Source organism: Oryctolagus cuniculus, chromosome 2 (genome assembly GCF_051225735.1).
Source record: "Oryctolagus cuniculus isolate XC-2025 breed Fujian yellow rabbit chromosome 2, ASM5122573v1, whole genome shotgun sequence".
Taxonomy (NCBI): Eukaryota; Metazoa; Chordata; class Mammalia; order Lagomorpha; family Leporidae; genus Oryctolagus; species Oryctolagus cuniculus.
In genome coordinates, this window is record NC_142868.1 from 156066316 (window position 1) to 156138404 (window position 72089).

Genomic DNA, 72089 nt, shown 5'->3' on the forward strand with positions numbered 1-72089 from the left:
TCACATTTATTGATATGCTAATGTTTAGCCATCTCTGGATACCAGAGATAAATCCCACTTTTCCAGGTGAATGATCATTCTGATGTGTTGTTGCATGCATTAGATTAGCTGATATTTTTTGAGGATTTTTACATCTATATTCATCAGGAATATTGGTCTATAATTCCCTTTCTGTGTTGTATCATTTTTCTGGTTTAGGAAATAAGGCGAAGCAGCCTTCATAGAAGGAATTTCAGATGATTCCCTCCCTTCCAATTGTTTTAAATACTTTTAGTAGAATTGGAATTAGTTTTTCTTTAAATGTCTGGTAGATTTTGCCAGTTTTACTATCTGATCCTGGATTTTTCTTTGTTGAGAGGACTTTTATTACTGATTCAATTTCTATCTTGGTTATTGATCTGTTTTTCTATGTCTTCATGATTCAATTTTGGTGGATTGCACATGGGAATCTATCCATTCCTTCTAGATTTCACAATTTGGTGACATAGAGCTCTTTGTATTAACTCCTGATAATTATTTTTATTTCTGTGGTATATGCTGTTAAATTTACTTTTTTATCTCAGATTTTTTTAACTTTTATTTAATGAATATAAATTTCCAAAGTACGACTTATGGATTACAATGGCTTCCCCCCCATACCGTCCCTCCCACCCACAACCCTCCCCTTTCCCACTCCCTCTCCCCTTCCATTCACATCAAGATTCATTTTCAATTATCTTAATATACAGAAGATCAGCTTAGTATACATTAAGTAAGGATTTCAACAGTTTGCTCCCACACAGAAACATAAAGTGAAAAATAATAGATGATTTTTTTAAATGATGATGCAATCAGATCAGACCTATTGTCATGTTTAATCCCAGTGAGAGTCAAGTTGGGAATTGATAATTTCTTTTTTTTTTTTTTTTTACAGAAGATCAGTTTAGTATGCATTAAGTAAAGATTTCAACAGTTTGCACCCCCATAGAAACACAAAGTGAAATATATTGTTTGAGTACTCGTTATAGCATTAAATGTCAATGTACAGCACATTAAGGACAGAGATCCTACATGAGGAGTAAGTGCACAGTGACTCCTGTTGTTGACTTTACCAATTGACACTCCTGTCTATGGCATCAGTAATCTCCCTATGCACCAGTCATGAGTTTCCAAGGCTATGGAAGCCCCTTGAGTTCTCCGACTCTTATCTTGTTTAGACAAGGTCATAGTCAAAGTGGAGGTTCTCTCCTCCCTTCAGAGAAAGGTACCTCCTTCTTTGAAGACCTGTTCTTTCCACTGGGATCTCACTCACAGAGATCTTTTGCCAGAGTGTCTTGGCTTTCCATGCCTGAAATACTCTCATGGCCTTTTCAGCTAGATCCGAATGCCTTTAGGGCTGATTCTGAGGCCAGAGTGCTATTAAGGACATCTGTCATTCTATGAGTCTGCTGAGTATCTCACTTCCCATGTTGGATCACTCTCCCCTTTATTTATTCTATCGGTTAGTGTTAGCAGGTACTAGACTTGTTTATGTGCTCCCTTTGACTCTGAGTCCTTTCATTATGATCGATTGTGAACTGAAATTGATCACTTAGACTAGTGAGATGGCATTGGTACATGCCACCTTGATGGGATTGAATTGGAATCCCCTGGTATGTTTCTAACTCTACCATTTGGGGCAAGTCAGCTTGAGCATGTCCCAAATTATACATCTCTTCCCTCTCTTATTCCCACTCTTATGTTTAACAGGGATCACATTTCAGTTAATTTTCAACACTTAAGAATAACTGTGTATTAATTACAGAATTAAACCAGTCATATTAAGTAGAACAGACAAAAAAACTACTAAGAGGGATAATGTATTAAGTTGTTCATTAACAGTCAGGGCTATGCTGATCAAGTCACCGTTTCCCATAGTGTCCACCTCACTCCAACAGGTTTCCTTTTTGGGGTTCAGTCAGTTGTCACCGATCAGGGAGAACATATGGTATTTGTCCCTTTGGGACTGGCTTATTTCACTCAGCATGATGTGTTCCAGATTCCTCCATTTTGTTGCAAGTGACTGGATTTCGTTGTTTCTTACTGCGGTATAGTATTCTAAAGAGTACATATCCCATAATTTCTTTATCCAGTCTACCATTGATGGGCATTTAGGTTGGTTCCAGGTCTTAGCTATTGTGAATTGAGCTGCAATAAACATTAGGGTTCAGACCGCTTTTTTGTTTGCCAATTTAAATTCCTTTGGGTAAATTCCAAGGAGTGGGATGGCTGGGTCGAACGGTAGGGTTATCTTCAGGTTCCTGAGGAATCTCCAGACTGACTTCCATAGTGGCTTGACCAGTTTGCATTCCCACCAACAGTGGGTTAGTGTCCCTTTTTCCCCACATCCTCGCCAGCATCTGTTGTTGGTAGATTTCTGCATGTGAGCCATTCTAACCGGGGTGAGGTGAAACCTCATTGTGGTTTTGATTTGCATTTTCCTGATTGCTAGTGACCTTGAACATTTTTTCATGTGCCTGTTGGCCATTTGGATTTCCTCTTTTGAAAAATGTCTATTGAGGATGGAGAGTACATTCCAATTTATATATGCTCATCGTTTCTCTTCACCTTGTCCTATGATTGTGATATGAGTTCATTCATTTGAGATGCAGGTGAAAGGGCTTAAGAAAATATAATTTTCATAGGCCCAGTACTTTTTGCTACATTGGAGGTTATAGATAAATGTTCTTATCTTCAGTGTCAGTTGGTGTCTAAGGCCACATCTTAGCTGAACTTTTTCTTCATGTCAGAAGCCATGAGGAATTTCTTGATCTAGGTCTCTGAATCAGTGTTAGTCAAGACTTTATAGTTGTCTTGTTCTTGTGATGGTAGGTTATGGTTCGTTGACTAGCATATGTTCCCAAACAAGGTTACTTTCTCTTCTGATGACCCAATATCTAGCTAATTTTTATTTGTGACTATTCTTTATGCACAGAGAAAGTATGTCTCCCTATGGCTACAAAGGATAAAAAACTTTAAAAAAAATATTTGAAGGTAGAGTTACAGAGAGGCAAAGGCAGAAAGAGAGAGAGAGAGAGAGAGAGAGAGAGAGCGCTTCCATCTGCTGGTACACTCCCCAGATGGCTGCATTAGCCAGAGCTGTGCTGATCTGAAGCCAGGAGCCAAGAGCTTCTTCGTGGTCTCTCATGTGGGTGCAGGGCCATCTTCTACTGTTTTCCCAGGCTATAGCAGAGAGCTGGATCAGAAGTGGGGCAGCCAGGACTCGAACTAACACCTATATGGGATGCAGGCACTGCAGGCAGTTGCTTTACCTGTTACACCACAGCACTGGTCCCCAGGATGAAGACTTTACCTGTGGTTAAGCCATTTCTGCCTCAGAAATATCTGAACACATAAAAGGTCTCAAGATGACTTGTGTATATTCTGTTTTCCCTGTGACCTATTTGCTTACATTTCTGAGTTTTTTTTTTTTGATGGCCTCTTTTTGTTTGGCTTCAGCAGTGTATGTACAACACTGACAATGTTTAATTGATTACTTTGATAGATTCAGTCACCTGGGAAAGAAAAGTCACGTAGCATCTGAATGAGGATCATGATTGGTCTAGTTGTTTAAAAATAATCTCTAGGGGGCGCTGTGGTATAGTGGGTAAAGCTGCATTCTGCAGTGTCAGCATCCCATATGGGACTCAGTTTGAGTCCCAGCTGCTCTACTACTGATCCAGCTCCCTGCTAAAGCAGCAGAAGACAGCTCAAGTCCTTGGGCTCCTGCACCCATGTGGGAGACTGAAATAAAGCTCCTGGCTCCTGGTTTCAGTCTGGCCCAGCCCTAGCCATTGTGGCCCTTTGGGGAGTAAACCAATGGATGGACAGCGGATGGAAGACCTCTCTGCCTCGGCCTTTCCCTCTCTAACTTATTAATTAATTAATTAATTAATTGTAGTTCTTTCTTACTACCAAAATGTATTTTGGGTCATATGTATTTAATCCTTCTACTCAAAATAAGGAATTATTTCTCTCTGATTTGCCTCAGGAGCATTGCATGCACTTATTTTAGTAGAAAAGCATATTTTACCTAAAATGATTTATTTATTACAGTTGAGGATTCTTATATTTTGCTTAATTCTTACTCTACAAATTATGACAGTTCCTTTGGATTTTTCATTGAATTTTCAAAGTCACGTTTTATAGAAGGCCAAAGCATGATACATTGAAATGTAAGGTTCTGGTTGGTGCTGCGGCTCACTAGCTAATTCTCCGCCTACGGCGCCGGCACTGGGGGTTCTAGTCCCAGTCGGGGTGCTAGATTCTGTCCCAGTTGCTCCTCTTCCAGTCCAGCTCTCTGCTGTGGCCCTGGAGTGCAGTGGAGGATGGTCCAGGTCCTTGGGCCCTGCACCCGCATGGGAGACCAGGAGGAAGTGCCTGGCTCCTGGCTTTGGATCGGCGCAGTGCGCCTGCCACAATGCGCCGGTCGTAGCAGCCATTTGGTTGAGTGAACCAATGGAAAAAGGAAGACCTTTCTCTCTGTCTCTCCTTCTCTCTCACCCTCTCTCACGGAAGGGTGAACTCGGTCTTTTCCAGCCCTTGGCTGCCGTGGTGGGACAAGGGGGCACCGGACTAATCTATCTAGCGAGAGTTGCTTGCGCTTCTGCGCTGAGCGAAGGAACCCACCCACCCACCGAGCTTCCGCTTTCAAACACAGCCGTACAAAGCAAAGGGACCCACAGGTACCCCAGCCCCAGGAAAGTGATTTCTTCCCTCCCCTCCCCCGGAACTCCGTTTCCCATTGGTACTTGGCATTTTCCACTCATGGCGGCGGCTCTCGCCTCTCTGGTGCGCACCCGCGCGACAGGGCCATGGAGACCCGCGGGATCCCGAGGTGGGAAGGGTCCGGCGCGGGCAGCGGTGCTCGCCCTCAGTGGGGCTGGCTGCCCACGCGCTCCTGCACCAGCCTCTCGCTGAGTGCCCACAGCGCCCGGGCCGTCTCCTCGCGCTGCGCTTCCGGCGAGGGCGTGCAGCGGCAGCAGCTGTTGAAGTACATCCCTCCGAGGCCCTCGAGCTCCGGCGCCGCGGCGCAGTAGACGGTGGTGGCGGCTCCCTGTTGCATAGACTTGGTGAAGGGCCGTGCCAAGGTGAACAGCAGTGTGTACACCCACCAGCCGCGATGGATGGAGGAGTACATCATGTTCCCAGGATGCACCGCATTCGACGTGACACCTCGAGGGGAGAGGCGGCGGTGTAGCTCATTGGAGAACAGAATGTTGCAGAGTTTGGATCTGTTGTACGCCAGCATGGCCCAATAGTCATTTTTTGATGGAGAAAGGCGGCTAAAGTCAAGTTTTCCTGAGGAATCATTAATATCTGTAAACCGATGAGACTCAGAGGACACCACAACAACGCGGGCAGGGGCCGAACGGCACAAAACATCTTGAAGCAGCTGGACAAGGTAGAAGTGCCCCAGGTGATTCACTTGGAAGGTGGTTTCCAGGCCATCCTTTGTGAGGCTCCAGGGCAGAGCAAAAGCTGCTGCGTTGCACACAAGCACATGAAGAGATATATTCTTGGCCTTGAACGCTTCAGCAAAATGCTGCACGCTACGGAGCAGAGCGAGGTCCAGGGTCATTGCTTCTACCTTGGCTTTATGCCATTCTTCTAAAATGCGTGACACCGCCTCGCTGGCTCTTGCCATATTCCTGCAGGCCAGGATCACATGTGCACCATGGAGGGCAAAAGACTTGGCAGTTTCAAACCCTATTCCTGAATTAGCTCCAGTTACCACGACCACCTTGCCAGTGAAGTCCCGGCCCTGGAGGATTTCCATGGCCGTGGTGCTGCCGTCATATCTCTGTCGGGCGGTTGGCTTTTTTGGATTATCATCCACAGTGAATGCCAGTCTTGGGTCCAAGTAGGTGGTTCTTTTATTTATATGATCAACAAAAAACACTTGTCCGTTCTCATCGGTTTCTTGTTCCCATCCATACGGCAAATCTCCTGCTACGCGTTTTCTTTTTCCAGTTTTCGGATGCTCCCATTGAGTCTTCTCCTCAGTGTGGTTGGCATAGTACACCCAGCCGTCCTTGGTGGTTCTCTCCTCCCAGCCCGGGGAGAAGACTCTGCCTATTTAAAAAAAAAAAGAAATGTAAGGTTCTTAAATGTGCACTTGAGGAGTTTGGTAAATATATACATTTATATGTCACCCTAAAGAGATTATAGAATATTTCTATACCCACAGATTAATTACATATGCCCCTTTCTAATTATTCACCATGGTCCATAGGCTAACAGCATTTTGACTTATTAGAATAAATTCACATTTGCCTATATTATATAAGTGAAAGTTTATACTAATAAGTTTTTATTACTTCCTCTCTAGATGTTTTGGAGATTACTCTGTGTTGTTGTGTATATGAGTATTATACTTTCTTTTATTATTGAATAAATTTTATTTAATGACCATTTTGTGATATTTTATCCATTTTTCTGTTGATGGAAATATTGGTTCTTCCAAACTGACTTTTTTTTAACTTTCCAATTATTGGTCATTGGTTGATAGATAATTCATGCTTTTTATATTGAATTTATCTCTCTGTTCACCTATTTGTTCTTTTTTGCAAATTCCATAGGATTTTCTAAGTGAAAATTCATGTGTCCTGAAAGTAAGGAAAATGCATTTCTCTTTTTCCTATATTTTGTAGTTTCATTTCCCTTAATAGCCTCATTGCATTGGTTAGAACTTCAGTTATACAATTCAGTATAAGTGATATGAACATGTTTGGTTCATTTTTTTCCTAAAGAGAAATTCACTTATGATATTAGTGGTACGTTTGTTCTTCTGCCCTTTTTTCAGGATCAAAGTGTGAACTCACATTCCTAGTCTACTCAGAGTATTTGTGAGATGTCTAAGCATTAATTTTTTTTCACATGCTCTTTCTGCATCCATTGAGAAGATTGCAAGCATATCTCTCTGCATACTATCAATACTACTGGGCAAACTGACTGATTTTCCAATGTGAATCCAGACTTGTATTTCTGCAATAACTTCCACATGGTCACAACATGCTTAATAATGGTTGGATTCCATTGGCTGATATTTTGTTAAAAATGCAGGGGCCGGCACCATGGCTCACTTGGTTAATCCTCCACCTGTGGTGCTGTTATCCCATATGGGCACTGGGTTCTAGTCCTGGTTGCTCCTCTTCCAGTCCAGCTCTCTGCTGTGGCCTGGGAGGGCAGAGGAGGATGGCTCAAGTGCTTGGGCCCCTGCACCCTCATGGGAGACCAGGAGGACGCACCTGGCTCCTGGCTTCGGATCGGTGTAGTGCCAGCCGTGACAGCCATTTGGGGAGTGAACCAATGGAAAGAAGACCTTCTTCTCTGTCTCTCTCTCTCACTGTCTAACTCTATCTGTGAAATAAATTTTAAAAAAATGCATCTTATATTCATATTAATGAAGGATATCATTTTGTGAGTTATTTCCTATGTTTATAAGTTTTGTTTTGCAATAAGGATTTTGCTGCCTTTATAAAATTATCTGTTGCTCTACTAATACTGAGATTAAGGCACTGCTTAAAATTTTAGCCAGTTATTGATATATACATTTGTTTTTTTCAGTGTTGCCAGAATAATTGAAGAATTGGTCTACACATTGTCTACCACCATTCACTAGCCTCTCATTCACTACAGTGTCCTTTGCTATCGACCTACTTTCAATATCAGTCTACTGAAAGCTCCTGTGAATATGATGACTTTATTATCAGCAAACATTTTTTCTCTGTAAACTGCATGTTGTTGATCTTTCTCATTAGATCATCCTAATTCTCTAGCTATGTCACTGATTTTTCTGTCTCTTTACTTTTTGAGCCTTAGTGAGCTCCTCTCTAATCTTCTTATATTATATTCCCTCTTCATATTATATGATTGTTTAATAGACAAATTACTATCAATAATAGTTTTTCATGCTTGAGTTCCAAGCCCTTATTTCTATTTTCTCAGAGCTTGTGCTCTCAGTATCTTCCAATGACAACATCTTGCACATTACTACCTTAGACTAAAAATCATAGAATTAATTATTACTCTGATTTCTTGTACTCTCTATATGCAGATTATTGACTATGCTTTCTAATTCTACCTGTGAGTTTTGTTAAGTTCAGACCCCCAAGTCTCGCTGTCCGAGTTCTTGTCACCTACCCAGACTACTACACTGCTTTGATTTTGTCTCACTTCCGGATCCACTACTCCCCTAAACTATCCTAAACATTTCCATGAACTTTATCTTCTGGACACTTGTGTCAAAGCTCATCATTTTGTTTTTGCCTCTATACAGTATCAAAGCTGATAAACTTTTTTTCATTTTTATCTGAGTACATATTACTTAGTTAATTTCTTGTTTTGATTTTAGTTCCTTAATTTGGATTTTTTCCTTGGCTTATATACATTGTGAAGTAGTCATTCATAGTAAAAATTCTGAAGCAAATTCGTGTTGGTTCAACTTCTGCTATAAAATTCACTAATCTGTGAACTTGGAAATGTTTTAAACTTTAGTATGCTCGTGTAAAGTGAAAATTATGATAGTACTTACCTAATTTAGTTTTATTAAAGTTCATTCATAAATGTGAAAAAATATAAAAGAGTACCTTGCACACAGTAAACAATGATATTTTGTCATTATTCCTTTTATATATTTATGGGTCCAGTTTAAAGGCTTTCTCTTTCAAGATCTTACAATATTTTGTTCTTTATTATAATTATACAATTATACAAGTGGATTCAATGTCTCATTCTTTGTTCTTACTTCAAAATATAAAGCAGATTACCTTGCTCATGTGAAATTATAGTAAATATTTTATGAATGAAATGACTAAGTCCTTACTGATTTGCATTCTTTTAATAGAAGCAGTCATTTGTAGCTATTTTAAAATAGCAAATTGTTTTAGCTATCTGACTTGATTTAGTCACTGAACTATGTCCTTGAGTAGGAAATAAAGAAGACTATTCTATGGACATCAATGTATTTGCATCTGGGAAATAATGTAACTCTAAATTATTTATTAACAAGGCCACATCATATCTTTCTCTGTCTTGAGCCTAATGAAGAGTTGTAAGTTAATGGCTTCATCTCCATTACCTATTCACTTTTGTGACTTTATCAAAGTTAATGCAAAGGTGTTTTTTTTTTTTTTCTATCTCATGAGATACTCAGTTAAAAGTAAGACCTCTAGAGACAGTTGTTTAGCTTAGTGGAAAGATACCCCATATCAGTGTACCTGGATTCAATACCTGGCTCTGACTCCAGCTTCTTGCTGATGTAAACCCATGGGATAGCAGGTGATGGCTCAAGTGGTCGGGTTCCTGTAACACATGTGGGAAAACTGGATAGAGTTCCCAACTCCCAAATTCAACCTACTTCGAGGGCCACTGCAGGCATTTCGGAAGTGAACCAGTGCATGAGAGTTCTTTCATTGTCTCTTTGCCTCTCAAATAAACAATGCATTTTTTCTAAAAGTAAAGACCTTCAAAATTCTTACATTTTTTATTTTAGTTAAAAGGATAAACAGATTAATTAACTTTTTTTTTTTTTTTTTAGCACTAAGTTTAATGAAGCCAATAAACCTGGCCAAATTTAACAAAGACAGTAAATCTGATAGGTTTACTGAGAGGACTGAGAGCCCTCTCTTAATTAAGACTGGAGCTTTTATGGGTGTAGGTATGGGCCCTCTGTTTCTCCTCCCCATTCTCTGTCTGTGATATTGCTAAAAAGATTTGGGGGTTTGTGGAGTTCCTGAAATTCCTCACAGAAGTTCAAAGTATATATGTAAAGAGCATCCTTATCGTAGAATGTGGAAGATTCCCTTAAGCTGCTCCTGGGAGAGAGCCGGGACCATCTAACAAGGTAATCAAACAAAAGCAATACTTAGATATGTAATTATTGGTCAGGCTTGCTTCTGCATTCTTCCCTCATTCAACCACAGAAAAAACCCACCCAAAAAGGTTTTCAGACAAGGACTAGGTTTTTGAATGTATAAATGCTGGTCTGTTTCCAAAAGTTGCTTCTACATTTCTTCTCTAATTTAACCACATGAAAATTCCCATTTTCTTAAAAAAAAATCCCGTTTTCTTTGGCTCCTCATACACACATAGCTGATATGGAACTGGCAATCTTAGCCATCCCCTCTCAGGAGGGGCATGTCATCAAACTCTTTTTCTATACATTCTAGTATTGAAATGTTGTGTTCCTTTGGGGGTGTCATGTTGTCTTCCTTAATTTTGTCTCTTTGATTTCTCCAATTATTTTCAGGCATTTTTGGAAACATTTGCTGGTTTTCTCCTCTGATGGATTATATCTTTGAACCTTGTCTCTGTGGCTCAGGGGAGTGTCTTCTCATTCAGTGAATATCTAGAGTGCGTGCTGAGTGCAACTAGGGAACTCTGGTCAGTGCTCCAGGGTGAGATGATTACCCAGAGTGACACCCAAATTGGGTGTGGTAGATCTCTGTTGTCAGCAGGGGAGAGTATATCATCTCTGTTGGGGTAGTCACACCCTTACCTCCTCTCTCTCTCTCTCTCTCTTTTTTTTTTTTTTTTTTTAACCAGGCAGAGTGGACAGTGAGAGAGAGAGAGAAAGGTCTTCCTTTGCCGTTGGTTCACCCTCCAATGGCCGCCACGGCCAGTGCTGTGGCCGGCGCACTGCGCTGATCCGAAGGCAGGAGCCAGGTGCTATCCTGGTCTCCCATGGGGTGCAGGGCCCAACACTTGGGCCATCCTCCACTGCACTCCCAGGCCACAGCAGAGAGCTGGCCTGGAAGAGGGGCAACCCGGACAGAATCCAGCACCCCGACTGGGACTAGAACCCAGTGTGCCAGCGCCGCTAGATGGAGAATTAGCCTGTTGAGATGCGGTGCCTGCCACCTCCTCTCTTTTGAAGTGATCAGTGTCTGGGGCTAGTCCACAGTAAGTACAACATTTACCTTCACTGCCGCACGTACCACACAAAGGATCTGTGCAGTCTTCAGTGTTAGCAAGGAACCCTCACCAATGGCTCACTCCAAGCCAGCAGGGAGTTCTGAGCCTCTGATTCATTGATTGCCAGAGACCTAGCTACACCCCATGTGCTATTGTACAGTCAGTCACAGGATTCCCACAGTCTTAGTGTACAAGGTTCCCACAGTCACAGGATGCAGAGGATCCACTTCACCCTGCTAGCCTAACCCATCCATGGACATTCCCAGACCCAGCTGCCGTGGATGCTCCACCTTGGCAGTTTGAGCCCTGGAGTCTGTGATATGTTAAGAGGCAGGGGGCTCCTCACAGTCCTACACGGATGCCAGCCCCCTGTCAACTCTCCCAGCCACACTCAAAGTCAGTGGGGAACAAAATGTTTCCCTCTGGTAAAATTTCCTGATCACACACACTCACGAGAGCTGAAATAGCCTCTGCTTGTGTCAGATTGAGGCCTTCTCCCCGCCAGTTGCCAGCGACCCTTTCTGGGGCATGGTGAGAAAGAAATGTGCTTTTCTGTTGTTGGGTTAGGTGTGTACCATGTCCCCAGGTAGGGCTCCAGTTCAGATTCAAAGACAGTGTGCTCTACAAGGTTCTCCAGCAATATCACCAGTGTGACAGGCTGCTATGGGCTGTTCTCACCTTGCTGTCCAGAGCTGGTGTGGCCTACAGTTCCCAGCTGCAAGGATCATGTTGGTGTTGGCACTCATTTCTGCACATTGGCATCTTCCATGCTACTCAAGGGCATCGCTCTTCCTTCTGCAGAATTTCAACTGCAAACTCTCTCCAGCTCTCTCCTGGGAATGCACTTCCTCTGCTTTTCTTCTTTGATTTTCCTGTGATCTAAACCAGTCATCTTTTACCTATTCAGCCATCTTTGAATCTCAAACTTAACTGTTATGACTTTAAATTTCCGGTAACTTTCTACAAGTCTTCACCTAAAGAAGTTATTTTAGATATGGGTGATCAGTTCATAACTATTTTAATTATTCAAGATTAAGTTTTCAGTATTGAGAATCAGGGTAGAACTGTTTTAGAAAGATCTGACTATATATATATATATATATGAACTTCAAGGTGGAAGGGACTTATAAATCTCTTTTAATTTGTTTATAATTATGACTGTGAATAGTTTGATCTGTATATTGTGTCTCTCTATTCACTTTGCTCCAAGACTTGTTTGTCATTCCATTGAGAGGATTATTTTCTAGAACCAGGTAAATCTATGCTGCAAAAGTGAAAAGATGTCTTATATTAGCAACATTTCTCAACTATTACTTTAGCCTCAAAAAACAAAATTGATTTGACAATATACATAAAAGTGTTATTATGGATTTATGATTTTTGTTTTCACACATTTTTCCTTAGGCTTTCAGATTCAGATTTTAGGTGAATCATTCTATATTTGTAAATCACACATTTTTTGGTTTCAGTTGCTTTATCAAATAGTTGCAGGTCTTTGCTGAAGTCATCCGTGAATATAGGGAGTGACATTTTGCTAGCAATGCACTTTACATCACAGTAACAAGCTTGAGCTTCACTTTTTGTGGAATGACCCTGAAATGGGTACAACCGGGAGTGATGAGGATCTATCAAGGTGAGTGAATACTACTTTATTAGGTGAAGAAAACCATTTGTTTTGTCAACCTACTTTTTTGCTTCAGTGAAAACACAGCCTTTTAGAAACTTAAATGGTCTCACATTCCATATCTGATAAATTTCCATTTGTCACATCTACACACAGTGGATTTTTTCCAGCTGAATTTTTTTCCCCTGTGGAAGTTTCTGAAATTCAAATTCGTCACATTTACCTAGACTGTCTCCCTTGTGGTTGCTGCAGATGCATTTCTGGATTTTAGTTCAACATAAAAAGAGTTGGCATTTACAAATGCAGATGAAGCAGTATAATGGACTATTCTATGTTCTTTTGAAATTGTCTTGGGCTTACTTGTAGTCACTATTTCTTGAATTTATTCTGTTTTAATTCTGAATATAGCTATCAATTCCTGGCCACTCACCACCCTCCCTTCTTTCCAGTGCTATTATTTTTATATGCTGTATATCCATTTGTTGGCTTGGTCTTGGTAGTGCTTATCTTACAAAGTATGTGTGTTGACTTTTGTCAAAAAACAAAAATATCTCATCTTTTATAGAACACCATTCTATCTGAAAGGAGGCTAAGTAAACCACATGCCACTGTAGTCTTAAAAATGTTCATTTCTACCAGCCCCAAAGAGTTAGTGATCCTACCTTGCCAAGAAAAGCCAGTACCAAAGCTAGTTGGGAAACTGTATATGCAGCTTATAATAGTGTTGAAGTACAAGTGAATTTAAACGAAAATGCTAAATTTTAATAATTATCTTTACTCTCAGTCTGCAATACTATATATATACCAATCCTAGGTAGTTTCAAGAGCCAAACATTTACAATTGATCATCTTCATTTAGAATCTTTTCTCTATCACTAGTTCAAACATTATTACTAAGAATTATATAGGTGACATAATTATTACATATAATTAATTTATAACAATTGTTAAGTGTTTACATAATTATTTAAAAATTATATATAAATATCAGAATTATTATGGAAGTTTGCTTGAAAAAAGTAGCTTGTGCAATATTCAGTGGATAGTGACCAGTGCAATATTCATCAGGAAATATAAGCTCAGTAATAGGAAAAGGCGTGGTATAAAGTGCTGCTGTCCACTATGGTAGCCACAAACCATATTTGGCTATTTGATTTTAAATGCAAATGTAACAAATGACAATTGGACAAAGTTAAAAATTATTTTCCTGAGTACATTCCCATGTCTTGTATGAATAGTTACATACTGCTCATGGCTATCAGACTGGATAGTGCAGAAAGTTATATAGGGGTAGTCTTTGTACATTCTTGTTGGTATCAAACAGTCCTTATTTGAAATGTTGGCTCCACTGCCCCCCGTTGGATGATATTAACAAGGTCATTTTATTTCATTTTTTTAAGAGTCATATTGACCTAGAATTTTGAGAATGAATTCATAAGATCTTCAAGCTTTGAGTGACCTTGTGGTAGTCACATAATCAGGATTATGAAACAGTTATGCTGTTTGAAGACAAAAAAAACAGGAAAGATCCAAAGGTATAGCACCAGAGAGTCAAGTGATTTTCATTTTCTCCCATGACAAACCTCATCTGTCTCTATGTTATCTTTATGATCATCTGTTTCCAACAGGTTTCTTTGCTTCTTGCAGAGGAAAAGCTATGATCACCCTGCTTCACTTAGAAATCATAAAAGAAGCTCATTGTCTTTGCTTCTATCCCTTGATGTTGTTTAGAGGGCAAAGTACAATGAATATTCAAAAACCCTATTGAAGTTAATTTTAGGAACCAGAGATACTTCATCATATAATAAATTCAACCAACATTGATAAAGCAGTTTTCTAAAACATATTTGAGAAAGAAGCCACACAGATAATCTGGATGACTCAAGAGCCAGGTATAAACATGATAGCGTCTATTAATGTGTGCTTTGAAGGATGTTTCTTGGAGTAGTTGAAAAGACATCAGTTAAGCACCATTTAAAATGCATGTAATACCGGGCAGACGTTTATCCTAACAGTTCAGACACTATTTAGGATGCCTACATTCTTTATTAAAGTTCCTTGGTTAGAAATATGGTTTCAGCTGCTGACTACAGTTCTCTGCTAATTGGCACCATGGAAAGTAACAGTTGATTGCTAAGGTAGTTGGTTCCCTGCCACCCACAGGGGAGGCCTGGATTGTGTTTAATGCTCCAAGCTCTGGCCTAACCCAACCCTGGCTATTGCAGGCATGAAGAGAGTGAAAGAGTGGCTAAGAGCTCTCTCTCTCTCTCTCTTTCCCCCTCTCTCTAGGTATCTGCCCCTCAAATAAATAAAAATTAATTAAAAATAAATTCATATCTCATTGTAGAATATAAATGGTAATTTTGTTGTCTCATCTTTCAGTTATTTATTAATTAGTAAGATACACAGAGAAATATGAATCCCTTACCTCTTTTTTTCCTAGAAGGGTCTTGCAAAGGGTTTACATGCTAAATGATCTTTGTGACCAAATTCTTACTGGAGGTTTTTCTTCCAGCTCCAACTTTGCTTGAAAACATTTTCATCAATCCTCTTTACCATTCAGAACATAGCGTACTCCACTGCCCTTCTTCACTAATTCTCTATGTTTTATCTGCTTCAGATGCCCTCAAAGTTCCTTCCTATTCCTTTCCTTGTAGACCCTCACCTGCACGTAACAGTTCACTTTGCTTGCATACTTTGGATCCTTATAGTAAAAATTTCCTATACTTTCTTATTATACACTTCATTAATTTTAAAATACCTGTATATTTTAAGTAGTTCCACTAGCCATTCCACAATGCATACATATTTCAAATACATATCATGCATTACATGATAAATATATACAATTATGTTTGCCAATCAAAAATAAATTAAAATTTTGGCTAAGGCATACCCAAACTCAGCTTTATTATTTTCACATTCTATTAAACTTCTGGATCAATCAGAACTCACAGTGTTGAGGCCAAGCATTTGTCACAGCAAGTTAAGACATTGATTGGGACACTTGCAACTCATACTGAAGTGCCTGGGTTCGAGTATTGGCTCCAATTCCCATTCCAGCTTCCTGCTCATGTGTACCCTGGGAGGCAGTGGTGATGGCTCAAGTATTTATGCCCCTGCCACCTCTGTGGGAGAGCTGAGTTGAGTGTTAGCTCCTAACTTTGACTCTCCACTTTCAAATAAAATAAATTTTTACCACAAAAAATTTTAACATTGAATGACTCTGAATTTTGTGTGTTTTAAAATGATATCTAACAATCTCTGTTGGTTTAGATGAACCTTTTGTGTACAATAATGAAAAACTTTAGTTACCAGAAATCATATGCATCAAAGGATGAGTCAGATATTTTTCTTACAGGATAAATAATAATTAATAGGAATGCTAACATAAAAAATAGAAATTAAAATCCATAATTAATTAAAAAATTTAATTATGCTCCATCCATGAATTTTCATATTTCCAAATTACAATCAACCTTTCGTTGAATGTTTATATATTTAGATCTTTAAAATATGTGAAAAGATTATTTCATAAAGGCAAAACTCCCAGATAAGCTTATAAATCTATTTTGTGGCTCTAAATAAGTATTGCTAAATTGTTTCACAAAGTGTTTTTACCACCACAAATGTATTTACTTTTCCCAGATAGTTGTTTTGAAATGACTTTAATCATTCCACAATCAGAGAATGTTCATCAGTGTGTAAAGTCTTTGATATTCAAAGTCCCATGATAGTTCGATTTTGCATTGTTAGTTGCAGGCAATAAACCGAACTTGAGTGCATCCCTAGGTTACCCATTTTCATTCATTAGTTACTGAATTTCTGGTTAGAGATCTAGGCCCATTTAAAATCCTTGGGAGAAGTGTTTGTTCTGTGACTGTTTTCTTTTCCTCATCTAATGTTAACATTTTAGTTAATATATACAGATATAGATGTCTGTGGCCAGAACTATTGGAACAAATGCTCTTTTAATGGCACTATTATTTTCTGTAGGCTGGTTCCAAGTTAGATAAAGTATATCTCAAGGACATCACCTGGGAACTTGTTAAAAATGTATACTTTCAGGTCTTATGACTTTAAGAAGACCTGCTGGATTAGAAACTGCATTTCAATATTACCCTTTGATTCAGATATACATTAACATTTGAGAATCGCTGATATAGGTGATTTTGAAGTCAAATTGAGAAATACAGTTATTTGCCATTCATTTTTTAAGAATTGCTATGATTTTTACCTGATTATCATAACCAAGTACAGAAAGAGGAATTTCTTTTTTCCTGTATGGATCTGTTTTTTCATTATGCAAATTTTAAAGAACCTATTGTCTTATGTATCATTGTTAGAATTTGTTATTGTCAAAATTCCTGCCTCAACTTCTAAAAGTTGTTTGAATTTGCTAGTATTCCAAACAGATTACTTTGCTTATGTTAATGACATCACAAAATTTAACAGTCATTCTCCATACAGACTGCTTAGACATTTACAGTGATTTATAAAGGTTTTTTTATTTTTATGGAGACTTAACAGCAAAGTACATGAAACAAATCTTTTTTCTGCTTTAAGATGTCTATGTACTATAAAGATAATACAAAAAATCATTCAAGTACAGTCTCTGAGGAATAATGTGCTAAAATGTGTCCATGCATTCAACAAATATTTAATGGACATCTACCATTTGCCAGACCATAGTGCTAGGGATTTCAAAATGAACAAAAAGGATAAAAAATCCTTCTTCTCAAAAGGCCTACAGTGCATGAACAGAGTACATGATGGGGAAGAAATGAAAAAAAAAACCCACAACTATGTCACATATTAAGTATTACTGTGAAGAGTACCTTTGAGCCAGAATAGCAAGGGGGGATAGAAAGAGAGACTTGGGCTTCTGTTTCCTTCTGGAACAATGTTGTCTTACATGAACCAAATCTTAACTCTTTGGTTAGTGCTATGCTGTCACTTTGGAATTTTTTGTGTTGCTATTTTATGCTACTGTTTCCACCAAAGTCAGTTTCATTGCTCTTGGTTCAAAGCCCAGGAATACAATAATAGAATTTTTATAGAGAAATCCATGTAGCATCCAGGCTCTAATACTCAATATTAGTAAGATAAAAAGAAAGGATACACTGGTTGCTGTGTGAAATATGAATAAGCTTATATGCTCAAGCTTAGTTTTTACATGATTTTAGGATGAATTGTTTCTTTATGTTGCTGTTTAGGGTAAAACTGATCATGTTAACTAGGAGCTGAAAGCAGTTAAGAAGCTTACTATGCTCACACATTTTGTAAATAAACAAATAAAAAAGGAATGGATTATCATTTAGGAATTTTTTTTTACTCTAGAGTGCAAAATTTCTTCTATGTCTTTTAGTTTTCTAACTACAAATAAAATAAGTAGAGGAAAGATGGACTTGGACCTCTAAATAAAGTTACTTAAGAGAAGCAGTAGTTGCAGCAAGAAAGAAAATGGGACTAATACTACAAATCCAGTGGAAACTTAAGAACTGGAGATGCAAGACTATCCAAAATACCTGAAATGGAGTGGGGGCAAAAATGCAAGATAATATTCATGGGACTTCTTTGTGACTTGCCATATTTTTACCCTGATGAGATAGGAACAAATTCAGAATGTTGAGTAGATATAGCTATACCATATATTATATAGCACATACTATATAATTATATAGCTATACAAAATCTGTGACTATAAAGATAAAATAGAGAGTTTATGTTGGGATGATAATCTTGACTCTGTGTATACAACCAGCTATTTATGGACATCAGAGAAAAATCTAAAAATATTCAATGTAGATGGTGAATATTTCAACATAATCTCCAACTATTGCTCTGTATAATATTAATAGTTCTTGTTTTTCTTTTTTTTCTTTTTTGCAAGGCAGAGTTAGACAGTGAGAGAGAGAGAAAGAGAGAGAGTTATAGGCCGTGAGAGAGAGACAGAGAGAAAGGTCTTCCTTCTGTTGGTTCACTCCCCTAATGGCTGCCATGGCCAGCTCTGCACCAATCTGAAGCCAGGAGCCAGGTGCTTCCTCCCAGTCTCCCGTGCGGGTGCAGAGACCCAAGCACTTGGGCCATCATCCACTGCCTTCCTGGGCCACAGCAGAGAGCTGGACTGGAAGAGGAGCAACCACAACTAGTACCTGGCACCCCAACTGGGACTAGAACCTGGGGTGCCTGCGCCATAGCAGGTGGATTAGCCAAGTGAGCCATGGTGCCAGCCTTAGCTCTTGTTTTTCTTGATTTTACACTTTTCCCTTGTTTGTTGATAATGATGAAGAAGATGATGATGGTGGTGGTAGCAATAATAAGAAAATGCAGACAAAATACGTGTAAAAATAAGAATAAGCTGACTTGCCCCAAATGGTGGAGTTAGAAATGTGCCAGGGGATTCCAATCAATCCCATCAAGGTGGCATGTACCAATGCTATCTCACTAGTCCAAGTGATCAATTTCAGTTCACAATTGATCACACTGATAGGTTTAAGAGTCAAAGGGATCACACAAACAAGACTAATGTCTGCTAATACTAACTGATAGAATCAAAAAGGGAGAGAACGATCCAACATGGGAAGCGGGATACACAGCAGACTCATAGAATGACAGATGTCCTAAATAGCACTCTGGCCTCAGAATCAGCCCTTAAGGCATTCGGATCTGGCTAAAAAGCCCATGAGAGTATTTAAGGCATGGAAAGCCAAGACACTCTGGAAAAAAAAAAAAAAAAAAAAAAAAAAAAAACTAAATGAAAGATCTCTGTAAGTGAGATCCCAGTAGAAAGAACAGGCCATCAAAGAAGGAGGTACCTTTCTCTGAAGGGAGGACAGAACTTCCACTTTGACTATGACTTTGTTTAAATAAGATAGAAGTCGGCGAACTCAAAAGGCTTCCATAGCCTTGGCAACCCATGACTAGAGCCTAGGGAGATTACTGACGCCATAAATAAGAGTGTCAAATTGTTAAGTCAACAACAGGAGTCACTGTGTACTTACTTCCCATGTAGGATCTCTATCCTTAATGTGTTGTTCAATGTGAATTAATGCTATAACTAGTACTGAAACAGTATTTTACACTTTCTGTTTCTGTGTGGGTGCAAACTGTTGAAGTCCTTACTTAATATATACTAAATTGATCTTCTGTATATAAAGTTAATTGAAAATGAATCTTGATGTGAATGGAATGGGAGAGGGAGCGGGAGATGGGAGGGTTGCAGGCAGGAGGGAAGTTATGGGGGAGAAAAAGCCATTGTAATCCAAAAGCTGTACTTTGGAAATTTATATTTACTAAATGAAAGTTAAAATTATTAGAATAATGAATAGAAAATCTATCATCTGAAATAAGATATTATAAAAATATAAAGTGGAAATACTATTTGGATATAACAACGTGAAAGCATTAAAAAAGAATAGAAAATCATAAATCAAGATATAAATAACTCATCTCTGATAACAAACCATGGGGTAACAGGCAGGAATAAGTGTAAAAATCTATAAATTAAAAATTTAAACTGTAATATAATCAGTAACAAATGAAATAGTAAGTGGATAATCAAGATAAAGACCAAAAAGTGTTCTACGAAAGTGCAGAATTTAACTACAAAAAAACACATGGAATTATGTAAATGAATAAATACAAGGACAGAAAGTACATATGTAGCACTTCGAAGTCTGATGATTGACAGTTTATGAAGAAATAACATGTTATCTTCCCATGTTTGAAGAAAAATTTGATTTGTAGGTCAAAAGGTTCTCAAAATAAAATATTGTAATGATAAAAAAAGCTCTGATTTATCACCTGATACAATTTTAAATTTAGGAACAAAGAAAAAATACCTAAACATATAAAGACAAATGAATACGAAATAAAAAAGAACAAAAACATAAAGCATTTCAAACACAGAAAGAGAAAAGACTGATCTAGTTTCTGTACTGAAATTCCAAACTCTTGAAAACATCAGCACAAAGTAAACAGGATTTTATGACAGGGATAGTCAAAGATTATGAAATAATAATTCTTTGCTTAATCAAGAAATAGCTAATGCGGGTATAAATGGGGAAGGAATCAGACTTATAAGACCACATGAAGTAAACTTTAACATCTTTTCATGGAAGAGAAAAATGAAACATAATCAAATGATAAAAAGTCAAAATGAAAAAGTATAGGCCTTTATAAAAATATTATGGATGGGCCAGTGCCGTGGCTCACTTGGCTAATCCTCCGCCTGCGGCGCCAGCACCCTTGGGTTCTAATCACGGTTGCTCCCCTTCCAGTCCAATTCTCTGCCGTGGCCCGGGAGTGCAGTGGAGGATGGCGCAAGTGCTTGGGCCCTGCACCCGCATGGGTGACCAGGAGGAAGTACCTGGCTTCTGGCTTCGGATCAGAGCAGCACTGGCCATAGCACCCATTTGGGGAGTAAACCAACAGAAGGAATACCGTTCTCTCTCTCTCTCTCACTGTCTATAACTCTCTCTCTTTCTCTCTCTCTCACTGTCTAATCTGCCTGTCAGAAAAAATAAAAAAATTAAGAAAAATAGAAAAATGGATGGACAGCATTCACCACTGAAACCCATAAATGAAATAATTTTAAGTGTAAGAAAATATGTTAAAAAACAGAATGTAAAATTCATTAATAATTTTTGAAATAGAGCTTGCAAATTGTCAAATAATTTATTCATGAACCTGGGGTCTTAATAACATAAATTTTAAAAAAAGATGTATTTATTTATTTGAAAGACAACTTTACAGAATGACAGACACAGAGAGAGAGATAGAGATCTTTGATCTGCTGGTTCACTCCCAAAATGGCAGAAACAACTGGGGCTGGGACAGGACAAAGCCAGAAGGCTGGGAGCTTCTGTGTCTCACACATGGGAGCAGGGGCCCAAGGACTTGGGCCATCCTCTGCTACTTTTCCAAGTGCATTAACAGAGTTGGATCAGAAGTGGAACAGTCGGAAATCTAACCAGTTCTCATAGAGGATGCTGGTGCTGCAGGCCCTGGCTTTAACCTGGTGTGCCACAGCACTGGCCCCAGTAACTTATAATTTTAAATTGCAAGAGAAAAAATAAACACCATCAACCAAAATTCCATCAACTCTAATCAGTTATGCATTTTCATATGAATTTTTGCTGTCCAAATCTCTGTCCTTCCTCTTCTCTAATAGGCATACATTCAAATAATTACTGATTCATTTCTTTTTTATTGTAGTAAACTTACATAAGTAAATTATACTTTCTCTTTCTTTTTATTTAATCTCATCCTTTCCTATATTGTTTCTCTTTTTTTTAATAACAAGCAAAACCTAACCAAAATTATTTTAGGCTTTTTGTTTTTATCCCACTGTGGTCTAGGCCTTTTAAACTCTATGACAGTCTTTGTTTCTATGTCATCCTAGATATTTTGTCAATTTTAATGCACAATCATTCTACCAAAATAATTACTACTAAAGTCACCCTTTGAATTTAATGTTGCTAGTATGACAGCTTATTCAGTTCTTGTCTTTAAGTTTATTTCAGCAATTTATCCAGTGCATAGCTGAATTAGCACCTCTTTTGCATTGATGATCTTGGCTAACGGAATGTTCATCCATCTCTTCATCCCGAGCAGAAATATGAGAAAGATCCAGGATCCTTCTCTCCACTTTTCACATCTTGACATTCAGGGAGATCCTACCTGTAAAATCTTTAATCCATACTTCCATATTCTTGTTTTCCTTTCTCCAACATAACTGTCCTTACCTGAGATCTCATCATCACTTTTATAGATTACTGCAATAGCCCTATATATGTTTTAACTGCCTAGAAATCTGCTTCCCCATCCATTCACCGTGGTGTTCCAGTACTCTCTTTTAAAAATAACATTTTAATATTGCTAAGTAATATTTTAATATTACTAAGTAAACTCATTACCTTGTTAGGTGTGGAATGACCCCCACTTTTCTAATGCATTATTATTTCCTGGTGATCCAATGTGAAAGTCACCTTCATGTCCCCAAAAGCTACTATAATAATGTGATGCTGGTTAGTAGAATGATTTAATATGTTATGTGTAAATGAATAAATAAGTATATACTCTTGAGTTTTATTGATTATTCTCAATATTCCCTCTGAAAAAGAGCTTTAAAAGACTCATTTAAGTTTTCACTTTTCTCTTGTTCCTAAACTCAGACATCCATTTCAACCTGTGATCTCTCTGACTTCTCTCTTTTACACATATTTTTTGCTTCAAAGCAATAAGAAAAAAAGTCAGTTAAATTGTTTTGTATTATTAGCTTGCTATTTAGACTGGGTAAATATCAAACTTCTGAACAATTAAGTACAATCTTCTGGGATCCATTGTGATTGTGTATGTTATTCCACACCGTGTACAGTGAAGTGTTCTCTTTGCAACCAGTGAAATGTTTATAATCATTAGTTGCTGCTAAATAGAAACATGATACATATGATAACTTTATCTTTCAATCGCTCCTTAATTAATCCTCATATTTTAGTTTTTCATTAAAATCTATAGAATATTTCTTTCAACTTGTATGTGCTGTATGACTAATATCTAGGCACTTCATATGGTGCTGCATCCAACACCTTGTGGTGCAGAAGGTTATGTTACCCATATGCCATAATGGAGTGCAAGCTTGGGTCCAGCTACCTGGCTTACAATACAGCTTCTTATTTGTGTACCTGGGAAGACAATGGAAAATGGTCCAAGTACTTAGGTCCCTGCCACCCACACAGTAGACCAGAAAGGATTTCAGACTCCTGGCTTTGACTTGGCCTAGCCCCAGCTGTAGTGGGAATTTGAGAAGTAATCTCTCCCTCTAGGGTCTCTCTCCCTCTAGGGTTTCTCTCTCTCTCTCTCTCTCTCTCTCTCTCTCTCTCCCCCTCTCTCCCCCATTCTCTCTCCTTCCCTCCCTACTTCCCCCCTTTCTGTCACTCTGCCTTTCAAATAAATAACGTAAGTCTTTATTTTTAAAAAGATAACTTGTGCTGAGATGGAAAAGGCTGAGACTCAATTCCAAGCCATCTTTGATAACCATATGGAAGAAAATTACCTTAGAAAGTTTCCTCTCTACAATACATTTTATGAGAGAAAAAAGCAACTTTCATATGTGAAACCCTGAGATTTGAGGTTTCTCTTTCTTTTTACTGCAGCACAGCATTTCCTAATCTCATACAAATTTCCCTAAAACTACTTTTTTTATTTTAAAACTATTCTGTCAGTAGAATATGCACCTTTTCTCTGCAAGAAATCTTTTAACCAAAAAAAAAAAAAAAAGCCTTCTAACATTGTAGAGATAAAGCCATTTGAAATTGAAAAATCTTGTCTAAATTGAGAAAATAGTTTCGCTTTGCTGTTAATCCTCTTGGGTCATTTGTTTTCTGCTCACAACTTGTTCATTCCTTATATGGACAACTTGCCCCACTCCCATTTTAATTTAAATGTGAGAACTCACTGTGTATCTCTCTCTCTTTTTCCAGCTTCTACCTATTCAGCAATGCTGAAAATACAACTACAGGCTTATGTGACAAGTTACTATATGGGGAATTTCAGGAATAAAAAGGCCAACTGATCTTTTCCCCGGTACAGATTTTTAGGCAAAAGTACATAGTTGCTGTACCATTAGATTCATGACCTGCGTTTCTGGTGTTGGATTAAATTACATATAATAATTAATAATGTGTTTTTTGATTTTAGTCCAAGGCTAGTAAGTTCTCAATCAAAAACACAATATTCTCTAAAGGGATATTTAGTTTCCTACACATGGAATATATTATTAGCAAGTTCACAAAATCAACCTTACAATAAAAAATAAGGTGATCCTTCATGTTATTCTATCTTCTTGCATGGCTAATCCATGTTAATATAAAATAATGACCTCATTTCATTTTGCCACTCATCCTCCTCCAATCTTCAGACAAAGCTGTGTTAGAATATTTTTGTTGTAACATCCAAATGCAAAACAAAACAAAAAACAAAGCAAAACAACCAAACAAAAACTGGGAACTTTGAATTAAGACAAGTTGGGATTTGTATCAGGAAGTCTGGAAACACTAATTTTTTCTCAATAGTAGTTATATGGTATGTATTTCATGCCACAGAGGATGTTATAAGTAAGTTCACATGCACCCTTTTTTTTATGCATAGGAAAATTTTACTAAGAAAATATAAGAGCACAAATCTCATATCACAAAGGAGAAAAGACAATTCACATAATTTTAGACCAACCCCCTGCAACCACCTGTAACAAGCCAATCTAGTATAATATGCTCTACACAAGGCTTTCCCTTAACTAGCATTCCCATGAGCAACTACCACAAGACCGTTCATTCCATTATGTTTTCTTAAACACAAAGACGCGAAAGGCTAAACAATGGGGCATGCTGTGTGGCTTCCATGAGTTCGGCTGTTATCAAAGCAAATAATGAAAAATATCAATTGCAAAACTATGGACTTAATTTGAATTAATTTTAAAGGTCTTTAGGCAAAGAGTAACAAAACATTGGGCAGAGCATTTTTTGTTCAATATTTAGCTAAAATAGGTCTCTTCAGAAATTCCTTAGTTCTACACATACATTGTTACTTGTTTACTGTTCTCACCTTTTAATGGAAGGAGTTGTGTAAGCATATAATACAACAGATTTCTAAAATATATCTTACAATACAAATGCACATTGACACAAAATACAATATCTAAGCATAACTGAAACTGATTTGTACAGAAGTGACAGCAGTTGGTGGTTCTGTGATTATTAAATCAAAAGATGTTAGAACTGGCTGATAATCTTTGCCATAATTAATCAAACTCAAAACCAAATTTTATTTTATATATCCAATACTTAAGATGCTGAAGACTAACGAATAAGATTTGTGTTGTGTTTGAATTAAACATGAAAGCAGGGGCTGATACTGTGGTGTAGCATTTGTTAAGCCATCGCCTGCAGTGCTGGCATCCCATATGGGCACCGGTTCAAGACCTGGCTGCTCCACTTCCGATCCAGCTCTCTGCTATGGCTGGGAAAGCAGTGGAAGATGGCCCAAGTCCTTGGGCCCCTGCACCCGTGTAGGAGACCTGGAAGATGCTCCTGGCTCCTGGCTTTGGATTGGCACAGCTCCAGCCATTGCAGCCAATTGGGGAGTGAAACAGAGGAGGGAAGACCTCTCTCTATGCCTCTGCTCCTCTCTCATTGTAACTCTGGCTTTCAAATAAATAAATAAATCTTAAAAAAAATAAAACAAAACAAAACAAAAAAAAAAAACAAATGAACAGGAAAAGCACATTAAAAAAAATTAACACTGATCTTAAAAGAAAGGTGATCAATTTTCTCTTGAAACAACAATTCTTGAAGACATTACTCCCTCAGAGTGGAGTCTAAACTCAGAGCCCAGCTTTGCCAAAGGAGATCCTTTGGCAAGTCACTTACTCTCTCAGTGCCTGTCTTTGTAAAACAGGCAACAAAACTGAGTAACAACAAGGATTAAATACGTAAGGTACCTGGAACACTCAGAACACCTGGCACACAGCAGGGACTGTCCAACACACTTAGCTTGTCATTAGTCACCACCCTACAAGAATACTTCAGAAATTTCATGGAAAAATGGAATTCAAAGATGTTGTAGTGTAAAAATTTTTTTAAATCCATGCATCATTTTTTGTCATAATACATTTTCTACAAGTGTCTTAAAGAATCTTTGTATGCCTGAGTTTTAATTTTTTTGAATCAAAATGTTTGTATTATTCCACTCTCCACAAACTTTTTGAAGTACCTTTGTATATACCAAATCTGTGGGAGACAATTCAATGATGTAAGAATCAATGTTTATTAGAATATACACTTAAACTTAGGAAAGAAGAAATACTTGTTCTAGAACATAAAAGGAAGCCCTGACAACTGAGTTTTTATATATGCATATTTTCACACCTATAAATCTCCCTTAGTCTTAAAATTAGAAAAGCATGATGAATTTAGGAAAACCTTCCAAACAGCAAAGTGGCTGGCAGATAAGGCTTCACTTGGAAAAAACATTAAATATGAAATATTTAATAGCTATATTAAAAACTTCATTTGTATGTAAAATGCTACCTACCAAAAGGTATCATGTATTCAAGTCATTTGATTCCATGGATATATTTCATGCAGCTAAACTATGAACAGCTTTCTCTTTGAGAGGCACAATTTTCCTTATCCAAGAAAGGAAAATAATTGTTTTAAAAATCTAAGCACTACTTTATCTAAGTAACTCTGACAAGCATTAAGGGAATTATGAAATAAGAGTCATGTCCTAAATAACCCACTCCAGTTTACTGAAATTTCAAACAAAGCACTGGGTTTTCTCTCTGCTTAATGAAAGAATTTAATTCTGATTTCAGGAAAGGGGGAACTTTTCTGTAGTTGAATTATCTTGAATATTTTAAGTATGTTACCATAGATCAGCTGTAGAGGCTTCATTTTAACCCTCACAGGAACAACGCACGTATCACAAATGAGTTGAGAGCCAAAGTAGGTAAGGAACCTGGGCCATTTTCTGTAGCTGGCAGGGGCCTGCACCTCAACACAGGGCCTTGTCTTGGATGGAAATGCAGCTGTGCGGCTATTTCATCCTTCGACTGCCCTTTACATGGAATCCAGCACAGCTCTGAGATTTATGTTAATATTCTCATGTAGTAAAGATCCTCCAAAGAGCTGATTCCATTTTGGTGAGTGAACAGAACTCTGAAGATATTTAAGAGAATGAAGAAGGCTTCCCTGAGGGGCACTGAGAAAGAGGCCTCAGCGGACTTGGAGGAAGTGGGTTCTCCCCACCCTCCTCTCCCCAGCCCCTGGGCACTTTCTGTTATCTGGGAACAGCAAATTACCCTCCACACTCCTTACTGTGTTTTGCTCTTAATTCATCACCAATTCTTCTGCAAAAATTGTCAAATCCTCTTTCTCCAGAGGCCGGCAATGGACAGAAAGGAAGGACAAAGCATAGAATTAATAACAAACAAATGCCCACTGGCAGGTGGTCTTTACGAATCAAAACAGGTTGCTAGGTTTCATCTAAGCATGCTACAAATCTGTCATTCACAATGAAACAGTATTCTAGTTTTTATTTTCAGAAACATCTAAAGTTTTATTAATTTTTGTCCTTATAAATACATGCACCCTTTAATAAACAATTTAACAACAGTAGTGATTCATGGAAATTTAAGTGCTAGCAGCTGGGAAAGTATAGTGCTTCACACAATTCTTCCGCATCATGAGTAGAGAAAGAAAGGACATAAATAAACTCTACTTCAAACACTTATACCTCTTATGTTCTACCTCAGAAAGGGTAAATCTGCAAAAGTAGTGAAGTTTGATGGATGAAGGCATGATTCCAGTGAGGATCTTAACTAGTTTGAATGAACTTTTTCTGAATACTTACAATGTAAAGGACATTGTACAACATTCTCCTGCCACAGAGATTTAAGCCAACTACCTGCTTCTGGGATCTTGCAGTCTATGCAAAGTACTAAGAAAAATGGCTATATAGGCTGCTTTCGGGATAGATAGATAAGAGACACAGATTTTTTATTCTAAATGTCAAGTAAGTTATACTGGAATTCAGAAGCAGTGCAAACTGATGTTCTAGATCAAGCAAGAAAACTTTGTGGTGGCTACGAGAAAGACAGTTTCCTACACATGGAATATATTATTAGCAAGTTCACAAAATCAACCTTACAATTAAAAAATAAGGTGATCATTCATGTTATTCTATCTTCTTGCATGGCTAATCCATGTTAATATAAAATAATGACCTCATTTCATTTTGCCACTCATCCTCCTCCAATCTTCAGGCAAAGTCGTGTTAGAATATTTTTGTTGTAACATCCAAATGCAAAACAAAGCAAAAAAAAACAAAGTGAAACAACCAAACAAAAACTGGAAACTTTGGATTAAGACAAGCTGGGACTAAGAAAGTCCTCAAAGAAAGAGGCCTTCAATAAATGAAGAGTTTGACGACCAGAGTCACTTTGCAGGGGTATGATGTAAGTGAAAGGTGACAGAGAGGACAGGGACTCATGTTTACTGGGAGCCAATTTACAACCCGGAGTTAGAAAGGGCCCACAGTGAAGAGCAAAAATAGTCTCCGATCGCGGGAACAGAGGATTTGCCCAAGTGACAGAAAGTCAGACGGGGCTAGAAAATGGGAGGGCTGTAACCTTTGCAGTTTTTCTTTGGTTTTACTTGTACTTGTAAATGACAGAAGGGAAAACCAGAAAGAGCAAGGGACCAAAAATATACTTAAAAATGTTTCTTTAAATTATAAAAATTTTAACTATAAAGACTCATATACTAGATAACTGGTATACTTTCTGGTTGGTGATTATAGATAGCAAGCTGCTATGTTTCATTGAAATTTTTAAAAATGTCATATAAAATATTACTCTACATAATATCTTTTAAGTTAAATAACTCCATTGTTTTGGAAACATAATACATTTGTGTTACAGGAGACATTCAATGTAAAATTTTAAGTAATACAGAAAACAAATGCTAGAAGGAAAGTGTAACATCTCTCCAAATGCCATATGATATCATTGTTAGCTTTCATTGAATCTTATTCTGGACTCTTGCCTTTCTCTCTCTATTTGGATAAATTTAATAAGAGATGGAAAATAATTTTAGAAAAATTCCATCATATTAAAATAACACTGTTAACAAAATTTTGAGTCAGTGACTTAATAATAATTTAAGTGAGCTCCTCCACCTAAAAGAAATTTGTAAGGCTAATAACAGTTATTGGGCTATTTTTCATCTTTAATAAGTGAATGTTGACGTTTCAACTACCAGAAACAGTTTTAGAGAGTGGTATTTGATTGCTGCTTAAAATGATGAGGCAGACTTCTGCTTCTCTCCGCTTTTCCCAACATGGCAATTTTGGTAAAATATGTTAATATTTATACATTGTCAAAGTTTATAGAATTCATATTCTGTTTTACAACCTTCATTTCCAGAGATGTTTGGTATTAATTCCATTTTTAAATTGATTCAGTGTTCTTAGCCAGTACTTTTATGACAGGTTTTCCATTTCAGATTTTATTTTGTTTTGCTTCATCACTTAGTTGACTGGAGTTATTTATCAAGTTTGCTTTTTTCTTTAAAAATGACCCATAAATACTGAATTCCCTGAGTTTCTGCATGCCTGAAAATATCTGTCACTTTGTATTGTTTTGTCCTGTTTTATTGTACTTGAAGGACAATTTGGTTATGTGTAAAATCTTGGCTCTGGTTTTATTTTCCCTTAGAACTTTGTAGCTATCACACCATTATATTTTGGCATTTAATGTTGCTGTGGAGAAATTTAAAGCAAGATAGAATTTTTATTTTTCCACTGTAGGTGACTTGGTTTTTTCTGCTCTATAACCTGCTTTCTTTATATTTGAAGTTCCATAAATTAGTCATATTTCATTGACAATTGAGCCATTGTCAATTTTAGGAAAAAATAACACTTTTTTCCTGAAATGTATCCTAATGCAATTAAAATCTTACCTTTATTTTTTCCTATTATACCCTTTAACACTAGATTCTGTTTGACTTTTGAGGTTCTACTTCAAGGACAGAAGTTATATTGGATCTTCTCTTTCTGATATTTAAAATGATCACCTTCATTTTTATTGCTTTGATCTTCTTGTCATTTTATTCTAGACTCAGTATAATATTCTCAAACCTCTCCTTCTGTTCAAATTTAAGTTTAATTTTGACCTTTTTTGTGCCTTGATGTTTCTAAATTAATCCTTGTTATATAATGAGCATTTTTTACTTTATTTTACAGTGTCCCCTTTAACAATATTTATTTTAAATGTTATCTCATTTTAGAGTTTTGTCTTTAATGACTCATCACATATAAAATTTTCAAGAGTGGGGAGTGTATTCTCTTCCTAGGACTGTATTTTCCTCTAAGGCAGGGTCACTGTACTCTCTTTTAAAAACAGCTTTCTTTTTTTTCTCATAATAAAGTGTGCAGAATATCCATGCCTTTTTTTTTTTTTTTGGATAATGCTAAATGCTGCCAGCTCAGTCTAGATTTTCTCATTGCAAAGCATATGGCTTTATTGTTGTTGTTTTGTTTTGTTTTGTTTCTTTGTTACAATGTAGCTTGAGAACTCAGGCATTTTATTCTTTCCTCTCAATGGCCCTGTGACAGCTCTGTGGGTCAAGCAGGAGAGAGTTGCTCTCCTTGAACCAAATGAGTCAAGTTGTAGTAAATATGTTTGGTCATTTCTTATGACAAAGTTTCCTTTTCTCTGCTGATGTAGGGGCAGTCTGCTTTCACAGGGAAAAGTCTCATAAATTCATTTGTTTCCCTTATTTATCTGTTTATTTTTATTTATTTGAAAAGCATAAATATACCATACAAGAGTGCATGCGCGCGCGCACACACACACACACACACACACACGGGGCGGGGGGATCACTTATTGCTCATTCATTCCCCAAATGCCACCAACAGCTGAGGATGGATCTGAGCCAGGAGCCCAGAACTCAATCTGAGTTTCCCACGTGGTGGTAGAGACCCAAGTCCTTAAGTCATGTCCAGCCTCCCAGGAAGGAAATTACAGGTGTGCTGGATCAGAAGCAGAGGTGGGACCCGATCCTGGATGCTCTAATATGCGATGCGGCTGTCCCAAGTGGTAGCTTAACCTGCTGCACCACAGTACCCTCTCCCTTCTAAGTGAAGTCTTGGATATTATATTTCTGTCAGGAAGAATTAATTCCTATCATTGGCGTCACTCATCTCACTTATTTCTCCCCAGTAGAGCCTTTAATTCTCACCTCTCACTGAGCACACCATCCACCTGCCAGTTAGGAGAGATGAATACAATCCCTCCCTCCACTTCTCTCAGAATCACCGTGTGAGGATTCTCAGGATTTGTGTTCACCCACAACTGAGAACTCTGAGCAGGGGTGAAGTTTTAGTCGCCCCATGACAGAATCTTCTGACTCTTTGCTTGGTTCCTTCAATTTATCAGCACAAGGTCAAATCACTTTTTATGTGGTTATTTTCGATGAATGACATATTTGTCTTTATTATATTTGTCTACCTATTTTATTTAATCTGTCATTTTTACTCAAAAATGTCCACTTGTGTGGTTTCTTTTTCTTTCTTTTATGAGTCCTTCTAACACTATCCACTGGCAATTTATTTAACAGCAGTATAAGTGAAGAGAGAAAATAAAAGCAGACATGGATGAAGATCTAGTCCTTAGAAAGCTCCCTTCCCAGCATAGGATAAAAGAAAATGGCTCACATGATGAGAAGAGGACAACAGGGAAGAAATTTAGATTAGACACACTGCAAGTTTCTATATTGTCTTACTTATAAGGAATTACCTTCCTGGTCAAAATGATTAAGAATGGTCTACCGAGGTGGCTGTTGTGGCAGAGCAGATTATTCTACTACTTCGAACACCCACATTACAAATCAGAGCCACTTGTTCAAGACGTTACTACTGTGGCTGGGGCTAGGGCTATGGCACAGTGGGTAAAACCACTGCCTGTGATGCCGGAATCCCTTATAGGCACAGGTTGGAGTCCCACTGCCCACCTCTGATCCAACTCCCTGGTAATGTGCTTGGGAAAACAGCAGAAGATGACCCAAGTGCTTGGGCCCCTGCACCCACATGGAAGACCAAGAAGAAGCTCCTGGCTCTTGGTTTCAGACTGGCCCAGCTCCAGCAGTTGCAGCCATTTAGGGAATGAACAAGCATATGGAAGTGCTTAATCTCTCTCTCTCTCTCTCTCTCTCTCTCTCTCTCTCTCTCTCTCCCCCCTCTCTTATCCCCCCACCCCTGCCTTACAAATAAATAAACCTATTTTATTTATTTGAAAGACAGAGTTACAGAGAGAGGTAGACACAGAGAGAGAGAGAGAGATCTTCCATCCTCTGGTTCACTCCCCAGGTGACCACAATGGCAGGAGCTGCACCGATCTGAAGCCAGGAGCCAGGAGTTTCTTCCGGGTCTCCCAGATGGGTGCAGGGGCCCAAGGACTTGGGCCATCCTCCACTGTTATCCCAGGCCATAGCAGAGAGCTGGATTGGAAGTGCAGCAGCCAGGACTAGAACTGGCGCCCATATGGGATGCCAGTGCTTCAGGCCAAGGCTTTAACCTGCTGTGCCACAGCACTGGCCCCAAAAATATTAAAAAAAAAAAGACCCTACAACTGTCCCTGGGAAACAGCAGATGATGGCTCAAATACTTCAATCCCTGCCACCCATGAGGGAGACCCACATGGATTTCCTGGCTCCCAGCTTTCCCTGATTGAACCCCATTTTTTATGGCCATTTGTGGAGTAAAGTAGTAAGTGGAATATCTATGTTCCTTCATCTTTCTCTGTCATTTTGCCTTTCAAATACATAAAGATTTTTTAAAAGGAATGTTCCAAATCTAAATATATATGAAATATTTGAAATTTCTTAATATTACATAAATAAAAGACTGAAAAAGAATGGTCTATTAATAAAAGCATAGGATGAAAGATCCAAAACAAAAAGAATCTATATTCTTTTTTTTAACACTTTTATTTAATGAATATAAATTTCCAAAGTACAGCTTATGGATTACAATGGTTTCCCCCCCATAACGTCCCTCCCACCCGCAACCCTCCCCTTTCCCACTCCCTCTCCCCTTCCATTCACATCAAGATTCATTTTCGTTTCTCTTTATATACAGAAGATCAGTTTAGCATACATTAAGTAAAGATTTCAACAGTTTGCTCCCACACAGAAACATAAAGTGAAAAATACTGTTTGAGTACTAGTTATAGCATTAAATCTCAATGTACAGCACACTAAGGACAAAGATCCTACATGAGTGAGATCCCAGTGGAAAGAACGGGTCATCAAAGAAGGAGGTACTTTCTCTGAAGGGAGGAGAGAACTTCCACTTTGACCATGGCCTTGTCTAAGAATCTTTATTCTGACTCAAATGGTGAGTTATAAAAACAAAAGCCATCAAAAATAGTTTTCATTTTGAATTCTTATAAGGGGAGGCAGCTGGTCATAAAAGCTCAAGCCTTCACTGAAATGCAAGACATCTTCAAAAAGATCATGAAAATGTATATTATGAAAAATGAGGGCTGGCACTGTGGTGTATCAGGTAAAACTGCCACCTGCACTGCAGGCACCCCTTTAGGGTGCTGGTTTGAGTCCCAGCTGCTCTACTTCCAATTCAGCTCTATGCTATGGCCCAGAAAAGCAGTAGAAGATGGCCCAAGTCCTTGGGCCCCTGTACACCTGTGGGAGACCCAGAAGAAGCTCCTGGCTCCTGGCTTTGGATCTGTGCAACTCTGGCCATTGTGGCCATCTGGGTAGTGAACCAGTGGATGGAAGCCCTCTCTCTCTCTCTTTCTCTCTCTCTCTCTCTGCCTCTCTGTAACTCTGCCTTTCAAATAAGTAAATAAATCTTCAAAACAAATGATAAAATGCTGTTAAAGATTTTTGCAACTAAACAAATCTATCTTTTAATTCCATTTCCTCACAAAATGTTTGAAGTTCCTTCATAGATGTAAATATATAAGAAGACAGGCTGGATTTGGGGGACACAAACAGAACAAAAATCTTTTTCTCGCTTACACTGCATTCACATTTGCTCTGTTGGAGATGTCCTCTGACCTCATCAGATTGCACTGTTTCATAGTCACTTTAGTTATGAGAAAGAAGAGACACGTTAATACTTGGACCTCAATTTTAGTGTTTATGTGTTCAGGCTAATTTAAATCAAAGCTTCCTTCAATCACAATAGTATGTCAAATATTCTCCTTTCAGCTTCTCTCAACCTTGACATAAGATATGGGGCCTTCTGTGGGGAAGATGGTTGCATCGTCATGGTTGCTCTTTTCTGTACCTTGTTACTCTGGGAGTTGTTTAGGGGGAAAAGGAGTTGTGACATTTTTCAGGGCCAGACCCATCAACCTTCTTACTGCTAAGTTCCCCCAAATCTTACAGTTGCTGTCTTGGGCATAATTTCATTCCAGACTACCTAACTTGTTTACCTGAGCTGCAATCATTTGGTCCCAAGGTGGACTCACACGCCATTTCTGTCCCTAAAACAGGGTACAGGCTGCTTCCAGTGGTCTTCTCGCCTATGGGCTTACTTCTACCTTCTCAAGTCTCGGAGGAAAAAGTAGATGCCAATCGCTCGTTTCTCTTGCTCCTCTGACTCCATGGGACGTGTGCCATAGGCTCTTCCACTATTTTCCTCTTCATTCTATATACACAACTACAGCTGATCTCCCAGAGTTCTGGACTACACTGCGATCTCCCCTTGCACACATTCCTGAATTAACCAACATTTCCCTTCCTGTCATTTTCTTGTGAAGATAAAATGGCACACATTTCTCTTTAAAAAAAGAAAAAGAACAAATATCATTGCATTCTCCATTAGTTAATCTTCAGCAATAACTTATCAACAAATTCTTATGTTTTTGGAAATTTTGTTTGGTCAAATTTTAGAGCATCCTAGAAGGGTACATTAGCAGTTTCTCTTTAATATGAGGAAGGTTTATATTTCCCATAGAACTTTGGTGAATATATCGCTAGTACTTGGAGCTTTAATGGAAATTCCAGGTTTCTAAGATAATTAGGAATGTCACATCCAATGTCTTCTAATGTTTACTTTAGTTTCTTAATATTATATTTTGACAAAAATGAAGAAATAACATGTTCAGGCTTTTTTTCCTGATTAATTTAACTTACATTCACATGTGTTATGATCATGAATTACAACATTAGTCTTATGTTCTCTAACCTTGTTTCCATTAAACAATTCTTTTCTATATAATCTAGAGAATATAACTATTGATTTTGTTTTGATATCTAATGTGGTATGATGTAACATGTTTCATGATTCATTGTTAATATCTTCTTTCAGGTTAAGAGTTAAGCCTATCCCTGAGGACTCATGATTCGGGTTCTTCATACAAGAACGTAAGGATTATTGCAAACATTTTAAATAATTATAAGAACTGAAAAATACTGTTTACTTTTTAGAAGAATCGTGAGTTTTTTATAATTAAAGGGTCTTTTTCCATCAAGAAAAATATTACACTGATCAAAACCTAAAATGATTTTGCCATTATTTCAACCTACTTAAGTAGTAGTCAATTATCACATAAATGTGAGAGGACTCACAAATATCCTAGATTTGCTGTTGATGGTGCTAAACTTCAATTCCTCATTTTGATATTTTCTTGTGGAAGCAAGAAGTTTCCCTCCTCTGAGAAGCAGTAACTTAACAATCCGGTGAGTTTTGAATAGGATACAGGCATGTTTGGATGACACTTTGCTTTTTTCCTTCTTTGAATCTGAATGAAGAAGACAGGCATTTGGGTCTTTTACTCCAAGAGTAAAATCTCTACTTTTATAATTAATGGTAATCATGGAGGGAGCTATAGATGTGAGATCAGTTCAGTTAAATGGAGGGTTAGTTCTTGTATTTCAGCCTACAAACACGGGAAAGTAAACATGAATGTAATTCAAAAAACAAAATCGCACTTAAAGTTTCAGGCATTTGGTATATCCAGGCTTGGTTATTTTTATCTTGACAGTTTGCTGTATCCTGCCTGAGCAACTTAAAGCCCAAGGCAATGTGATAGTTTGACCTTTGTGCCTTTGTAGCACATGACAGTTTTCTCCATTTGAGGGTCTGCTTACATACATTTGAAGTAAAGTATGCCTTAACCAAGCATATGAGGGAAGGACTGACTATGTAGATAAGTGGCAGGGGACATGTAATTCACAGCTGAATCAGCTTCACTCTCACAATAGTCACCACGTTCAAATCAAAATGATCTGTCCTTGAAGTATACAGGTGAAGAATAGCCTGGAGTTATAGAAATAAATGGAAACTGACTTAATCTTATTAGGCATTAAGGGTACAAACTTTTCCTCCATTTTCAATGGTTTCTATGAGCCACTACTTTGAACTGTATATCGGTAAAAGTTACTTCTGAGACTTGTTGTCTGGGTATTTTCTGTTTATGATGTTAGCCTCCTGTGCTATCTTATTTAGCATATGTTGCCTGGATGATAAATTATACAGTCCCCTTACCTATTGAACACTGAGATGTGAAGTTTAAATTATTAATGAAGCCTAGGAAGCAAGTAGCAACTGTTTTCCCCCAATTCTGTTCCTTTTGGTGTTGTGTAAAAAGCATTTAGAATTCAAAGAGGGAAATGTACAATGAGAAGATTCAGGTGCTTATAATTGTGTCTCTGTATCTTAATGTGCTATAATTAAGCTCTTCGTAAACCCAAAAATACAAATGGAACTTAGTCTATCAGTCTATACAATGCTTGCTTCACATACTTCCCCACCCCAAATCCTTGTTCTTGAGGATTATGAAGCATCTGATAGATATATGATGTCAATATAAATATAGGTGTTTTCATTTTTATTTTTAACATTTTCTTTTTTTCTCATAGTTATCATTTTCTTAATTTTATTTTTTATTTTTTCAATGATTTATTTTATTTATTTGAAAGGCACAGTTACAGAGGGAAAGGGAGTGGCAGAGATAGAGAGATCTTGCACCTGCTGGTCCACTCCCCACGTGGCTGCAACCACCAGGACTGGGCCAGGCCAAAGCCAGGACTTGGAAGCTTCATCTGGATCTCCCACATGGGTGCAGGATTCCAAGTAGTTGATCCATCTTCCACTGCCTTCTCAGGAGCATTAATAGGGAGCTGGATGGGAAGTGGAGCAGCCAGTACTTGAACTTGTGCCCACATGAGACACCAATATTGCAGGCAGCAGCTTAACCTGCTACACCAAAAAACTGGCCTCATTTACCATTTTTTTTAGTGAAAGAATTTGAAGTCTACTCTCCCATCATTTGCCCATTTTATATTATAATTTTTTTAATGATTTATCTATTTATTTGAAAGAGTTACAGAGAGGAAGGAAAGAGAGAGAGAGACAGAGAGAGAGAGAGAGAAAGAGAGAATTTTCCACCATTTGGTTCACTCTCCAAATGGCCATATAAGCTGAGGCTGGACCAGGTCAAAGCCAGCAATTCCATCTTGGTCTCCCACATAGGTGGCAGGGACTTAGGTACTTTAACCTTCATATGCTCCTTGCCAGGCAATTTAGCAAGGAAGAATTGGAAGAGAAGCTGAGGCTTGAACTAGCACTCCAACATGGGATATGGACATTGCAAGTAGTTGCTTAACCCATGTTGCCATAACAACCCCCACCATTAAATGATTATTAACTGTTGTCATCATGCTAAGATCTTTCAAGTTTCACAAACATACTATAAGCATGCCAGAATTAATTATATATAAATGCATTATTATTAATCATATTCATTAAGTATTAATAAAAGTTTGTATAGCATTGTACATTCAATCCCACAATCAACATTTTGCAAAAAATCTGCAAAAGCTTTTTTGATAAAGATCCAACCATGGTCACATTTTGAGTTGGGTTGATATTCCCTAAGATACCTTTTTATAGAGAGTCATTCCTGCTCTCAATTTTTTTTTTTCACCATTTATGTGTTGTGGAAACTGTTTAGTCTCTGTGGTATAATTTTTCACATTCTGTAAAAAGTAGGATTATTGTCCCTTAATATCTTATAAATTGGGAAGGTAGATTTTGAGCTAAGTTTGGATTCAGGTGGAAAAAATTGTAATAAATACATAAAATTCTGAATTTTCCATGTATACTCTCAATAAAGTAAATACTGAATTATTGGTTCAGGTAATATCAGCCTGATATCTTATTTTATGGTTCCAATCATCCTGCACCTAATAAATTAGCAGACATTGACTGCCATTGCCTGATTCATTATATATGGTTTTGAGTAGTATCATTCATGTCCATTGAATTTATTAGCAATGATTCTCTTAAAAAGGAAATTTTCTATAATTAGTTGTTGAGTAGTCTAAAAACTAAAAAAAGGATTTTAGAAGCATAATTCAAGATAACTGGTTCAAGGCTGAATATGTCATTTATAAATATAATTGTGCCTGGCTGGCGCCGCGGCTCAGTAGTAGGCTAATCCTCCGCCTTGCGGCGCCGGCACACCAGGTTCTAGTCCCGGTCGGGGCGCCGGATTCTGTCCCAGTTGCCCCTCTTCCAGGCCAGCTCTCTGCTGTGGCCAGGGAGTGCAGTGGAGGATGGCCCAAGTCCTTGGGCCCTGCACCCCATGGGAGACCAGGAGAAGTACCTGGCTCCTGCCATCAGATCAGCACGGTGTGCCAGCCGCGGCGGCCATTGGAGGGTGAACCAACGGCAAAGGAAGACCTTTCTCTCTGTCTCTCTCTCTCACTGTCCACTCTGCCTGTCAAAAAAAAAAAAAATATATATATATATATAATTGTGCCTAAAAGTATACGTAAGTATAGTTTTATACGTACACTCAGCTGTCTGTATCTATTAGTTCTTCCACTGTACAAATAACCCAAAATGGATCAAAAATATGTACATCAAAAAGATGTACAGATTTTTCTTTTAAGTCAGTCATTAGTCTCTAAATAATACATGTTAACAACTATTTATATCACATTTACATTGTATTAGGCATTATAAGTAATTCTAGAGATGATTGCAACCATATGGATGGTTATATGCAAATATTATATCATTTATATAAATAATTTATTATATCATATATATAAATATAAATAAAGAAGATTTTGATATCTCTAGCGGTTCTGGAACCAATCTCTAATTGATATCATGAGACAGTTGTCTTTGTCTATGGCCCATAGAATGAATGTATATGTGTGTGTCTGTATAAGCTTAACCTAACAATTGCTTTTAATACTGTTTATGCTACTTATGTGCTACATGATCATGGGCCATTTAGCTAGCCTCATAAAGTGTTGATTTCTTATTTTATGAAATGGAGATAATTATAGTGGTATATTAGTTATTGATTATGGTATAACCTCTTATCCACAATTAGAAGCCTAAAACAAAACAAATAGAAATCAATGTGTTATCGCATACAGCTTTTGAGGTTGGGAAATGCAAGTATACGTCAGCTGGATGCCTGTGCCTCAGAATCTTCAAAAAATGTTTAATTAAGCTGTGTTTAAAGCTACAAACCTATGAAGGAGCAATAAGGAGAAGTCACTCCATTTATTCTCCTCATCCCGTAAATTTCAGTTCTTTTATGGCTGTCAATCAGTTCCTCACAAAGTACTTTTCCCCACGGGCAACATGAGTGTCTTTTTGCCAGGAAAGTTGGCTTCCTCTGGAACAAGTTCAGCTAAGAGAGGGGAGCACAAGCCAGGGGTTATGATCAAATCTACGAAGGGACATGTCATTACTTATGCCATATTCTGGTGTCCAAAAATGGAAGCAGAATACAAAGGATTGTATCAGGAAGCAGAAATATGTAGGATTTCATTTGATTGCCTTTGCTCTTCTGTTAAAAATCAATTAGCCACGTACACGTAGTAGGAAAATTTACAGACTCCCTGTTGTGTTCTGTATGTCAATCTTAATTGTACAATGCCTTCATTACTGGGAATTTATAGTAACCCTTAAAATAAGATTATGAAGTAGCACAGTGTTGTTCTTTCTCAAAATTGATTTGACAACTTCTGGTCATTTGTATTTCCATTAAGATTTCAGATTCTCCTTGTAAATCTGTACACAAAATTCTCATGAGACTGACTGTGATTGAGGTAAATCTATAGATAAATCTGTGGGGAATTGGCATCTTAATAATGCTGAGTGTTCCTATTTATAAAAATGGTATAGGTCTTCATAAGGAAAGAAAAATTGTTGGAATGGGAAAGCCACAGATTACATCTCAGTTCTCAGAAGGCTTCATTCAGATAGTGGAGAGTCCATCAGTCATCGTTATCCATGAGAGGAGCCTCACCCAGCAGAAATGGGATGAGACATTGCTTGAGTGCATACATGTTGAGGAGGTAAAACGCTATCAGCTCACTCATGTATGCATCACATAACAGTGTATTTGAGTAGTGGCTTTCCATGGATTCCCAAAAAGGCAAGCTTAATCATTGATTTTTGAGTTTTTCTGATTTTAAAATATAAATATTTAATGCTATCTTTTCTTCTAAAGACTGCTTCTACTGCGGATTTTCCCATCTTATATATTCATTCCATTCAGTTGGAAATATTTGTTCATTCCTTTCATGATGGCTTCTTTGAGTCATAAGTTATTTAGCAAGGTTTTTTTCACTTATAAAAGCTTGTGGTTTTCAAGTATGTTATTGTTTTTTCTAACTCATTTTGTTTTGATCAGAGAATAACCTCTGATTTTTAAGATCAAGAATAAGAATGAGAATGAGAAAAAGAGAAATGGAGAGAGAAATGAAGTCAGCGTGTTCTGATACTTATTCAGAAATAGTCCTGACATGGGGCCATGTAGTGGTACAGAGTGTTAAGCTGCCAACTTCCAATGCTGGAATTCCATATGGGTACTGGTTGGAGACCTAGTTGCTCCATTTCCAGTACAACTCCCTGCTAATGCACCTGAGAATGCAGCAGAAGATGGCCTAGCCTTTGCACCCATGTGGGAAGCCAGAAGAAGCTCCTGGTTGCCTGGCCCAGCCCTGGCCATTGTGAGCATTTGGGGAATGAATCACTGGGTGAAAGATATCTCTCTCTCCCTCCCTCTCTCTCTCTCTAATTCTCTATTTAAAATAAATAAAATTAAATATAAAGAAAGAGAGAGAGAAAGAGAAAGAAAGAAAGAAAGAAAGAAAGAAAGAAAGAAAGAAAGAAAGAAAGAAAGAAAGAAAGAAAGAAAGAAGAGAAAGAAAGAGAAAGGATGGAGGAATAGAGGGAGGGAGGGAGGGAGGGAGGGAGGGAGGGAGGAAGGAAGGAAGGAAAGAAGGAAAGAAGGAAGGAAGGAAGGAGACATAGCCACGTTTTTGGTGGTTTTGATACTGTAGAAGAGTGGTTTTCAAACCTTGTTTCCATTCTATCCCACATGAAAGTTGGTCATATAGGTAATATGTAGAAGATTGAATGCATCATTATTGCTTTTTCTACTCTCAATAAATCAGTAGCAAAAACCCTAGCATTTAAAATATTATGCATACACTTTACACATATGCAAATTTGTCAATTTGTAGATTATACCTCCTATAGGTGAAAAAAATCTAAAAAAGAATGGGAATAATCTGAATCCCCATCTAATTCCTTATAGTAGATAACTGCATGATTGTATTGTTTGATTTGAGTTACATTCTAAAATTAGTACATTATTGGTGGGCGTTTGGTGTAGTGATTAAATTGCTGCTTGGTATGCCTACATCCTACATCAGAGTTCCTGGGTTTGAATTCTGACTCTGCTTTCCATTCCAATTTCTTGCTAATGTGCTCTATGGGAGGCATTAGATGATGGCTACACTAGATAGGTCCCTCTCATTCACATTGGAGATGCACACTGAGTTCCTGCCACCTGTCTTCAGCCTGGCATAGCTCTGGTTATTTGGGGCATTAGCAGGAAATTGGAGTCAGGGCCAGACCTGGGAATTGCACTCAAGCACTCTGATTTAGACAAACATGACTTTTGAGTTTGCTGAGCTGATGACAAGCAGTGGCAAAAGAGAAGGCAGCTGCAGGGAAATACAAGGTTGTCAAGATGTCAGTTCACTCAGCCAGTTTACCAGTTGTTTTACACTGGAAATTTGAATTTGTGTGGCCCTCTTTCCTTGTATTCAAATGGAAAATAACAGTGCCTTCTCCCCCCTTTTTTTTTCAAAGGCTCATATAATCTATGTAAATGTCTGGGTGCAGTTTTCCTAAGGTACTAAATGCCCTATGCATATTCGTTGTCAGCCAAGGTAATTGAAATAGTAGCAGTCATAGAAGTTGTCACTGTAGTTTAAGTTGTAGTCATACTAGTAGCAATAATAAATTTCTGCTACACCCTATTGTTGTGTCAAATCATTTTGATTGAGACTTTCTCAAGTCCTTGAAATGCAGTTCCGTGGGATAAAATCTGCTGAGAAATGACCTGTGGAAATCTGAAACACCTGTGCTGGCTTTAGATCAATCTCTTAAATCATATACCCACAATTTTATTTTCTATTGCTGTTATTAATTTATTATTCTTTAAACATTCAGGCACTTTGAATACAAAAGGCCAACAGAAGCCAGAGTGAAGGAAACGATGGAGGTTACAAGGCCACCAGATTATACGCTGTGTTGTATTGTGGAGACAAATACACAAGAGGCCTTGCTCTCTTCACGCCAGACTGCACACTGGTACTGAAAGTCCATGAGGATATGTGTCCTCGATGCTCCTCAACGCTAGTAGAACAGATTGCCTCTCAGAGGCAACCTTCATTCATTGGCTCTGCCTGAGTAAATCTAGAGAAAGGAGCATGGATGATAAAAGTGCAGTCAGAATCCTAGAAAATTATAGCCCAGTAGCAAAACCAGGATATGGAGGATTTATATTAAGCCTCATTGAAGTGTAACTATCCACCAGGAAAATAAATGCTAAAGATTTTAAAAGTCCTTTGCAGCTCCTTTTATTTTTTTTAATTGTGTGTGTGTGTGAGAGAGAGAGAGAGAGAGAGAGAGCGAGATAAGTACTCTGTGTATAAAAATTGCCCAGGGCAATTATCTTTGTCCACTCAATAAGCTAATTAGCATAGATATTTTAAAGTTCTCACTATATTTGGTAACCATCATAAACTCCTTGAACCTTGGTGTTCTGTTCCATAAAACAGAGAAGATGGTAATTATGCCCAGCTCTATTATTGGACTCCAAAGAATAGTGTTTGACAAACACCTGGCACCAAGAAGATTTTCCATAAAACTAAGTATAGAGCTTACTCTTCTTCTACCGTGTGGTGACAGAGCTGAGGAATTTTTTACTTGTAAATTAAAGGAAGCAGTTACATAATTTGTATTCAAGGTATTATCCCTCATATTTCCAATCCTTGGCTCTCTCTCATCAAGAATGAAAATAGCCTTATGTATGGTTTGTAAATATGGCTCTACTCACTCAGCTTATGTTTGCACAATTAGTTTTGGTGGTTGGACCCTAGTGTTAATAGTTCCAGGATTACAGTTTTACTTTCAGTAAGGGTTATTTGGGTAAAAAAATGAAAAACAAACAAGATTCTGCCTTATTGCCACATTTAATCCTTTTAAATCATCTCATTATAATGTGTTATTTGTCAAAATAAGGCACAATGCTAACAACAAAAAGGGAGCCAGATAATTATTGCTACTGGTGAAAGTAACCTCAAGTTAAATGAATAACACCACCACTGTGTGTCAAAAATAGTCATGCTTCTTCCTAGTGCAGACAAACTTGAAAAGCAGTTTTGATTGCTATGCAGTAAGAATCCTAAAGCCAGAGTCCGTATTTGTGGTATAGCAGGTTAAGCTGCCATCTGCGATACTGGCATCCTATATGGGCACCAGTTTGTGTCCTGGATGCTCCAATTTCTTTTTTTCTTATTTTTTTAAGATTTATTTTATTTATTTGAAAGACAGGGTTACAGAGAGAGGTAGAGACAGAGAGAGAGGTCGAGACAGAGAGAGAGGTCTTCCATCCACTGGTTCACTCCCCAGATGGCTGTAAGGTCCGGAGCTGCACTGATCCGAAGTCAGGAACTAGGAGGTTCTTCCAGGTCTCTCACGTTGGTGCAGGGGCCCAAGGACTTGGGCCATCTTCTGCCGCTTTCCCAGGCCGTAGCAGAGAGCTGGATCAGAAGTAGAGCAGCCAGGTCTCGAACTGGCACCCATATGGGATGCTGGTGCCTCAGGCAAGGTCATTAGCCAGCTGTGCCACAGCGCTGGCCCCAGGCTGCTCCACTTTCAATTCAGCTCCATGCCACTGAACAGAAAAATCAGGAAAAGATGGCCCAACTGTTTGGGCCTTTGCCACCCTCATTGGAAACCTAGAAGCTCCTGGTTCTTGGGTTCAGCCTGGCCCCATCCTGGCCATTGCAAGATCTCTCTCTCTCTTTCTCCCTCTCTCTCTCTCTCTAACTCTGCCTTTCAAATAAATAAATCTTAAAAAAGAAAAGAATAATAGAGAAAATCCATAATTTTTCCTAATAAAAAATCACTGTTTTGGGGCCAGCGCCATGGCTCACTTGGTTAATCCTCTGCCTGTGGTGCTGGCATCCCATATGGGCGCCGGGTTCTAGTCCCGGCTGCTCCTCTTCCAGTCCAGCTCTCTGCTGTGGCCTGCAAGGGCAGTGGAGGATGGCCCAAGTGCCTGGACCCCTGCACCCGCATGGGAGACCGGGAGGAGGCACCTGGCTCCTGGCTTCAGATATGCGTAGCTCCGAGTGAACCAACAGCAGGAAGACCTTTCTCTCTGTCTCTCTCTCTCTCTCTCACTGTCTAACTCTATCTGTCAAAAAAAAAAAAAAAAAATTACTGTTTCATTTCTATTTGGATTCTTCTAAACTTGTTAAGAAGGAGTTGAGACTGAAAATGCATACCAAATTATGATTTAAAAAAGGATTTTGAATTAAATTTTATGAAGGGATTTTTAAGAGCTCTCTAGAAGAACTACATTTCATTACCCTAGCCCAGATAGATTACATCCCAGAATAGTTAGAAGACTTTCACATAAAAATCCTAAATTTCGGTAATCTTTGATGAACTGGGAAGAGGTTGTTGCAATCTGGAAATAAGAAAATATCATTCTCAATTTTTTTTTTAAATTTTTCTTCCATCCGCTGGTTCCATCCTCAGATGCTGCAGTGGTTGGAGTCGTGCCGATCCGAAGCCAGGAGCCAGGAGCTTCCTATTGGTTTCCCTCACCTGTGCAGGGGCCTAAGGACTTGGGCCATCCTCTACTGCTTTCCCAGGCTATAGCAGAGAGCTGGGGTGGAAGTGGAGAAGCCAGGACTCGAACCGGTGTCCATATGTGATGCTGGCACTGCAGGCGGCAGCTTTACCTTCTATGCCACAGTGCCGACCCCTTTAATGTAATTTGAAAAGCAAAATTATGGTACTTAAGTTATGAAGATATGTAATTACTATCAATATTTTCAAAACTCTCTATCAAACTTATAGAAAAATGTATTAAGCATTTAGAACAGACACAGCTCTATTTAGGGCAAGTGAAGCAAGGCAAAATTTATATATACAATAGTTAAAGTGGAGAGAATAATATGTGGATAAATTGATTCACAACCACTTTGATCTCAAAAGTGTTGATCAAGAGATTGGTATCTCTCAAGTGATGTCAACTTCATATTGTATAAATAATATGGATGAAAGCATATAGCATTCTTACAGATGTAAAAGTAAAATGATACTAAAATTAATCCTTTAGTTAACATAGTTTGAGTAACACAAAAGCATATCCCAATGGACTGATATTTATTTTAAATAACTGAATCAAGAATGCCTAGCTCCTCAAAACAAAGTACAAATAAATACAGAGTGGTTAAGATGTGAGTCAACCAGTGAGAAAGACATATGATGTGCGAGATTTCTCAGTAGAATAAAAGAATATCGTAAACTTGGGTAGCATAATTTTAAAAATGTTATCCAGAACTTGGGAGTTTATTTTGAAGGGAAATACAGTGAGAAATAAGAAGCTTCCTAGCTTTATGGGGGGAGTCCAGTGTGATTGAAACACTCGAGGGTGATCATTGGTAAGTTTTCTTAACCTTTTTACTTGTTTTTTCTAATTTCTGAATTGTGGAAAATGATATTTCTTTCCTTATAAGGTGTTGCAGGTTAAATAAGGACATGCATGTACAGTTTGTAGAACGTTGCTTGCCATTGGATAAAAATGCAAATTACTATTGCCATTTTTAGGATTGTAGTTTAAGTTTTACTTCATGTTTTTGGGCCTTTTCTTTGCTTTTACTTACCAGTAAGTATCTTAAGAATTCTCTGAGTTGTATAGAGGCTGATACCCCTACACCCCTCATTTTATCCATAATATTTCACCAATTGGCCCTTTTTCAGCAAAGCTGAAGCCCACCTTTGCCATATCCTGACTCACAGCAAGCATTTCTTAGCTAATATCTTTGCTTCCAGGATTCCCTTGCCTCCATTCAACTAGGGAACCCTGCCAAGTTCTTCTGTCCAAAGACCATTTCTAAAATATCACTTCAGTGTTCCGCAACACAGAATGGCTGTATTCCAACCTTCGGGGAAAACTCCAGATTCCTTCTTTTGGTATTGGCCTTTCAGGATCTTCTCTATTTGATTACAGCAGGCTTGGCTGCCTCACTCTTTCAAGAGTCTCCATTTCAACTCATTGTCCCTATGCATCCTTGTGACCATTTTTTCTTCTATGACTCTATCTTCATTGCTTTTATGACAACAGGTTTAAATTACATAGTCCTAAAGCTGTTCTTATATAATCCTACTGTGATCCTGCTGTCCTATAATCATCAAGCAGCATTTAATTTTACAATTCTTGGTGTTTTCATGTTATTATTATCTGGGTTTTGAAGTTTATTTGTAATACAAATTTTAGTTTCTCTGAATATTAAAAAACTGTATTTTGGCTGTTTCTCATATCCACTGTATTCAGCACTGTATTATGTACAAATTCACAAATCAGGTGCATGGTAAGTATTAAAAAATTAGAAAATCCCATGTCCTGATGACATATAAATCCCAAAGGGTCTAAAATAGTACTGATTTGTTAAGCAGATTCCAGGGAGTTGAGTCAACCATCTGCAGGGGAAGATGTTTCCCTTACCCAGAAGAGCTCTCATTTCAGTGACATACTAATAATGTTTTACACACAAATGTGCTCCAGATACTGGATTTTTTTTCTATTTCTTGTCTCTGCTGACTTCACTGAAGATACCTTCATTGCTAGAACAAAGGGCTGAATTTTCCCAAGATGCTCCATCGTTACTTAACACACTAAGGAGCCTAATCACATCTAGCAATTGCCAGAATTTCCTATTCCTGGCATGCAAACATTTGTAAATAATTTCTTCCAAAAAATGAAATATGAAGGAAAAATATACACTGGACTTATGAATATTCCTCCCTGAGGCTTAAACTGAACAATGAGCCCAATACAGCGCTATACATCATACCACTGATCTGCCAGATTTCAAACCTCACTAAGCACAAGAGCCAAGGGAGCTATTAGCACACTTCCAAGCTCAGAGCTTAACATTCTGCATGAGACAAGTGTCACAGGTTCCTTTGGAATGTGATTTTTTTCTTGATTCCTTTCCACTTGGATGTGTGAAAGTATGAAGGAGGCTGAAGCAGTTGGAGAGGGAGAGAGAACATGTCTAGAGTGATGACACATTTGAAAATAACATCCTGAGAAGCCCTGAGCTCTCTAGCTACTGATTCTAAATATAGTTATGCTACAGGAGAGGAGTACACCAGTTGGGTTTCAGAAAGCTGCTCCAGTACCAGGTAAAAATGACTCACCCAGGGGGAGGCAGGCCCTGATGCGCCATTTCAGCATTTTCTTATCAAAGACTTCAAAGTCAGCCCCTTTTAAGAAAGCCTCTATCCTGTGAGAATAGAGGAGTTATACCACACTAAGACTGGATTCCTAACAGTAGATCACTTTCAATCTCAAAAAAACACTTTTATTTGTTACAAAAAGACTTTCCTGGTAATGACTCTTATTGGCAAAGGAAAATACACACAGAAATACTCAATGAGTATTATTCATCTTGTGTGTGTATGTGTAGATAGGTAGATAAGTAAATAGATAGACAGATAGATAGATATAGATATATGGTTGATGGAATTTATTTTCTTTCTTCCTCCACTAGGTTGCTTATTTTGTAGAAAAATCTAAAACTAATACCACATTAAGAATATTTTAACATCCAAAATGATAATTGTACAGGATCATAAGAAGGGAAACTCCTTATTCTTCTCTGTTTATTTTTTCCCACTAGAATACACACATGCAAGCAAAACTTAAATACTCAACTCCCTTCATTCTCAATAAAAATCAATCCCATTTAAGTCTATTGTTAAAGTTGAGCATAAAGCCATCTATTATAGGTCTCACCCACCATGTATTCATTGTGTTGAGATTTATTGCATTTTAATGACTGTATGTTCATAAGTTGATTCTCAACTAAGGCTATTTAAAAACCTCCAGTGATGAGCTAACTATAACAAACCTACCATCTGGATCTCTGAGGAAGCAAGAGTTTTAAATTTAGTCAGCTCTTGTCGCCACTCTATTTTTCAGCACAACTTCTTCTGTAAATTCCTTTCTGCAGATTTGTAATTCTAGAAGTTGAGAATGTGTCGACTAGTCTGATTTGTCAGGAAGTGTGGGAGATTGAAGTTTCCCAACTGTGACTTCATCTAGAGGTGGAGAGTTAGTGTTCTAACCCAGCTCTTCCTTCCCCCTTCCTCACACTCCTTAAAAAAAAAAAAAAAATGTTGAGATGCTACCAGCACTTCTGCCATTGCCACCCAGTGAAGCCAGACAGAAAGAAGTGTTGAAGGGAGAGTCACTCAGCTGAGAACAGCAGAAGAATGTGAATGATTCCCTCAGTCTTCTGCAGACTGATTCATTCAGCGGCTTCTCAAGTGGGAGCTTTGTCACTAGGTGTGTAAGGTAGGCAGTTAGGCCTTTGGAGCCCATTTCTCTTTTCTTTCAGTCTCAAACATCTCACCTTATCTTGATGCAACATTTAGCATCACCTCTTTCTGATTTTTGTTTCCAGTGCTTTTAAAATCTTTATTTATCATATGTTTCTTTTCTTGAGTGCTCATTTCTACCTTATCCTTTTTCAATCTTCTCTCGCCCCCAAAATAGGAAAAAAATCAATAACAAGGAATGCAAATTACTTTTCCCTCAATTTCAGATGAAGTTCATCATTTGAAATTTGATAGTTGAAAGGTGGGTATTTGGTGTGGCAGCTAAGATCCAACTTGGGATACTTGCATTCCATGTCAGAGTACTGGATTCAAATCCTGGCTCTGCTGCTCTGAATTCCAGGTTCCTGTGTTTGTCCATCCTGGGAGGCAGCAGTGATGGCTCAAGTAATTAGGCGTCTGCTGCCCATGTGAGAGAAGAGAGTTCTTGTCTTCTGGTTTGGCCTGGCTCACCCATGGCTTTTGCAGATTTGCCAGTCATAAACCAACACATAAGAGATCTCTGTTGGACTGTATGTGTTTCTCCCTGCTTTTTGAATAAATTAAATGTTAAGCTTTTAAAAAGAGATTTCACCTTTTATTCATTAAAAATACACAGCCATACAGCACTATCAATTTTTATTAATTTTTTTACAGCTCCTTATATCCAGAAATACTTAAAATAATTTAACAAAAATAAATACATAGTAAACTTCAGTATATTTTAAGCTTCTTCAACCATCACCAATTAAGCTAAATATTAATGTCAGTTGACTACCATTAAGGCTTTTAATTTACTTTAGAAAGGTATATCACACATTTTGCTTTTAGAAATCATTGTACTGTATAAATTTCAGATTCAAATCATTATCCAAATGATGAAAAAAATTCTCTATTACAAATAGAGACCTATTAATTAAAACTGGAAAATGAAATATTTGAGTTAAAACAAAACCATGAATAGGGTCCAGCCTTGTGAGCACAGTAGGCTAAAGTACTTGCAATGCCAGCATCCCACATTAGATTACTGCTCTCCTTTCTATTTCGCTTCCTGCTAAGGTGCCTGAGCAAGCAGCAGAGGACGGTCCAAGTACTTGGAGTCCCTGCCACCCATAGGGGAGATCCTGATGGAGCTCTTGATTTATAGCTTAGATTTGGCTCAGTCCTGGCTGTTGTAGCCATTTGGGAAATTAACCAGTGGATAGAAAATATCTCTCTCTCTCTCTCTCTCTCTCTCTCTCTCTCTTTCTGCCTCTCCTCCTCTCAGTGTTGCTCTTTCAAAGAAAGAAAGAAGTCTTTTTTTTTTTTAAAGCCATGAGATATGTCAGTGCTTAAAACTATAACATGTTCAGGATAACTAGTGGAAAAATTTTAAAATACAGGTGTTTAAGAATTAAATATAAAGACATAATAACCCATGCCTGTCATAGATGTATGATAGCAACTGTAAGAACCATAGCAAATATGAATAGATTATGGTCCTTTGCATTTTCCTAATTACATTTCAATGTCACATGCACTGAATTCTGCCATTGAAGTACTGTATTTTGATATTTCAGACTTAGCAATTCAAGAATCTAATTACTTAGAATCATAAATAAAGTCCTCTATTACATTTTCAGAATCTAAGTTTCTAAACATTTTATTTATTTTTAAACTACATTTACATTTCATTAAAGTATGAAATGAAGAAGCCAGCTTTTGGGACAAATATGAATTGATAACAAGAGTTTGATAAAAGTCACTTCACGGTGTTAAGTGGAAGGAAATGAGAAAGAGGAGAGTGAAGGAGAGAAGAGTGTCTGAGACTGAGAACTGTTTGTACTCATGAAACTCTGCGTAGTTAATGCTATGTCCCAGGGGAGCTCAGACCCACATGCTTCAGCCTAACTAGGAGTCCAACTTTACTTTCTTAACATGAAGACCCTTCATCTGCCCTAAGGCCTCTTTACATTTCAGCTTTCCCAATTCTCTTTCCCTTTGGCTCCTAGAAAAGTCATTTGCTCTAGAGGCAGGAAGAAAAGATATTGATGAGGAAATTTCTACTCTATTAACTTTATTAATCTTTTTTTTTTTTTTTTTGACAGGCAGAGTGGACAGTGAGAGAGAGAGACAGAGAGAAAGGTCTTCCTTTGCCGTTGGTTCACCCTCCAATGGCCGCCGCAGCCAGCACACTGCGGCCCGCGCACCGCGCTGATATGATGGCAGGAACCAGGTGCTTCTCCTGGTCTCCCATGGGGTGCAGGGCCCAAGGACTTGGGCCATCCTCCATTGCACTCCCAGGCCACAGCAGAGAGCTGGCCTGGAAGAGGGGCAACCGGGACAGAATCCGGCGCCCCGACCGGGACTAGAACCCGGTGTGCTGGTGCCGCAAGTTGGAGGATTAGCCTAGTGAGCCGCAGTGCCGGCCAACTTTATTAATCTTAAAGTTTGGGTACTGCATCAGTCTTCATTCTAAATACTCTGATTTCTTGCTTTTGATCTTGGCAATTTGAAATTGCATTCAAAAATTATAATAACCCATAGAAACCTCATAATGCTCGCCATTTGTTAGCATTAAATAGACAGGCTATTTCCTCCCATGACTCTTACTGCTGAGAAACCAGATATACAGTTGGAATCATGTAAACAAATAAAAATATTTCCCTTCATTATTTTTCTCATTTATACCCCCATCTACCTGGGACAAATGGATCATTTTTTAAAATGTTCATGGAATTATAAAGTATGCAAGTCAATATGCTTTAAATTTATTGGGTGATACTAAAATGATTTATTAAAAACCCTTTCAACTTCACTAAGCAAGAGGCTAGTGTAGAGACAAGAAACTGATCTCCTTTGTTGTTTTGATGGTCAAACACAAGTGTGACCTTGGACAACTCGCTTAATCTTCCTTTGGCAGATCCTCACTTAAAAGCTAGTACTGATTTTATAAAATTGATGTGTTAAGAAAAGGCAATGTTTGGAGTTTTAAAAATGCTCAATTTCCTTTGTTTTCTTCAGTTTTCTCTAATAAGACTTTTGAGATTTGACAGGAAAAATAGAGGTTACATATTCTTCAGGTTATCGTAGAGGTCACAGGTTGAGTTTTTTCAGTATTATTCATCACTGTGACCACAGGATCTAGAACATGAACTCAATAAATATATATTGAATGAATGAATGAATGTGCCCAGAACATGCATTTTTTATTTAAGAATTCTGGCACCTAAGAGGACTTTTGAATGCTATCATCAAGAAGGATGGATCATCATCCATTTATTTATGGAGTAAGTAACAAAAAAAATTAAAGTTCAAATTAATATTTATATTGTCTCCCAAATGTTAGCATATGAACCATAGATAATCATAATGCAGAGTACTTCACTGATAATATAATAACAATGGAAATGCTTAATTTATCTGAAGTATGTTGGTGTCTGAAACTTAAATGAGTACAGATTAAATAGTTGTCAGAAAATATAGTTATTGCTGCAGTGTTTGGGTATCAGAAGATGCTTTGAGGCCGGCGCCGCGGCTCACTAGGCTAATCCTCTGCCTTGCGGCGCCGGAACACCAGGTTCTAGTCCCGGTCGGGGTGCCGGATTCTGTCCCGGTTGCCCCTCTTCCAGGCCAGCTCTCTGCTGTGGCCCGGGATTGCAGTGGAGGATGGCCCAAGTGCTTGGGCCCTGCACCCCATGGGAGACCAGGAGAAAGCACCTGGCTCCTGCCATCGAATCAGTGCGGTGCGCCAGCTGCAGCGCGCTAGCCGCGGCGGCCATTGGAGGGTGAACCAATGGCAAAGGAAGAGCTTTTTCTCTGTCTCTCTCTCACTGTCCACTCTGCCTGTCCAAAAAAAAAAAAAAAAAAAGCTTTGATTTAGAAATTAAAAACTGTTTTTTGAGATAGATTTTAGTGAGATATTTAAAAATATACATTTCATATGTGGAGTGAAAAGTATTCTAATTGTTTATTTTCTTTTGCTTTCTTACCTAGGATACTATATAATAGTATACCATGTGATGTCAGATTTAAAATATCAGGTTCAAATCTCTGCTCCATATTAGGGGCTAATTAATTGGCTTGTTATTTCTCAACTTAAAAATGAAAACTGGGAGTGGGCGCCTTGCCTAGTGAATAAAAATGCCTACATCCAGTATCAGGGTACCTTGTTTTTATTTCCTGCCCTATCTCCTGACTCTAGCTTCCTACCAATGCAGACCTTAGGAGGCAACAGTGATTGCTCAAATATTTGGGTTCCTGCCACCCAGTTGGAAGGAATGGGTTTAGCTTCCAACTCCTGGTTTCAGCTCTTCTCTGGCCGCACACATTGCAGGCATTTGAGGAGTGAACCAGTGGATGGGAGTGCTTTCTCTGTCTCTCAAATTAAAAAAAAAAAGAATACAGAAATGAATATAATGGTAATATTAAACTAAGTGAGTTGTTGCCAGGTGAAATGAGATTAACTCAAAACCATTTAGGATGAAGCATATTACATAATTGAAATTCAATACCTGTTGCAATTGTGCCTTTAAGCACAATTTTTATAGTGAAAAATATTATTAACTTTAAAAAGAACAAATTTGTCATTGAAAATCCATAATCCACACAACGAATGTCTTTAGTACATGGTCCTTTTCTATTTTCACCACATCCCTAACAGATATGTTCCCTGGTTCCCCCCAACTCCTAGTAGGGAGAATTTGTACCTGTTAGTCCAGTCAAGGCAACATTATGAAGGTGAGGAGCCAGAAGCATAAGCATGGGCAAGCCAACTAAAGGAGACTGAATGAGATACTTGGAGCTCTTATCGCCTAATCCGGTATCTATGAAGTCTTATCCTGATTATCAAAAACTTCAGATTATTTATCTTGTTCATCTAAGGTTTATTCCATATCTGGAAACTTACAGATATTAGTTAGAGGCAGAGTACAAATGACTGATTATAGTCATATTAGTGCCTAACATATAAGAATTTTAATATCAATCACAAATACAGCATGCACACACACAATTATTTATCTTATTTCACCCTTCCCATTAACAGAATATAACAGTGTATCTCTGCCTTTTTAGGGCCCAACATGAGTAAAATAGAAAAAAATAGCATTGCTTATTAAGAATTACCTCCTTTACAGAGGGAAATCAGTCAAAGGGATCCTCCCACCCACTGACAACTACAAATTTCAAAGATTTCCTAGATTTGCATACTCTGTCTATTAGGTCTTTTCTTTATGAGACATAAGAATATCCTCCATTTAATATATTAAAGTAAGCCTTTGAAAAAAAGTTTTATCATTAATTAAGGAAGCACCAGAGAAAACAAGCAATGAGGTTGGACACTAAGGCTTAAATAAAACTTATGCAATAATATCCTCCACTGAATACACTAAAATGAAATAACAAATTTTGCTGTTAACCTTCATAATACAACTCTGAGGATAGAAGTCCTGCATGGGTAGTTAGTGCACAGCAACTCCTGTTGTTAATTTAACAATTAACACTCATGAATGACATTAGTGATCCCCAAGACACTTGACATGAGCTACCTAGGCTATGGAAGCGTTCTGAATCCACAAACTCCATCTGTATTTAGACAAGGCCATAAGCAAAGTGGAAGTTCTCTCTTCAGAGAAAACTACATGTTTCTTTGATGACCACTTCTTTCTACTGGGATCTCATCCACAGAGGTCCTTCATGTAGGACATATTTTGCCACAGTGTCTTGGCATTGCATGCCTGAAATGCTCTTGTGGGCTTTTCAATCAAACTAGAATGCCTTAAGGGCTGATTTTGAGGTCAGAGTGCTACTTAAAGCTATTTGTCATTCTATAAGTTTGCTGTGTTGTCTGCTTCCCTTCTTGCAACATTCTTTCCTTTTTAATTCTATCATTATTACCAACACTTAATCCTATTAAATGATCATTTTAACACTTAATCCTATCCATATGATGTTAACACTTAAAATGTTATATTTTCCACCCAGCTTTAAGGGATTTGGGGTCCCATGGCAAGTTTTTAAACTGTACCTTAGATGTAAGTCCATAGGAATATATACCGAACTTTAGAGCTTTACAATTATAAACTTCATATGCATCATAATTAGAACTTCAGGAACATGGTAATTCTTCCCACTGTAACCTCCCTCCCACCCACATTCACACCCCTCTTCCTCCTCCCTCTCTTATTCCCACTGTCTTCAATTAACTTCATAAACATATGATTATCTATGCTGGGGCCAGCGCCTGATGCAGTAGGTTAAGCCTCTTCTTGCAGCACCAGTATCCTATATGGGCACCAGTTCTAGTCCTGGATGCTCCTCTTCTTATACAGCTCTCTGCTATGGTCTGGGAAAGTAGAGGAAGATGGCCCAAGTCCTTGGGCCCCTGGAGCCACAAATTGCAGACCAGGAAGTAGCTTCTGGTTTCGCTCTAGCCATTGCAGCCACTTACAGAATGAACCAGCAGACAGAAGACCTTTCTCTCCCTTTCTCCCTCTCACTGTGTGTAACTCTACCTGTCAAATAAATATCTAAAAACGAAAATATCCATGTTAAGTAAAAAGTTCAACAAGTAGTATGAAAAAAAAAAAAACAAAACAAAACTGTTCCGCAGTCAAGATGAGAGCTGTTCAAAGTCATTGTTCTCAATGTGTCAATTTCACTTCTACAGATTGCCATTTAAGTGTTCCATTAGTTGTCATGGGTCAAGGAAAACATATAGTATTTGTCCCTGTGTGACTGACCTATTTCACTAAGTATGATGTTTTTCAGATTCATCCGTTATGTTGCAAATGACCAGATTTCATTTTTTAACACTGAGTAGTAGTCCATGGTGTACATATCCCATAATTACATTATCCAGTCTTCAGCTGACAAGCATTTGGATTGATTACATATCTTAGCTATTGTGAATTGAGTTGCAATAAACATGAGGGTACAAATAAGTTTCATGGGCTGATTTCATTTCCCTTGGGTAAATTCCCAGTAGTGGGATGACTGGGTCATATGGAAAGTCTGTATTAAGATTTCTGAGGTATCTCCATACTCTCTTCCATAGTGGCTTTATTAGTTTACATTCCCTCCTACAGTGGATTAGGGTAACTTTTTCCTCACATCCCTGCCAGCAATTGTTGTTTGTTAATTTCTGTATGAAAGTCATTCTAACTGGGGTGAGGTGAAACCTCATTGTGGTTTTGACTTGCATTTCCCTGATGGCTAGTGATCCTGAGCATTTTTTCATGTGTCTGTTGGCCATTTGGATTTCCTCTTTTGAAAAATATCTGTTTAAGTCCTTTGTCCATTTTTTAACGGGGTTGTTTGTTTTGCTGTTGAGTTTCTTGATCTCTTTATATATTCTGGTTATTAATCCTTTATCAGTTGTATAGTTTGCAAATACTTTCTCTCATTCTGTTGGTTGCCTCTTCCCGTTGCTGAGTGTTTCTTTTGCAGTACACAAGCTTCTCAATTTGATGCAATCCCATTTGTGATTTTTGGCTTAGATTGCCTGTGCCTCTGGAGTCTTTCCAAGAACTCTTTACTTTTGCAAATGTCTTTCAGGGTTTTCCCAAGGTTCTTTAATAATTTGATGGTATTGGGTCATAGATTTAGGTCTTTAATCCATTTTGAGTGGATTTTTGTGTGAGGTGTAAGGTCTTGGTTCACACTTCTGCATGTGGAAATCCAGTTTTCTCAGCACCATTTGCTGAAGAAACTGTCCTTTTGATTGATTTAGCTCCTTTGTCGAAGATAAGATTGTTGTAAATGCTTGGATTGATTCTTCTGCTCCATTGGTATATCCATTTGTTTTGCTACCAGTACCAGGCCTTTTTGATTATAACTGCCTTGTACTATGTCTTGAGATCTGGTATTGTGATGCCTTTGACTTTGTTTTTGTTATATAAAATTGCTTTAGCTATTCTGGGTCTCCTGTGTTTCCATATGAATTTCAGCATCATTTCTTCTGTATCAGAGAAGAATGTCTTTGGTATTTTGATTGGTATTGCATTTCTGTAAATTGCTTTTCGTAGTATGGACAGTTTGATGATACTGATTCTTCCAATCCATGAACATAGGAGATTTTTCCATTTTTTTATCTTCTTCTATTTCTTTCTTTAATGTTTTGTAATTCTTATACTAGATACCTTTGACATCCTTGGTTAAATTTATTCCAAGGTATTTGATTTTTTGTAGCTATTGTGAATGGGATCGATCTTAGTCTTTCTCAGCCATGACATTTGCTGTGTATTCAAAGGATGTTGACTTTTGTGTATTGATTTTATAACCTGCTACTTTACCAAATTCTTCTATGAGTTCCTGAAGTCTGTCAGTTGAGTCTCTTGGATCCCCTATATATAGAATCACATCATCTGCAGATAGGGATAGTTTGATTTCCTCCTTCCCAATTTGTATTCCTTGGATTTCTTGTTCTTGCCTAATGGCTCTGGCTAAAACTCCCAGGACTATATTGAATAGCAATAGTGAGAATGGGCATCCTTGTCTGGTTCCAGATCTCACTGAGAATGTTTCCAACTTTTCTCCATTTAACAGGACACTGGCCATGGGTTTGTCATAAATTGCCTTGATGATGTTGAAAAATTTTCCTTCTATATCTAATTTGCTTAGTCACTGTTCTTTATGAGTATTTGATGATATGAAGAAGATTAAATTGAACAACAATAATATAATGACTTTTTATGAGAGTAAAACAAGTGATCACAAACAATATGACTTTTGAGTTATCACTAGTATGTTCTGTTTGTTTGAATTTCCACTGGTACCTTTTTAGTATTTATTTGTTTTAGAATTATTTGAGGAAACATTTAATAGGGTAAGTTCAATAGTTGCTGGTTCAGAATACAATTTGAATCTTTTAATTGTCCTGTTAATGAATTTATATCTGTCTGCAGAGGAGCAGATAGAAGTTATTCCAAATCTGAAAATGACTAGTTAAAGCATATCATTTATAAATGGGTACAAAATAATAAGCATGATTTTTCTACAAAATCTAGCAGTGGATAATTATTTTTACTTAAGTGTGGTGTCTTGAATATGTTATTTATGTAAAACAAAATTTACCATTTTTCTGCACAGTTCTATAGTTTTGGTAAACCCTTATTCTTGTAATCACTGCTACATATAATATATATATAAATAGAACATTTTCATGACTCTCCCAAATTCTCTCATACTTCTAAAAATTCTCTCTGTGTTTCTAGATCCTAACAACCAGTTATTTGTCCTCTGTCTCAATAGTTTGCATTTTCCAAGGTATCATACATATCAGTCTCATAGAAAGTAGTCAGTTGATTTTAACTCTGGTGCATTTAACATGAAGTAGTTGAGAATAATCCTTGTGTCATTGAATTCCATACATTGAATGTATGGAAGTACTATCATTTGTTTATTAACTCACCTGTTTTCAGACATTTGAGTTGATTCCAGTTTTATCTCAGTTATGACTACAGCTACTATAAAACTTAAAGAGTTTGTGTGAACATAAGCTTTCACTTGCTTAATATAATTACCTAGTATCGGGGTTACTGAATCAAACATATATTTAGCTTCAAAAGAAACTCTCCAGCTCTTTTTCTAAATGGCTTTACTATATTGTTGAGTGTATGGAAGCAATAGTTAATCCACCACCTGGTGTCCTGTATCCCATATTGGAGTACCTGAATTTCATTCGTAGCTCTGCTTCCAATTCCTGCTTTAAGCTAATGCACAACCTGGGAGGCAGAAGAGATGGCCCATCTATTTAATTCTGTCACCAATGTGGGAGAATACCATTGAATTCCAGGCTTCTGGCTTTGTCCTAACCCAGTCCCAGCTGTTGCAAGAATTTGGGTAGTAAACTAGCAGATGGAAAAAGTCTCTCTCTTTCTCTCTCTGTTTCTTTCGATGTCTCTCTGCCTTTCAAATAAATAGAATTACAGTAGTAATAATGAACAAAACAAAATGGCTACACTATATTTGTATTCCCACCAGCTGCATAGGAAATTTCTGCTACTTCACATATAAACCTATTTTTCCTGCATTCTAATTGGTGCTACTTTAGCATTCATTCTTGTGCCAATAAAGCCATTCTATTTTTTTTTTTAATTTCATTCCTTGACAAATGTCTTTATCTTTTTAATTTGGAAGATTATATTAAAAATTCAAACTGATGCTCTTAGTTGAGTTTTTAAAGTTTTTTTTTTTAAGTTTTAAAGTTTTTTTTGAAGACATTTAGTTTATTTGGAAGGCACAGTCACAGAGAGAGGGAGATACATAGATAGATATAGATATAGATATAGATATAGATATAGATATAGATATAGATATGAAAGAGAGAGAGAGAGAGAGATCACCTGATGGAATGTTAGATACCCCTTCAAATGGCTGCAACAGCCAGTGTTAGACCAGCTGGTAGCAAGGAACTTCATCCAGGTCTCACACGTGGGTGGCAGGAGCTCAAGCACTTGGATCATCTACTGCTGCTTCCCCAGGTGCATTAAGGGGAGCTATAATGGAGCAGCTGGGACTCAAACTGACATCCATACAGAATGCCAGCATCGCACATGGCAGTTTAACACGCTAAACCACACCTCCAGTTCTTGGTTGTGTTTTTAATGTATGTATATTTACTTAGAGGAGTGGAACAAAGAAATAAATTGAAGTCAAAATAATTATTTGTAGCATATAATATTTATTTAACATAAACATGCTAAAACTATAATATTCCATATACCCTAGGAATGTGAAATAATTTTAACACATAATTCCAAATATAAGGATAAAATAACATTACTTTCCATAAACATATTTCATTGGAATATTACTGCTTGCATTTCTTTAGTTCTTCATTAATATATTTTTGAAGATATTGATGGCAAGAGTCAACTTAGTTTTCAATTGGTTTTGACTCCTATGACCCTTCTCAATATACTGTTTTATTTATCATGGTACATAGATAATGATTTATATATGGCACTATGAAAAATACTTAAAAATGAATTATTTGCATTGTGAATGCTCACTATATAAGCTCAACAAATAATGTAATAAATGGAATATTTATGACAGGTAAATAATGTGTTCACATCAATAAAAAATAATAGACATCTTATTCAAGCAATAAGTTTAGTTGAACATACTATTAAGGGAAGAAAAAATAATTTTGATGGGTTGATGACCTTTACCACATTTCCAAGTGGATGTATTAGTATGTTCAAACAATTTTGTTTTGTTACATGATTGACTTAATAACTTGAGCAAAACTGAAAGTAACTTAAGTGATTTAAACCAGAAGTAAGGGGCAATAAAGACAGATTTAATCACTATCATACAAAATTAAGTAATTAGAGGAGGCATCAAACCAGGGACTTGTTTAAAAGAAATCGGCTTAGAGCAAAAGAAAACAGATGTAAATAAGCATTATTGACCTTCTGAGCAAGAAAGGTTGAGGAGTCTCAACTCTGTTGATCTTAATTCAGAAAGTGTAATGCCATCTGTTTTGTAGTCTAGACATCCAAGCTCCTAGAAGCAAGGAAATATATATTTGAGGTCCCTTCCAATTACTCACTTCACAATTTATGCTTTATGTCTTCCAGTAAAGCACAGTGAAGAAAAAAAATTTGAACTCAAAAGGCCTATTTCATTTTAGAAAATGTGTCCAAAACTGGACTGAGCATATAATTTTAACTGCTTTATCAAACTGCATTCGTTTGTAAGTTTTGAAATGTGTGTACAGATGCATCAATTATACAATAAAAAAATAGTGAGGTGGGATTGGCATTTGGCACAGCAGTGAAGATACTTGCCTTACATGGGTCCGAGTCTGGTCTCCTTTTCAGAGCTCAGCTCCCTGAGAATGCACACAGTGGTAGGCAACAGGCAGCGTTTCAAGTGGTTGGGTTCCTGCCACTGACATGAGAGACTCAGACTGAGTCCTTGGCTTCTGGCTTCAGCATTGCCAATCCTAGCCATTGGGGGCTCTTGGGGTGTGAGTCGGCAATGGGAACTCTCTTTGTCTGTATCTTTCAAATAAATAATTTTCTTTCAAGCAAAGGATAGTGAGCAAGCTTCATCTTGCTTCTTTCTAATACGTTAATTTTTAAAATTTATATATTTTGATGCATATGATATTTTGATATATGTATATGAGAGAGCTTTAAAACATTTGTGAAAAAATGAATTGAATTTAACTTTGATTATAAAATTTTGAAATCCATGCAATGTATTTTATAACACACCTTTTCTACTTTGAAGGCCCCTTTTATGTTGTGGAATGGCTACATCAATTAACGGATGCATTATTCCACATGTTTAGCATTTTTTAAGAGTGAGAACACTTATTCTTACAGCAACTTTCAAGTACATAATGTTGTTATTAATTACAGTCTCCATGTTGTACAGTGAACCTCTTGAGCTTATTCTTGTTGCCTTACTGAAACTTTGTACACATTGATCACTGTCTCTCCAATCCCACCACCTCTCAACTTCTGATAGCCACCATTTTACTCTGCTTCTAAGAGTTTCACATTTTCAGATCCCACCTACAAGTGAAAATAATGTGGAGTTACCTTTATATACCTGGCTTATTACACGTAGTACAATATTCTTTAGACACATCCATAATGTTGTAAATGACAGGACTTCCTTCTTTTAAATGTGATTTTAAAAAAATAAATCATTTTCTAAATCAGTTGCTCCATTTTGAATACATATTAGCTGCATATGAGTCTCATTTCTCTGTCCCTTTGTCAACAGTTGGTAAAGTCAGTCTATAATTTTAGCAATATTAACAAACTGAACTATATAGGCATTTTAGTGATTGTTTCATTGTGCTTTAAATTTGCCTTGCCCTATTGGCCAATGATGTTGAATTTCCAATTGTGGTTTATTTGCCATTAGCTAATAGGTAATTCTGCTCAAAGCTTTTGGCTATGACTTTTACTGTGTCATTGGCTTACAGTCACTGAGATTTGAGAGTTATATGCTTATTCTAGATTTTGTTTTTGTTTTAGTTTTTGTTTTACTTTACCAGATACAGTATACACTGGAAATGGTTTCTCTGACTCTGTGACTTGCCTTTTTTTCTTTTAATTTTAAAAATGAGTCTTTGATTTTGATTAAGGGAAATTTATCAATGTGTTCCACTATGAATCACACATATGGTATAGTTAGCAAAACACCTTTTCCCCTCTACGTTTTCTTGTAGATGTTTTGTGATTTTATATTTGAAACTTAGACCTATGCTCCATTTTAGATAATTTTAATAAAAAAATTTAAAATTTAAACTTATGTATAAACAATTGGCATACTATTATTTAATGAAAACAGAATCTAATCTCCACTGCATTTTTTTAGTACCTGTATTATAAATCAACTGTCTATATATGTGTGGATCTTTTCCAAAAAATGTTCTGTTCTTTTGATTTATTTGTGTATCTCCAAGAAAACATAACACTGATTTAAAATCTGTTTCTCCATACTATAGGTATTCACTGCTATATATCCCTAACTAATGACTTAGCAGTATTTCACAACAGTTGACATCATGTTTTCATATTAATGGGAATTAATATGAGCAATCTGGATATTTTGAGGATTAATTAAGTTGGAAAATAAAAGGAAAGAAAATAACAATGAAGCTGAGGTACACTTAAACTTTGTCATCATCATCACACTAGATGGGACATAACATACCAGTGTTCTACATTAGACAATCAAAAAACTCTTAGACCAAAGACTCTGCACATCTGCCCAGCTTTAACATGCACAGGAAAAATGGAATAACTTCATTTGTTTGTAAAGCTCAATTTTAAGAGTTAAAAGGTTTTTCAAACTTAAAATTCTAACACAAAATTTTTACAAAGATGTTCTGGTACCAAATTGTTAGACAAAATAAAAGTGCTATAAATTACTCTTCAACTCAGGAATATGACCTTGCATTATTGTACTTTCAAGATACGATGGTTCAAAATGAAATTCTTCTCTATTATAGAGAATCGATGGATTCCTAAAGGTCATATATTGAAAAACAAATTGACCACTTGGCAGAAATTTTGCCTCTTGAAGAGAAATTCCTTTGAACTGCTTGACATTTTATGGTTTGCCCTCCTCTTGACTAATTCTGGATATATGAATTTATCATAGTTTGTGGTTCAAGAACTTTCTGTTGTGCTCTTAAATGTATTGAAAAAAATCCACAACTATTTTGGTGCAACTGAGAGTAGAGGAATCTCAGAAGTACATGATACATTACTTTTCAAGAATGCAAAAGCAGCCGGTGCCACTGCTCAATAGGCTAATCCTCCGCCTGCGGCGCCGGCACACCGCGTTCCAGTCCTAGTTGGGGCGCCGGATTCTGCCCTGGTTGCTCCTCTTCCAGTCCAGCTCTCTGCTGTAGCCTGGGAGTATAGTGGAGGATGGCCCAAGTGCTTGGGCCCTGCACCCGCATGGGAGACCAGGAGAAGCACCTGTCTCCTGCCTTTGGATCAGCATGGTGCGCTGGCCACAATGCACTGGCCGCAGTGGCCATTGGGGGTTGAACCAACGGAAAAAGGAAGACCTTTCTCTCTGTCTCTGTCTCTCTCTCACTGTCCACTCTGCCTGTCAAAAAAATGCAAAAACATCAACTTTTTGGTGGATTTTTAAAGATTTATTTATTTATTTGAAAGAGTTATACAGAGAGAGAAGGAGAAGCAAAGAGACAGTGACTCCTTCACTGGTTCACTCCCCAATTGGCTGCAATTGCCGGAGCTGTGCCAATCCAAAACCAGGAGCCAGGAGCTTCTTCCAAGTTTCCCATGTAAGTGCAGGGACCTAAAGACTTGGGTCATCTTCTACTGCTTTCCTAGGCCATAGCAGAGAGCTGGATTGGAAGTGGAATAGCTGGACTCAAAGTGGCGCCCATATGGGATGCTGGCACTGCAGGTGGCAGCTTTACCTGCTATACCACAGTGCCTGCCCTGATGGATGACATTTTAAAACAACGTGGATTTGTTTTGAACATATTTCAAATAAAATTAAATTTAAAAATGAATTCATATTTTATTTGCTGAAGAAAGTCAACAGTAATAATTCAGGCTTTGTTAAATATGGCTTATGGTTATGAAACAAAATGATAGGGCATGAAATTAACTAAAAGGTTATAGTAATATATTTGAGCATTTTTAATTAAAATGTTTTGGAGTATGCATATACTTACTCACTAGCCTTAGAAACTGTGTAGAACTCTGAAAGCTACAGCATACAGCTTCCAAAATATAGGTGGTGCAAGCAAGATTAGTATCAAATGGGCATTTTTTGTTGAAGAGGAAAGTGCAGTTAAATATTTAGAATTTAGAATTGTAGGATCTGAAGCAAATGAGCAGTACTAGAAGAGACCAAGGAAGGAAGGAGGTACAAGACACAAGAACAAAATGTTTAAGAGGGCATATTTAATGGAAAAGTGTTTTTGTTGTCTTTCTTCTGAATCCTCCATAGCTTAATGCAGGACTTAGCACTAAGTTAGTAGTTAATACATGCTTGTGGTTCATTGATATTTCCAAAAATGTATTATAGGTACTTGATCATTTTATTTTTCTTTAAGAAAACAATAGAGATAAGCAAAACAGACAGCAAATATATGACAGGTAGATCAGGAGTGAAAAACATCAATGGATGGTCCTGCTTACCAAGCATAAATTTAAAAAGATAAATGGTCAAAAATTTCTCAATGGAGTGTTGCAATAAGAAAACATACCCAAAGTTATCACCTGGCAAACTTGGCTATTTCTGCACTGATGTATCTGGCTGACTCTATGTTAATGTAGTGGTACCATGTACAGGATTTTTCCCCTGAGGTAGGAAAACAAAAAATGTGATCATGTTCTTAGAGGTAAGCAGTACTCAAGGAGTGACTCATGTTAACATAAGTCATATTAGATCACTACATAATAATATGAATAATAATTCTGATTTTATGACATACACAAATGTCAAGGAGATCAGATGTTAACTTTTATTGGCATATTAAATATATGTGTAGCATAATTTCAGTTTTAATATTGCAGAATGATTGTGCATTTTACTTTTTAACTATGAAATTTATTATGAATGGGCTAGGAGAGAAGAGTCATTACCAGGTTACTCAATTACTAAAAAATTGAATCATAAAGCTTTATAATCATTACTCTGCCGTCTAGCTGATTTCTGAATCATTTTGGAATGAATTTGCAGAAAGAGCAACCACATATTGAATGATTAAACTGATGGAAAAGCTACTTAATATTACTATTCAACATGCTGCCCCTTCACTCCCTCTTCCTTCCTTATATTTCACTGAATATACAATTACTACAAGGAGCTAATCTAATGGCGCAAATGAAGACAGAAAAAAATATTTTTAAGCACAGAAAGCCATAATACTTAACATTACGTGGATAAATAGCTATATTCTCCCCTGGAATAGGCAATGCCAAGTATTTAAAAGTTAACTTGTCTTTTCCTAAGAAATGACAGACTTTACAAGTTGTTTTATCTTTCACGTTATTCCTTCTAGTAGCCTATATTAAGCAATACTTGACCTAAATAAGTACCATCAATCTTAATCATATAAACTTTTCTCTATCCATTGCTGATTTCATGCCCTAACATCTGTTTTTGTTGGGTTTAAATAGCCATTATTATAGCCTTTAATTAATTGCTCGCATACTTAAATTTCCTGTTACACAGGTCTTTCATAAAATGTGAATAGCAAAAATTAATTTAAAAAATTATACTTAGCACACACTGTACTCTATACTTAGGATATTGTGGCTAAAGAGGAACACACATTAACATTGTCTATGAGTATTTGCTTTTTCTCTTTTTGGGAGAGCAATTGATTCTCCATTTTCATATCTTCAAAGTCTTTCCCCCACCAAGGGTCACTTTTATCTAATCATTTAGCTTTCTATTGCAATAAGAAAATGGAAGATAATTCAAATATGACTTTCCTATTGTAACAACTTACTTTCATCTTTACGTAGATGCTATAACTAGTTAGCTTTCTGAACTCACATTTAAGACAAAGTTCTTCCCAGTACATTGTATTTATCCTCTCATGCCTACTAAAGAATATTTTTTTTTCTCTTTTGTTTTGCTCTTATAAATAAACTTCTTTAACACACTTCTTGGTTTCAATAAATGATCAATCCGTCTTTTCAGTATCCCGGAGCTACAAATAAACTTGGAATCCCACTTGCCTCATCTCTTCTCTCAGAACTCACGTAATTCATCCGCAATTCATATACCCCTAGAGCAATTGAGGATCCAACCTTAAATTTTATCAAACACAAGCCATTACAGTCTCTTCACTAGATTGCATTTATTGCCTCCAAACATCTCCTTGATTTCTTCTTTCCCAATTCATTATTTTTTTATCAATAACATTGTCAGAATGATCATTTTAAAGCACAAAGTAGATCAGGATTCTCTCACTCCAAATACTCCAAAGCGTTCCCATTTCACTGCTCTCCAAAGCTGAATGACATGATCAGTTTTATTACACCTGCAATGGTCTTCACTCCCTCTGCCCTAGCCACATCCTGGCTATTTCTTGAACAAATTAAACGCTTATCTGTGCTTTCCTTCTGCCTGGGTCATTTTCTCTATGTGTTAATTCCTTGGTATCTTCAGGTTTAGGAACAAGTGTTTTTTTTGTATGTGACATCCTCCATGACCAAACTATTTGTAAAATAACCTTTTCCCTCACCTATGCCAAATTCCATTCTTATCACATCTTATTTTGTTTGTCTTTCTAAATAGCAATTAATATTAACTATTGTTATTTACTAGTTGTGTGAATTTGGGTAAAATACTTGTCAGAATACCAGATTTTATATTTATAAGATGAAAATACTATTAGTTATTGCTCCATAGAATTGGCATTAGGATTAAAATATTTGATATATAATGTTTTTAGAATAGTACCAAATGAATAACTAATATGCTAGTTATTTTACTACTATTATTTTTTATTTTTTATTTTTTTTGACAGGCAGAGTGAACAGTGAGAGAGAGAAACAGAGAAAAAGGTCTTCCTTTTTGCCATTGGTTCACCCTCCAATGGCTGACGTGGACGGCACGCTGTGGCCGGCGCACCGCACTGATCGGATGGCAGGAGCCAGATACTTATCCTGGTCCTCCATGGGGTGCAGGGCCCAAGTACTTGGGCCATCCTCCACTACACTCCCGGGCCACAGCAGAGAGCTGGCCTGGAAGAGGGGCAACCGGGACAGAATCCGGCACCCCGACCGGGACTAGAACCCGGTGTGCCGGTGCCGCAAGGCGGAGGATTAGCCTAGTGAGCTGCGACGCCGGCCACTACTATTATTATTGCCATCATTATTTTCAGTCATGTATCTCAGCTACTACATAGAACACTCCATGAAATTTGAGATTTTCATTGCAAATGTTTTATTCTAGTGCTTTGATCAGAACATAGCACTTAACAGGTGATTACAAATATACTTGAACGAAATATAATTTACCTGCTGGATGACAGTGAGTTTTTAAGTTCTTGTCAGACAAATTCAATCGTCCTTTACAACACTTAATTACCAATTAAAACTTTTATTTTCTAGATAAGTCATCCCCAATAAGTTGATTGATCCTAAAATCCAGGCTTCTTTTTATTTACCTTTGTGTTCTGTAAAATTTTAACTCCATGGCTCTTGCTCTTTAGGGATACTTTGAATTGTATTTATATTTGGAAATAAATTGAAAAAAATCTAAATAACTTAATTCTATCTAGGTGCCATGCATGTCTTTCCTGTAACACAAAAAAGCAAGAAAGTTTTAATCAAATCACTGAAATATCAATATGCCAATTGTAAGCAAGTGTCAGTCTATTTTTAGGGAATAATTCTTATTCACTGTACTCTTGTGCATGATTAAGCAACTTTCTTTTGGAGGATATAAGTTCAGGTATTCCAATGAGTACTAATAGATCACAGTGGTTTTTTGTTTGTGTTTGAGGTTTATTTATTTATTTGAAAGGAACAGTTACAGAGAGGCAGAGGCAGAGGGAGAGAGAGAGATCTTCCATTCACTGGTTCACTCCCCAAATGAAGCCAGGAGCCAGGAGCTTCTTCCAGATCTTCTATGCAGGTGCAGGGGCCGAGACGCTTGGGCCATCTTTTACTGCTCTTCCAGGCCATAGCAGAGAGCTGAATTGGAAGTGAAACAGCAAAGACTTCAACTAGAACCCATATGGGATGCCAGCATCGCAGTTTTACCCACTATGCCACAGCAGCTGGCTCCTGAAGTGTTTTTTAAAAGTAATGAATATTTGTTTTATTGATAGGCAGAGTTAGACAGTGAGAGAGAGAGACATAGAGAGAAAGTTCTTCCTTCCGTTGGTTCACCCCCCAATGGCCGCTATGGCCAGCTCGCTGAGCCGATCAGAAGCCAGGAGCCAGGTGCTTCCTCCTGGTCTTCCATGCGGGTGCAGGGCCCAAGGACTTGGGCCATGCTCCACTGCACTCCTGGGCCACAGCAGAGAGCTGGACTGGAAGAGGAGCTACCGGGACAGAATCCAGCACCCCAACCGGGACTAGAACCAGGTGTGCCAGCACCACAGGTAGAGGATTAGCCTAGTGAGCTGTGGTGCTAGACATAAAGTAATTAATATTAAACTATCCATTCTAGGTAGATGAAAGAGACTAAATTGTTTTCTAATTGAAGAAAATATCTACTGATATATTTATTCATAAAACTAAAATAACTTCCTAAAAATAGAAAGTGAATTCATTTTAATAAAAATGTTTCTATAACAATTCTTATAACTTCTAATCAAATTAAAATAGATGTAAATGCACTATTAAAATTTCTTATGAAAGTAGTATAAATTCAGATAAAAAATATGACTGGTTTAGATCTGTAATTGATGCACAGTTATTCTTAAGTGTTGAAAATTAACTGAAATGTGATCCCTGTTGAACATGGTGGTGGGAATGGGAGAGGGAAGAGATGTATAATTTGGGACATGCTCAGGCTGACTTACCCCAAGTGGTGGAGTTGGAAGCATACCAGGGGATTCCAATTCAATCCCATTGAGGTGGCATGTACCAATGCCATCTCACTGTTCCAGGTGATCAGTTTCAGTTCACAGTTGGTCATGGTGAAGGGACTGGGAGTCAAAGGGAGCACATAGACAAGTCTAGTACCTGCTAACGCTAACTGATGGAGTAAATAAAGGGGAGAGTGATCCAACATGGGAAGTGAGATACTCAGCAGACTCATAGAATGGCAGATGTCCTTAATAGCACTCTGGCCTCAGAATCAGCCCTAAAGGCATTCGGAGCTGGCTGAAAAGCTCATGAGAGTATTTCAGGCATGGAAAGCCAAGACACTCTGGCAAAAGATCTCTGCGAGTGAGATCCCAGTGGAAAGAACAGGTCATCAAAGAAGGAGGTACCTTTCTCTGAAGGGAGGAGAGAACCTCCACTTTGACTATGACCTTGTCTAAACAAGATAAGAGTCGGAGAACTCAGAGGGCTTCCATAGCCTTGGAAACTCATGACTGGAGCATAGGGAGATTACTGATGCCATAGACAGGAGTGTCAATTGGTAAAGTCAACAACAGGAGTCACTGTGCACTTACTCTTCATGTAGGATCTCTATCCTTAATGTGCTGTGCATTGAGATTTAATGCTATAACGAGTACTCAAACAATATATTTCACTTTGTGTTTCTATGGGGATGCAAACTGTTGAAATCCTTACTTAATGCATACTAAACTGATCCTCTGTAAAAAAAAAAAAAAAAAAAAAAAAAAAAAAAAAAAAAGAAATTATCAATTCCCAACTTGACTCTCACTGGGATTAAACATGACAATAGGTCTGCTCTGATTTCATCATCATTTAAAAAAATCATCTATTATTTTTCACTTTATGTTTCTGTGTGGGAGCAAACTGTTGAAATCCATACTTAATGTATACTAAGCTGATCTTCTGTATATTAAGATAATCGAAAATGAATCTTGATGTGAATGGAAGGGGAGAGGGAGTGGGAAAGGGGAGGGTTGTGGGTGGGAGGGACGGTATGGGGGGGAAGCCATTGTAATCCATAAGTCGTACTTTGGAAAATTATATGCATTAAATAAAAGTTAAAAAAAAAAAAGAAAGTAGTATAAATTCGTGCTTACATAAAGCAAGTGATCCACTTAAAACCTTACACTCTAGGTATTTTGGAGGAAGGCAGAGATTGGGTATAATCCTCAAAATGTTCATTTCACCACAAAGATACCAAGTTGGATAGATATTCATATATCAATCTACCCTTAGTAGGGCTGCGAAATCCAGGTCAGAGATCATTGTGCATGGTTTTCATATAATAAAATTAATAATACTAATACTATTAATAACAACAACAAGACTGAGGAAGGCAGGGAGGAAAACTTGTCTGTGTCACTGTTCCTCAAACCAAGCAGCATGATGTAGAGAGAAATTGTTTTGTGTGTGTGAGGGAAAGGGAACAAAGTCCAGGTTTAGTACCAGCTGTATCATGGTGAAACTCAATGCCAAGCAGAACTTTATGGCCCCTTCCACAGGCCAGTACATGTAGACTGATCCTCTGCAACCATATTAGTAAGATGGTTGCAACATTGCCTCCAGTAAGCCTCCACTTAATATGGTCACATAGCATAGAAGAAGACCTCACCTTCTGCAGAGTGGAGCAGCAAAGTGAGTACAGGACTAACTGTTGCAGAAGCACAAAGGTACACTATGTCCTCAAAATAGAGGGAACTAAGGACACAACATTTGCTTGTCTATGTCTTGAGATTAATCTTGCACCAAGAAGAGCTTCAGTCAGTGGGGAAATAAAAAGCAGCAGATTTGCCAACAGCCTCCATGTATGCCACCAGGACATGAGACATTTTCACAGAAGAGGCCTTAACAGATTTTTTTCCTCTTACTCCTTTATAGTTGGCTTTATAGTCATAAGATTAACTCTACAGTAAGTAAAGAGTTAAAGAAATAGTATGCAGAAAAAAACACTGTTCCTCAACAGTAGAGACAGGGCTATAAACAATCATCAAATCTCAAAATGCCAATTTCACACCTATTACATTTTACACCTATTAAATTTTAGGTACTCTAGTAGATACCTCAGATCAGGGAAAATATATGGTATCTGTTTTTGGGAATGGCTTATCTCACTAAGTATAATGGTTTCCATTGCATCCATTTTGTTGCAAAAGACAGGATTTAATTTTTTTAACCACTGAGTAGTATTTCATAGTGTATGTGTACCATAATTTCTTTATCCAGTCACCAGTTGATGGACATCTGAATTGATTCCATATCTTAGCTATTGTGAAAAGAGCTGGAATGAACATGGAATACAGATATGTATGAAAGATGTTGATTTCATTTATTTTAGGTAAATCACTGGAAGTGGGATTGCAGGGTCACATGGTAGACCTATTTTCAGTTCTGAAGAGTCTTCATACTGTCTTCCACAATGTCTGTCCTAGCTTGCATTCCTAACAGCAGTGGATTAGGTAAACTTTTTCTCCACATTTTCATCAACATTTATTGTTTGTTAATATCTGCATGAAAGGTATTCTAAATGGAGTGAGGCAAAACCTTATTGTGGTTTTGGCTTACATTTCCTTGATGGCTAGTGATCCTAAGCATTTTTTCATGTGTCTGTTGGTCACTTGAATTTCCTCTACGAAAAATCCCTGCTCAGCTCCTTTGTCTATTTTGTAACTGGATTGTTTGTTTTGTTGTTGTTGAGTTTCTTGAGCTCTTCATAGACTCTGCATATTAACGCTTTATCAGTTACATAGTTTGAAAACGTTTTCTCCCATTCTGTAGGTTGCCTCTTCACTTTACTTAGTGTTTCCTTTGCAGTGTAGATGCTTCTCAGTTTGAGGTAATCAGCTTTATCAATGTTGGCCTTGATTGCTTGGGCTTCTGGGGTCTTTTCCAAGAAGGTTTTTTCTAATCGAATGTCTTGCAGAGTTTCCCCAAGTTCTCTATTAATTTAACAG

General features: G+C 37.5%; 1 pseudogene; it reads right to left on the reverse strand.

The window, feature by feature from the left end:
* Window positions 1–4685: 4685 nt before the first annotated feature.
* Window positions 4686–39692, reverse strand: LOC138848816 (WW domain-containing oxidoreductase pseudogene; annotated as a pseudogene).
* Window positions 39693–72089: the final 32397 nt, after the last annotated feature.